The sequence below is a fragment of the Equus quagga genome, chromosome 10 (genome assembly GCF_021613505.1).
Source record: "Equus quagga isolate Etosha38 chromosome 10, UCLA_HA_Equagga_1.0, whole genome shotgun sequence".
Classification (NCBI taxonomy): domain Eukaryota; kingdom Metazoa; phylum Chordata; class Mammalia; order Perissodactyla; family Equidae; genus Equus; species Equus quagga.
Window position 1 is genome coordinate 98797513 of NC_060276.1, and position 72089 is coordinate 98869601.

A 72089-nucleotide genomic window follows, 5' to 3' on the forward strand; every position below is an offset into this window, starting at 1 on the left:
GATTTATTTAACAGCTATAGGGCTATTCAGATTATATAGTTCGTATTGGATGAGTTTTGGTGGTGTGTGGTTTTCAAGGAATTGGTCTGTTTCATCTGAGTTGTCCAATTTATGTGCATAAAGTTGTTAATAATATTCTCTTACTATCCTTTTCATGTTTGTAGGGTCTTTAGTGATAGCTCGTCTTTCATTTCTGATATTGGTAATTTGTGTCTTCTCTCTTTTTTTCCAGATATTTACAATTTCCGGTGCTCTTCCTTCATTTCTTATGTTCCAGGTTTCCCTTTGGTATCATTTCCCTTCTGTCTGAAGAACTTCCTTTAGCAATTATTTTAGAGCAGGTCTTTTGGCTCCAAGTTATCTTAGTTTTTCTTCATCTGAGAATGTCTCTATTTCACCTTTATTCTTGAAGGATATCTTCTTGGAATACAGAATTCTGGATTGACAGTTCTTTTCTTCCAGGACCTTAAAAACGTTCTACCCCTTTTATCTGACCACCATGGTCTCTGGTGAGAAATCCATCATCTGGTGAGAAATTATTGTTCTACTATAAGTAATGCATCATTTTTTTCTGGCTACTTTCAAGATTTTTCCTCACCTTTTTTTTTTTTTTTTTTTTTTTTTTTAGCAGTTTGATTATACTGTTTCTACACTTGAAGTTTTTGGGTTTATTCTGTTTGGGGTTCATTCAGTTTCTTGAATTTGTATGTCTTTTATAGAACTGAGGAAGTTTTTGACTGTTATTTCAAGTATTTTTCAGCACCACACTCTTTCTACTTTTCTTTTAGGACTCCAATGACATGAATGTTAGATATTTTATTGTAATCTCACAGGTCCCTTTGGCTCTATTTATTTTTTCAATCTTTTTTTCTATCCGTTGTTCAGACTTGATAATTTCTATTGATATATCTTCAAGTTCACTAACTCTTTCCTCTGTCACCTCCATTCTGCTGTTGAGTATATCAAATGAGGTTTTTAAATTTCAGCTGTATTTTTAAGCCCTAAAATTTCCACTTGGTTCTTTATATATTCTATTTTTTTGGTAGATATTTTTAATTTTAACTTGCATTTCAAGAGTGTTTGCAATTGCTATCGCTAGCATTTTTCTTATAGCTGTTTAAAGTCTGTATCAGAAAATTCCATTATCTGTGTCATCTTGTTGGGAACTGTTGATTGTCTTTTTCCGTGTGAGTTGAGATTCTGGGGTTGTTCATATGCTGACTAATTTGGGGTCGTTTCTTGGGCATTTTGAATATTATATTATGGGACTGGGTCTTGTTTAAATCCTATAAAGGATGTTGATATTTTTGTTTTAGTAAGTACTTGAATAGGTTAGGATATTTTTGTGATAGCATGTATTTGATCTAATTTGATTTAGGCTGCAAGTTTCAACCTATTTTCTGTGGGCTGTGGTAGCAATATCAGTTCAGTTGTTGAGGGCTTTGCAGATTATTTGGAACTGTCTCTCATGTGCACCACCAAGTGATCAGTTTGGGACCTGGGTAGAGGTCTATCTGTTGGCTCAGCCCTTAAAGTATTTGGTATCTAAGATCAGATTCATGCATGCACAGGTTGAGGGTGAACCTAGGAGTTCAAAAACAGCTTTATTGGGTCTCTTTACCAAGCTCTTCCCTCTCTGCTATTGCCCTAGTACATTCTGGTTCCTTGGGGCTCCAGAAAGAAGGCAGTTTTAATAATTATGTCAGGAGAACAGGCATAAACTGGAACGATTTCAGCAAATTGAGTCATATGGTTATTATATTAATAAAGAACATGGGAATGGGAAGCAACAAAGCTACTCTACGGCCAAGAGGGAGAAAAGACTTCCAGGCATAAACCAGCTAAAATTTGTATTGCCTAAATAGTATGGAATCATGAGTTACAGCCACAAATTTCTGGGACATAATTGAAGCACACAGACACGACATTCAGAAAGGGGAGGGTACTAAGGGGCTAAAAAACATTGTTAAAGCCCACCACAGCAAATAACTAGAACAGGGTACAAATGGAGAAATCATAGCTATAAAGGTTGGCTTTCACCTGACCATTGTCAGTGGGGGTAAATTTACCAGGAAGATAATGGAACTTCAGCTTCAGGGCCTCTCACATTATAGGCCCCTTCCAAACCCTACTCAAATTTTTGTGCATGTAATTTTGTATTCTTTGTCTTAAGGAACCCCACCCCACTCCACATTTTAAAGTTTTAGGTGCTACAAAACCTAGATCTACCCTGACTTGGTAATAGTTTCCCTCTGAACAGTGTACAGGGAAGTCTTCTACCTTCACACTCTTTCTTCCTCTCAGAATTTACCCTACTCTTGGCTCTAAATACAAATTATACATCCAGAGAATAAAGGGAAACTCAACTGATTGTTGGTTCCTATCCAGAATGAAAAGGCCACCATGATGGTAACTAAATTTCATTCTCAAACACAGACAAGACAGCGATCAAGCATCTTTGACATTCTCGCCTGATGCTTCTGGCCATTTATCAAAACGTTTGTTAACGACTGCACTTTCCACTTATTTCTGGGAGTTTTAAAACTCTGGTGGGGAAAAAATGAGCCACTATAAGTGTTTATAGCAGGAAAATTATACAATTAGAAAGGTTCTTCAAGATTACTCAAGTAATGGGTGTAGGATGGTTTGGTGGGGGAACAAGTTTGAAGACAGGGATAAAAGTTGATTTTCATTTTTTTTAATTGAGAAAGTTGATAATTTAGTCTAACTATGTAGACAAGAGATGACAGTCTGAGGCACACAAAATAAATTTCTAAACCTGAATAATATTTATTCTTTGCAGGCTTAAAGGACTTACACTTTTCTTCCTCTTCATGACATCTCATTATCAGAAGACTATAGAATAGATCAACATGCTTGTTTAATAACAAGAATTATCCTCATAAAAGGGTTGAAATGCTATTAGTGTGTTTAAGAAATTATGACTTAGATTCTGTTGCTAAGATTAAATTCTATATATCATTTTGTTATACAATTAGGAGAAAAATGACTTGCTACTTAATGATCAGTTACGAGGTAGGACATCCACTTTTCAACAGTTTGACTGCTTTGTGGGCCCTCCAAGAGAACAGATAAAGAAATCATAAGAAATATGGTTCAACTGCACTGAGTGAAGTCCCAGGGAATTTGGAATCCACCTCCAATCCCAATTGCCTCAGTGGTAGAGGTAATGAGCAGTTAACAGTGTTGCAACCCTATTTCAACGAGAGTGACATTCCTTCTACTAGTTTTACATATTGGGTTTCCTTATAAAATTTCATTCGAACAAGGGGTTTAATGGATAAACAGATTTGAAAATCATGCACATAAAGAAATTCTTAACAATTTATCCATTTGTAGTTAGTAACTATGAATAATTTTTCATGTATCTAAAATTTATTTTTATACAAGTGGAAACAACACACTTATTTAATTTGGATATACTTGCTTTAAACAAAACAGACAGAAGGATGGATCTTTTCTAAGACCTTCTTGAGAAAATATATTCTATCTTGCTTTTGGGGCTATATTCTAGTACGGAAATGAAAATATTTGTTGTGGAAATTTTTATTTCTTTTATATTAAGATATCTACATAATTTATAAATGCTATTAAAATAAGTGTGCATTTGATGAAGAAATGAACAAGAAAAATATATGGTAACATAAAATGTGAAAACTGTAAAAGAACATATACGTGGCTATTGTATTTGGAAGCACTTTATTTTCTGTTTCTTGAGAAGAAAGTATTTGAGAAGAATTTCTCTAACATAAAAGGGACTATAGGTATCATTGGTCCCAATTTAAAAATTTCTCTAAATTTTACTTCCACTTCTTAGTCATTGGGCCCTTCAGGAGAAATTCACATTATCACAATGCAGCTCATTATACCTATTAATTTCTATTCTTTTAGTAAGTTTTTCCAACATGCTGAGTCAAATTTTGCACCTCTATTATTTGACTCTATTTCTGTTACCAACCAATAGGCTGTTCTGCTTGCACAAGACTTAGCCAAAAAGCCAGGAGGCAAGTTAGTAGAACAGAAACGGTTTATTCATTTTTGCCAGCAAACACAGAAGATGGTGGACCAGTGTCCTTAAAGCCCATCTTACAGAACAAAGACTATAGGCCAGTTATATAGGGGCCAGTCTCTGGTTGGTATAGATATCTGGTTTTAGTTCCTGATAATCTTTTCTTTTACTGGATATGCATCAGAGACCAGAGCAATGCCCTATACCCTGATTTAGTTTAAAGATAATAAGAACGAAATCTTTAATATGTACAGTAAAATAACCATTCACATGAGTGATGTCACCACTTCTATACTGTTAACTAAACAGAATTATAACCGTTTTTATTCACTTATTTTCTCATTCATTTATCCAACTTTTCTTTATTAATCATTTCCCGCATGCCAGGTATTGTGCCGTGTGCCAGGGATACAGCACTGAACAAGATAGACATAGGCTCTGCTCTTTGGATTTTACGGATATTCAGGAAAAAGACCACTTGGAAATACATTAGATATTAGAAAATAACAACTATGTCTCACTTCCTCACATGGTACAATGAATTGAATTGAACCATCTCTCTCTGCTGTGCTCCTCACACCTCATTCCACACTCTTCCTCTATCAACCTAGAGATTGGGAATCAGAAAGAATTCATTTGAGGCTGGTACCACCCATCCAGGATCAGTGTATTGGAGCCATTCACAGATAATGTGGTGGATCCATAGCAGCCGGCCCAGTGGCGCAGCAGTTAAGTTCACACGTTCCGCTTTGGCGGCCCGGGGTTCGCTGGTTCGGATCCCGGGTACGGACATGGCACCACTTGGCATGCCATGCTGTGGTAGGTGTCCCACATATAAAAAGTAGAGGAAGATGGGCATGGATGTTAGCTCAGGGCCAGTCTTCCTCGGCAAAAAGAGGAGGATGGGCTGTAGTTAGCTCAGGGCTAATCTTCCTCAAAAAAAAAAAAAATGTGGTGGATCCTGTTATATAAATCAAGTTCTAGAAATATCAAATGCTGCTAAGCACTATTATATCACTATTATTGTTTTTCTAGGAACAGGGTCATAGTAACAGGAGAAAAATGCTCTCCTCCTAAGATACTTGACCTTGTTGTCCTCAGGGGACAAAAATATTAGTGCCTTCTTTGGTGAGAGAAGCTTTCTTCTTAGGTAACTAATGAGGTCTTCACTGGTGGGAATGCTGAATTGAGGAGATGAGGATGGGAACACCTGCTTCCATCACTCATCTCATGTAAGCAAAAACGTACGTCTTCTCTAAAGTATGAGGTACTGGAGAAGGTAAGAGACAAGAAAAGGCTGAGGCATGTAACATTTTCCTTATATGAGAAAGGGTTAAGTTTCCTGGGGATTTTGGAAGGAAGATGGGACAATTATAGAAAGATAGAGATGAGGTTAATAGGAACATACATCAGGCCCCCTCCTAATTAGGGAATGCAAGAATCTATTCCCTTCAGTCCGAGGGAAAGTATACAAGTAAAGTGTTTTGTTTTTTTCCTTGCCTAAGTGCTTCTGCCACTAAAATCTTCCCTGCAGTTTGAAGTAGGGCAAAACCTCCTCTCCAATGACGCCCGTAGGTCAACCCATAATTGGCAACAGATAACATAAGGCAAGAGATGTTGAGAGACATATCCCTGGGGCCTAGATGGTGTTGGTCATGAAAGCAGCTGTTTACAACACATATCATGGCTGTGGCAGAACTACTGAGGGCTATACCTCTAGTGATAGAGGCATACATGTGTCTTTTAATTATGTGTGTGTGTCTGTGTGTGTGTGTGTATGTTATGCATGGCTCAAGGCAAGCATCACTTGCTGCCTGGGTCTAAGGGCAGATGAAACAGTTAGCTTATCATGAAGCTATGGCCAGCTAGGTATCACGCTTCTTTATATTTGCTTTCACTTTCTGCCTCACTACCCCTTTCTCTCACTCTTGATTCTTGAGATTGCATGCCTCTATAAAGTATTGGCAATAGGTATTTGCCTTAGGATTTATTTTCTGTGGAACCAAGGCTAAGTTAAGTTACTCTTCAAAGATTACTGGAAGTAGTTCCATGGTCACATTGGTAGATTTTCTTTCAGCTTCCCGGAAAGACTTTATTTGGACTCAATGACTAGAATGAATTTAAATACCTACTCTCACTTTTCATTTTTTGAAAATCAAGCCAACTCTCATCTTGTTGTTGCAATATCCTCACTGCCAATGTCTATGTTTTTCAGTTGACAGTTACTGAGGGTTTATTGTATATTAGCCATCGTGTGTTAAGCATTTTGCTTGCATTATATCATTTAATCTAGATAACAATCTTATGGGATAGATACTATTATCTCTGCTTTACAGATAATGATATTTAGGCTTGGCTATGTCAAATAAGTTGCCCAAGGTCACTTGTTTAGGATCACACAGCTGGTAAACAATAGAAGTATGAGTTAAACCCCACTTCTGAATCCAGAGTCTGCACTCTTAATCACTGTGCCATACTACCTCTCTGGGACAGAAACTTCTTTTGCTTTCTTTAGCACTTGGATCATAGCAATCTTCTCCACCTCTGTCGCTACTCTTTCACCAATGACTCGGGATCATAGATCTTTGCTCTAGTTCCTCTTGTCACAGCTTTAATCGACCCTGGAATAGTCACAAATTGAGATTTATCATCACTCAAAACTATGATCATCCAAGATTGGAAACTCTGAATTTTCCCTTCTGACCATAGCCTGCTCTCCTGCTACCTCTCCCATCCATGTTCCTATCAAAAGTATCTAATTCTCTATCGTTGGAACTTAACCCATTTTATTTAAAAATGTCCCTTTTGGCTCTACTTGCTCCACCTTCCGTTGGGCCCACTTTTCAAATTATGACCCACTGGATGTACCCACTACCCTATCTCTCTCCTCTTGCTGCTGAGCTTCTGAAAGCTCAGTAGGTTGAAAAGTACAAGTGTCTGATTAGCTGGGCCTTGAGGGCTTCTAAGTCATTCATTTGTTTTCAAAACATTTTTTGTTTTTACAGTGATCAGGTAGTATGTTAGATGTTGGAAATTTGGAGATAAAAGAATAAGTTCTGTCTTCAAGTAGCTCACAAATAAATAGTTAATTATAATATATTTGGTTGTTGCCCTAGTCTTCTCCTGATAACTGTGACTCAGTGTGGTTCAGAAAAACTTGAGGATTGGAGACAGTGACTTTGTCATTACACTTGGTTTGAAAAGTGTTCCCACTTATACTAAGCCTAAACAGAGACTCCACATCCCTTCACCATGAGTCATGCCAGCATCATTCTCTGACCTGTTCCTTAATTAACATCTTGAAACATAACTTTCTTTCTATTATGTATGCTCCTCCTCTACCACCCCAGGCATGAGGATTCCCCTCAGTACATGCTATCCAACTATTAACTACCCCAGCTCAGAATCCGGAAGAATAACAAGACATACAGAGCAAGTTGGAAAAGAGAAGTGTGTAAAAGAGAGAAAAGAAATGTTCAGAGGGGAAGTACATGATATAGGAGAATACAGAAATCTTGAAGTCAAAATTACTTCATAGGGAGGGAATGTCAACTGAATTTTTCAACTAGGAGAGCATTGGTGATCTTTTCCCAAGCATGTTCAGTAGAGTGGTGGAGGTAGTAGCCAGGTGGCAATGGCTTGAAAAGTAATAGGGTGAATTTGAGGTGTTTATGGTGCAGGCAGAGAGAGGCTGAAGACACAGGTCTGGAATTTAAACAAAATATTTGTGTAGGATATAAAGATCTTGGAATCAATGATGTGCAAGAATTAACTCTTGGAAAATATATGAAGTTTAGAAGAGTGTCAAGATTGGGATTGTAATGAAAAATAATGTTTAAGGTAAGAGTGGAAGGAGTTAAGCCTGTAAAGGAGACTGATACAGAGTGGCTAGAGAAGCAAGAGAATGATGTCACTCCACGTGGTAGAGAAGAGGTTTCAAAGGGAAAGTAAATGAAATTGTTCAATGTTGTAGGGAGGACATCAGGCAATTAGTGAAGCATTTATTTAGTTTTACGAACTGGAAGGTCACTGGGACTCTGTAATAGCAGTTTCAGTAAAGAAGAGTTGTCATAAATCAGACTGTAATATGTTGAGAAAGTGAATTCATTCAGGTAGACATAACTATTTTTGCAGTGAAGAGAAAGGAAAAAAGGTAATATTGCCTTGAGGAAAATTTAGGGTCAAAGAAGAGATTATCATTTGATTATTTTTCATTCATTTGTTTGTTTTAAAGATGGAAGATACAAATAGCCTTTTAGAGATCTAAGTCATTAGAGGGAAAGTCAATTAATAAAGTAAGATCACTAAGGAAGAAGGAAAATATGAAAGCCATAGTACAAGGGCTTGGACTAGATTGGGGAAGGAGAGAAACACCTCAAAAACTGAAGCTGGAGGGAAGAGGCAAGGTTGACACAGATGCACGAATAAGTGGATACATTTGTTGAGGAAGAAGCATATTGAAGATGTGGGAGGCCATACCTTTCGGGTTCCATATCTTCTGTGGCAGTGGAGGAGTAGGCTGGATTGATGATCTGCCTTGTTAACTCTCCTCAATTTCTTGATAGCAAGTGTTGCACACATTTTAATTTCATATTTTCAAAAATCTAAACTAAAGCTTCACTCAGCTTTTCTGGAAAAGGGAAACAAAATGGATTCTTATTATATGACAGAAAAAAAATAACATGATAGGAAAAAAATCAGGAGAAACAAACCTTACTTTAGCTGTGAACTTTGAAGGAATCTTAGCTGTAATAGGCTTAGAGACTTCCTTTGGCTGGGCGTGGGGCATGGGACTGTGATGAAGACATTCCGGCTGGAAGGCTATTGACATCAGAAACACCTGCCAACAAAGCTTTAACCTTAGGACTGAAGTTTAGATATTGGTCAAGCCTGGAGCAACTTGGCAAAAATAGAGGATTTGACTGCTGGGAATGTTATCAAAGCAGCAGGATGCAGATGATTGTTTCTGGGAAAAAGCAAAAACCAGGTTACCAGGACAAAGCCAGAATTAGAACTAGTGACTTGATGTTAAGTATTAAAATAGAACTTACTAAATACTTTATGACTATAACCCAATGGTTCTCGATCATGGAATCATCCAGGGAGCTTTAAAAACCAATGAAGCCTGCGTGCCACTCCCAGAGAGTCTGATTTAATTGGCCTGGGAAGAAGCCTGGACATCAGGATTTTTACAAACCTCCTTAGATAATTCTAATGGGTAGCAAAATTGAGAGCTAAGACTCAAACCAGAATCTGTCCTAGAGGTGGAAATGAGACCAGAGGGAACCAGAGAGGTCTTAATGTCTGTATAATGCTGAATTGACTGGATAAAAACTAACTTCATCATTTTTCTGCATCCCTCCCCCTCCAGCTGCATATCGTCTGGCTTTCTTTGAATTTCCAGATGATTTAGGCTCAAAATAAGTTATCTACTTTTAATAGAAAGTTTCTAACTTCCTATTACTTTTCCGCCCTATACTATGACCCCACAAATTATCACTTGACACGTTTTCTTGAAACCTTATCCAGAAAATTTCTTCTCTCCATTTCCACTGTGACCCACTCTACCTACACCACAAGTAAATCAAAACCCGATTAATTCTTGCATAAATTCTATCAATAGTTCCACATCTGGTCACCCTGCCCTCCAGTGCTTATCCTCCAAAGCAATTCTATATGCATCTTCCTAATACACTTGTCTTCATATTACTCAGTTTCTCAGCTAGCCTCAAGACTTCCATCACTATTGAAAAATCCCCACCTTGGCACTCTAGATTCTGTTGATACCCCTTCCCATATATTATCTGCTCGCCTAAGTTCATCTGAAGAAGCTGCAGGTGGAGACAGTTCACAACTTGTTGTCAAATTTTCATCTTGAGCTCCTGTGTTTCTTCTTTCTGAGAGATTTTCCCAGCAAGCTGGGAGTTTGACTAACTGCCTGAAGCAGCAAGCCAGATGTGTTGTGGTATAGTAACCCTTATTCCTTAATTCATAACCAATGGGGAACAAGACTTCAAAGATAAATACCCCAGCTTCCCTCTTCCCCAGTGGAGTAATTCTGTGCTGTGTTTCACATGGTTTACTAGGGAATTCCCTAAAGGGATTGGGCCCCAGTTTCCCACAGAGTTAACTTACTCATCAATAAACCCTTTTTGGGGGCTTCTTTCTTTATGCTGTCTCACTTATTCATTTACTCTTCTTGAGAGTAATTCCCAAATAAACCACCTGCATGTACCCAAGTTCTTGTCTCAGAATCAGCTTTGGTGAGAATCCAAACTAAAATTGCCTTTCACTATATCTGACCCAAATTAACCTTAAAACCGCTCCACATCAGACTGGAAAACTTGAAATTCCCAGACGATTTTCCCATCCCAATCCATTATTCGCATCATTCCCTTCTTTAGAAAATCCTTGCTGCCCATTAAAAGAGTATCCCCTTCCTCGATACCCAGCTCACATTCAGCCTCCACAAAATCATGTCCAAAGAGATCTCTGGATTGTCTGAACTCCCATAGCTCTTTGTATATTTCTCTGATTGGACACACCACTGGGAAACTGTGTAATCTCCTGCTGGTGTGTGTGTGTGTGTGTGTGTGTGTGTATGTGTGTGTGTGTGTATACACACACACACATAAATCATAAATCGAATTGTAATATAAATGTGCTGTTCATGGGGCCAGCCCCGGGGCCAAGCAGTTAAGTTCGTGCGCTCCACTTTGGCGGCCCGGGGTTTCACTGGTTCGGATTCTGGGCGTGGACATGGCACCGGTCGCTGGTCAGGCCACGCTGAGGTGGCGTCCCACATGCCACAACTAGAAGGACCCACAACTAAAATATACAACTATGTACTGGGGGGACTTGGAGAGAAAAAGCAGAAAAAAAATGCGCTGTTCAAATTGTGGATATAGGCTCAATTGAAAACAAAGCTTTTTTCCACTGTTTAAGCAATTAGGTTTGAAGAAAAACGGATTTTTAAAAAATGAAACAGAGGCCAGCCTGGTGACGTAGCGGTTAAGTTCGTGTGCTCCGCTTCAACGGCCCCTGGGTTTGCTGGTTCGGATCCCAGGCACAGACCTATGCACTGCTCATCAGGCCATGCTGTGGCAGGTGTCCTACATTTAAAATAGAGGAAGAGGGGCACAGATGTTAGCTCAGGGTCAATCTTCCTCAGCAAAAAGAGGAGGATTGGTGGCGAATGTTATCTCAGGGCTAATTTTCCTCAAAAAAGAAGTAAATAAATGAAACAAAACAAACTATTATCTAATGTTTTGCAGATCACAGACACGGCTTCTTAAGAGAGAAAAAAATAACAAAGGTTACCATTATTACCAACAGACTTTATTGTGTTCAGGGAAAACTTCTTTTCTAAAATAAATACTAAGTTATAGGTTGTACAGTTATTATAACTATAATGGTTAATATGCTAACTAATAAGGATGAATACCATTATTATAATTCTACATTTTAGTAGATATTTCTATATTTAATAAATTTTAGATAGATTGGTAGAAAAATAAAACATAACTAAGACATTATTTTTAAGGCATTCAATAAAGGATAGGACATTATTTCACTAAATCTATGTGGAAAGTCACTTTTCCTTTGAGAAAAAGAGCATGGTTTTGTCTCCGGAGATAGATTATCCCTTAGCCTTTGGGAAAGCATTAAAATGACATACACACTTCCAAGTACAGTTAAGATCAACATTTCTCTCTTTCTCGTCTTATAATATACTCAATCTTTTATGTAGTGCTCTCAAAGTTCTTTTTCAAATAGGATTCAATCCAACAAATATTTATTGAGAGTCATATATACAAGGCCTTGTGTTAAGCTGCGAGGGGGTACAAATGTGAATAAAACAAGATCCTTGCCCTCAAGGCATTTGCAGATACCCAGGGCCAATATATTTATGATTGAGCTTTGCATGAAACTAGCTCTTTACTAGTGAAGAATTTAAAAAACCATGGCATAGCTGCTGGAGGCAAAACTTGATTAGCCCTCCTGTTTAATGTACCCTAAGAGTCAATGATCAAGACAGAGAAAAGGATTTCCTAGAGAATTTTACTTCCTAGTGAATTTTTAAAAGAGAATTTAAATTTAACCAAAAGAATAGAAATTACCCTGCCATTGTGCTTTTGTACTAAAGAGTGTCTTTAAAGACTGAATGTAATTTACAACTAAACAAGCTCTTAATTATATATGACACTCAACAGATGGCTAGAATATATACACTGAAATAAAAAATCTGAGACTGAAAACAACTGTCTTGGATTCAAACAGAAAAAAAGCATCTCTGTCATTAATCACGCTATGAGGGTAAACACAGGCAATAGTAGTTGTAAAATTAACATGAAAACACTGGTTAACTCAAGGTTATGCAACCACTCTCCCCACTCCCTGCCCTGATTTAAGTGTTTACAGTTTTCTTACCAAGGAAGCTCCCAGGTACGCTCTGCTATTCCTGTCTATTACTGGGAATACCCAGTTGCTAAATTGCCCTTGAGTCACGACAACACCTAATCCTTAGTTAATCCCTGCTTCCCCTGATCCCACCTCAGAAACAGTTCAGAACTGATCCGCACTTCGCTGAGACCTTCTACTGAATCCTGCAACAAGAATTCAAACCTTACAAAAGATGCCTCCACCCTTCCTCTTGTTGAGAACAGCAATCCATGGTCCCTCTGGGTGCACCCCCCTCACTTTATTGTGGCAATAAATATGATTCTGGCAGGCTAGGGTCATGTCCCTGGTAATCTTTGGATCATTGGGCTTTAACAGCACACATGTACATATAGAATAATAAATATTTAAATAATAACACAAACAACACACCTCCACATACTCTTCATAGTTGATCTGAGAGGTAAAACACATATTTAAATTATTCAAAAACTTTGTGTGACTTATCTCTTAGAGTTGACTTTAGGGATAAAGATTCTCTTATTTTTTCCCTTCCTTCCTTCCTTTCTACCTTCTTTCCAGTAGTTTTTGATGGTCAATACCTTAATAATGAATCTGAATTTTGTAAATAACCAAATATTATTTGGAAACACACTTGTTTTGCACGCCCTTCCATCCTTGTAGATATTTGTTTAAAACTCATACTGAATTTCTGTTAGAAAAAACTCTTGATGTACATTTTTAAATATGTCTCCATTAACCCTTGAAATGTAATGATTACCACTTCTTTTGCATAAGCAGGTGATATAAAGGTATAGAATTTCTCTCTATGGTAAAATGTGATCATGTATCCTTGTGTATAGTGTACTGTTGCCCATCTATTTTCCTATCTACAAATATTTTTTCACTAATACTCCAAAATAGAAAATTCCAACTATTAAATATTTAATTACTTATGTTCTACATATCATCTTTTCTCGAAAAATGATTTGAGTTGACTACCATTAGCTTAAACCATTTGGATTGTTCAGTTACCCAGGAGTGAGACCAAAGGGGTATTATAAAAGGCTGTGTTAATCTCCCTACCTGTGCTGGGGGAATCTCCTGTTTTCCCTTCAAATTATCCTTCCTTGAACTCCTGAGTCAGAGAATCTTTCGGTTTAGAATTACTTCTCACCAGTTTGCCTGGGCACTGTTTTGGATTTGTCTCTTCACACTACTCCCTGCTTTTTCTGAGTTTACCTTCATCTGAGAAACATCCTTAAGTTACCTTGTTCCCCATGCCCTAAAACCATAAGCCATCTCTCTATAGTCTTGAATTTAGGTTAGTATTAATGTGAACTAGATTGTTATAAACTGAGATGTTAATTGTAATCCCCAAGGCAACCATGAAGAAAATAATTAAAAACATATAAAAAAACAAGAAGGGAATCAAAATAGTATACTAAAAGACTATTAAACACAAGAGAAGACAGTAATGGATGAATTGAGAAACAAAAAAATATATAAGACCTATAAAAAACAAAAACCAGAATGGCAAAGGTAAGTCCTTCTTTATCAGTAATTACATTAGATATAATTGGATTAATCCATTAGAATTAGTGGGTCAATTGATCAAGAAAATACAGCAATTATAAACATACAAGCATCTAGCAATGAAGCCCCAAAATATATGAAGCAAAAACTGACAGAAGAGAGAAATAGTTCAACAATAAGAGTTGAACTTTTAGTCCAATTTTAGTAAAGGATAGAACAACTAGACAGATGATCAATAAGGAATTATAAGTCTTGAACAACACCATAAATCAACCAGACCTGACAGACGTATACAGAGCACACCTTCCAACAACAACATTTTACACATGCCTCTCAAGTACACATAAAATATTCTCTAGGATAGACCACACGTCAGGCCACAAAAGAAGTCTTAATAAATTAAAAAAGATGAAGTCATACAAAATATCTATTCTGATCACAATGAAATGAAATTAGATATCAATAACAGATGGAAATTGTAGGACATTACTAGCAACATTGCAGAAATAAAAAGGATTATAAAATAATACTATGAACAATTTATATACTGAAAAATTAAATAACCTAGATTAAATGGACAAATTCCTAGAAACACACAAACTACCAAATCTGACTCAGTAAGAAATAGAAAATCTGAATAGATTTATAACAAGCAAAGAGTTTGAATCAATAAGCAAACAATTTCCAACAAAGAAAAGTCTGGGGCCAGATGGCTTCACTAATGAATTCTACCAAATGTTTAAATACCAATCAACCAATCCTTCTCAAACTCTTCTAAAAAATAAAAGGGGGGGAATACTTCCAATCTGATTTTATGAGTCTTACCCTCATACCAAAATGATACAGAGACATCACAAGAAAAGAAAATTACAGACCAATATCCCTTATGAATATACATGCAAAAATCCTCAACAAACTACTAGCGAAATGAACCCAGCAGCATATTAAAAGGATTATACACCATGCCCAGTGGAACTTATTCCAGGAGTGTAAGAGTGGTTCAACATATGAAAATCAATTTCTGTAATATATCATATTAATAGAATGAAGGAAAAAAGACACATGATCACCTCAACTGATGCAGAAAAAGCATTTGACAAAATCCAGTAACCTTTCATTATAAAAACACTCAACAAACTAGGAATAGAGGGGCAACTACCTCAATCCCACAAAGAGCACCTATGAAAAACCCACAGCTAACATCGTACATAATGGTGAAAGACTGGAAGCTTTTACTCTAAGATCAGGAACAAGCCAAAGATGTCTGTTCTCACCATTTCTATTCAGTAGTGCACTGAAGTTCTACCCAGGGCAATTAGGGAAGAAAAAGTAATGAAAGGTATCAAAATTGGAAAGGACGAAGGAAAGAAAAATATCTCTATTCACAATGATATGATCTTATGTACAGAAAGCCCTAAAGAATCATTTAAAAAGCGCTGTTTGTGCTATTAAACAAGTTCAGCAAAGTTGCAGGATACAAGGTCAACATACAATAATTGTATTTCTGTAAACTAGCAATGAATGATCTGAACATGAAATTAAGAAAACAGTTCCGTTTACAATAGCATCAAAAAGAATCAAATACTTAGGCATAAATTTAACCAAAGAGGTGCGAGACTTACTCACTGAAAACTATAAAACATTGTTGAAAGAAATTAAAGAAGGCCTAAATAAATGGAAAGACATCCTGTGTCCATGGATTGAAAGACAATGTTGTTAAGATGGCAATACTTTCCAAATTGATCTAAAGATTCAATGAAATCACTATCAAAATTCCAACACCTTTTTTTGTATAAATGAACAAATTAATCCTTAAATTCATATGGAATTACAAGGAACCACAAATGGCCAAAACAATCTGGAAAAAGAAGTACAAAGTTGGATTACTTCATACTTCTTGATTCGAAAACTTACTACAAAGCTATTATAACCAAAACAGGATAATACTGGCATAAGAACAGACATATAGATTAATGGAATAGAATTGAGAGTCCAGGAATAAATCCTTACATTTATGGTCAATTGATTTTCAATAAGGGTGCCTAAACCATCCAATGGGGAAAGGATGATCTTTTCAACAAATGGTGTTGGGATAACTGAATATCCGTATGCAAAAAATTAATTTGTACCCCTATCTCATACCATATACAAAAATTAATTCAGAATGGATCAAATACCTAAATGTAAGAGCTAAAACTATAAAACTTTTTGAGGAAGATACAGATGTAAATCTTTGTGACCATGGATTAGGCAGTGGTTTCTTAAATATGACAACAAAAACACAAGGAACAAAAGGAAAAATATAAATTTGATTCCATCAAAATTAAAAACTTTTGTGCACCAAATGACCTATCAAGAAGTGAAAAACATCCATAGAATGAGAGAAAATATTTGCAAGTTATATATCTGATAAGGAATTAATATCCAGAATATACAAAGAACTCTTACTGCTCAACTACAAAAATACAAACAAACGAATTAAAAAATAGGTTTCTTATAGACATTTCTTTATAGAAGATATACATATGGTCAACAAACTCATGCAAAGATGCCCAGCATCATTACTCATTAGGAAAATGTCAAAACCACAATGCGATACCACTTCACACTCACCAGGATGCTATAATTAAAAAACAAACAAAAAATAAGAAGTGTTGGTCAGGATATGGAAAAGTTGTAACCCTCGTAAATTGCTGATGGGAATGTAAAATAGTCCAGGCACTTGGAAAACAGTTTTGTAGTTCCTCAAAAAGTTAAACATAGAAGTATCATACAACCCAGAAATTCCACTCCTAGGTATATACCCAAGAGGAATGAAAATATATGTCCAAGCAAAAACTTGCACATGAATGTTTATAGCAGTATTATTCCAAATAGCCACAAAGCAGAAGAAAACCAAGTGTCCATCAACTGATGAATGGACAGACAATATATAGTACATTCACACAATGGGATAAATTTGGCCATGAAAAGGAATCCTACAATACAAATGGATCTTGAAAACACTATGCTAAGTGAAATAAGCCAGACACAAAAGGCCACATATTGTATGATTCCATTTATGTGAAATGTGCATGATAGGCAAATTCTTAGAGACAGAAAGTAGATGAGTGGTTGCTAGGGTTTGGTGGGAGTGGGGAATGTGGAGTGACTGCTCAATGGGTACAGGGTACTTAATGGGTACTTTTTGAGACAATGAAATACTCTGGAATTAGACAGTGGTGATGGTTAAACAGCGGTGTAAATACATTAAAAGGCAATGAATTATACATAAAAATGATTAAAGTGGTGAATTTTGTGTTTTATGAATTTTATGTCAATAAAATGAACCTCTTTGAATCACATTTTTGATATATTGTGAGTTGTTAGACCCAAATGCGAATCACTCATATTTTGGTGCTGAAAATGAGAACTCTAGGTCTAAAGCACTTATTTCAAAATATAGTAAACATATGACTCATACTTCTCTACATGAGCTACATATTACAAAATCATAGAGAAGCCTGAGCATTTGTGGTAGGGCCTACAGGTTGCGGGGTGGGGGCTTGGGGGAGGAGGATAGTTAAGACTTAGAAAAGGCATATATCATTTCACATGTCAGATAGAATAGCTTACTTATTTTTATATTTTGGAACATGCTCCAAAATCCATTTTCTCCTTCTTTTCTAGTAATAGAACCTCTGATTTTTACCAGAGCAGGTGGCTATGTAGAATAAAGACTAATTTTCCCAGTCTTTCTTTCAGCCAGGTGTGGCTTTGTGACCAAGTTCTGTTCAATGATGTGTAAAGAAAATGGTGGCATGTTAGCCTCTTGGTAAACATGTTCAAAGAGACATTTTTACTACTTATTCCTTTCTCATCCATCTTCTTGATGGCTGGAATGTGGATTTGATGGCTGGAGCTACAGCAGGCATCTTGACCATAAGCAGTAAGCTAATGGTCATGGCAGAGAAGGAAGAGAGAAGAATGTCCATGATGGGTCCTCTATGAATATGGAGATGGCTTAATTGTCATGAAGTTTCCATCCCCAGACTAATTATAAATGAGATAGAAATGAACTTCTATGTTGTTCAAGATACTATCGTTTTGTATTGAATGATTGAGTGCCACAAACAAACCTAACCTTATCTGACGAGGGCTTTAATAAGAGACACGGGAGAGAGATTGAAATGCTTTGAACATTCCAAAAGGTTTTAATAAAAATTTCAAAGTGAAAGAGAATCCGTATTTCAGAGAAGATATACCCAAGGAAGTAGCATGAGGCAAGGTCCTGATAGATATTCAGTAATTACATGGGAAGGAGATAGAAAGTATCAAATGCTGTATTTAAACATAAGACACTATTTGACGTTCTTAAGTACCCATTCTCACTGAAGTTAATGAGAATTCTAAATTGTGTCAAACAATACTGTGATAGAGTACTGCAATAGACAGAAATCCACTTTACTCAGATCAGATTTATTGCCTTTGAAAAAGTGTGGGGGACTATTGCCAACATATAGAAACCCTCAAGCTACCATGATATCTATATCAAGATAAAGCACAAAAAGAACCACCGAGAAAAAAATCACATGCCTAAAGAATGTGCTCCTCAGCCCGATTGGTAGAAATGTGAAAAGCGTGACCCATTCTATAATTCTGTTCTGCAAGATTGTTTCTTGCAGAATATTTACTATAAAATTTTCTTTTATCTCTGAAAATGTAGGGAAAGGGGGAGTGGAGTTTCTTTTCAAGTAAACACAAAGTGACACCCATAAATTACATATAGAAAATGTAGATTAGCTCTATATCTCCATACATGGTGATGGTATTGCTGCCTTGCCCTACTTGTTAGCTCTCACTCAGTCTCTTCAGTTCCTTGAACATGCCAAGATGTTTCCCACCTGAGGGCGTTGGCCCAACTGCACCTTACATCTGAAAGGATCTCCCTTCCCCTGGTAAATCCCACGCGCACCCCTCAGGGCCTGACTCAAGTATGACTTTCAAAGAAAGTATTTCCCGAGATTCTCACATTGAATGAAATAATCCACAGAATGCTTAGCACAGTATCTGGAACATGCTAGGTGCTCAATAAAAATCTGAAAAATCTGTTGAATGAATAGATTGTCATTGTTCAGTAATGCAAAAGAAGTCAACCATGCAGGACACATTGAAAAACATGCTTCTTGACAGAGCTTGAGTTTTTTGGACATCTGTATATGCATAGTGTTTCAGTAAAAATTTAAATATTGAGGTATAAAACATATTTAATTTATTTTATTTGAGTTGACTGCTCATATTTGGGCAAAAAGCCCTTGTCTAATTTATCTTCAGAATGATTGCTACAGAAAATTATATGTCATCAGCTCATGTTTCAAAGGAGCATCACATTATTTGTAGAAGCAACATGGCATATGAGGATGTGCATGGAACACTTGGAGCATGAGTAAGGGCAGGTTTCACGGTAATTAAACACACTTGCATTGTCACATATTAACTATAGTAATAGATTCTGGGATGAATGTCTCCATGATATTGGTAAGTTAAACACAAAAGGTGTATGTTTGATAGGAAAATCTTTCTCTTTTCTTTCTCTTTTTTTGTAGTAGTTTTTAAGCAGAGTTTAACCTTCTTAGACCACGTTTTTACTTGGTGAGTATTGATAAAGAAAGAAAAAGTTTCTGGGCCCACTTAATTGGTTTGTTGATTAGCTAGATAATGGAAAGTAGAATCAGGACTTCATTGCTCTTTTGTATTAACCAGAAGAATGCTATAGATCCTGATTTTAAAATCTGATGTTGTGACACATCTCATCTTCAAAGTTGACTCTGGATATTAGTATTATATTTATACCTCTTATAATAATGAGGAGGAGAAGCAATTGGACTTGCTTTGAAGTCTCTGTGGAAGTTATTTAGAGGTCATATCAGGGTTGAAATTGGGAATTACAATTTTTTTTATTTAGATTTTATTTCTTTCCTTTTTCTCCTCAAAGCCTCCTGGTACATAGTTGTATATTCTTCGTTGTGGGTCCTTCTAGTTGTGGCATGTGGGATGCTGCCTCAGCGTGGTTTGACGAGCAGTGCCATGTCCGCGCCCAGGATTCGAACCAACAAAATACTGGGCCACCTGCAGCGGACCACGCGAACTTAACCACTCAGCCACGGGGCCAGCCCCTGGAACTACATTTTTAATAGTGGAAGAGTGGTGGATGGGGTTGAAATATGTATTGTCTATAACAGGTGAAATTGTATATTAGAGCTGTGTTCTTTGATACCTTGTATACTAAAGACTAGTAGTAACAAAAGATGATGGTATTTCCATGTACCAGCTAAAATAGTGTTGCCACTTGGCAATAGAGCAGAGAGTTTTCAACTCACTGGCCCTCCAGTTTTGAAATTATGTGACTTTTGGGTGACTATTTAAATATAGTAAATCTGCATTATTTCAAAATTTATGGTTAAAGTAGGATTTTATTAATATTTTGATACTTTAATATTTAAAATGAACACAATGCAAGTTTGTGTAAAATGTGACTTCACTCCGTGAGGAAAAGGGAAAGTTCCTGAGGTGTAGACGGCCCTGTGGTAGATAGTATAGTTTATTGCCTCTTCTCACTGGAGAAAGGCTTACATATCCCTGCCTCACTGACATCAGGCTTGGCTATGTGACTTAAGCGCTCATTCCTGCAGTAAAATTATATATTACAACACTGTTGAAATTAGAAGTAGCCAAATGACTTGCTTTAGCCAATGAAACATGGGTAGAAGTGGTGTGTGTCAATTCTAAGCAGAAAATTTATAATCTCATGGATCATCTCATCTCTTTTTCCTCTGTCACAAAACCAGCCATGTTCCAGATGGAATTTTCTCTATCAACCTGGGTCCTGGAGTGAAGATAGCCTGAAACAGAGCCACAATCTATTCATGATATCATAAGCAGGAAACACACCTTTGCTGTTATAGGCCACTGAGTATTGAGGGGTTGTTATATAGCAAAACTTAGCCCAAACTGACTGATAGAACCCAAGATGAAGTAGATGCTGATTACAAAAGTGAATAAGACATGATTTGCATCCTCAAGAACCTCATTTTATAATAAGGAAATAAATACATCAAAATAATTACAGACAATATGTCAAAAGCTAATAGTACATGTGGAAAGTACTATGATTACCCTGAAGAAAGAGAGACAAATCCTATTTAAGGGGCTTGGGGAATTCTTTGTGTAGGAAATAACACTAAACTTGAATTTGGAAGGCTAGGTAAAAGTTCAAAGATTTTTTTTAAAAGGAGGACATTCTAGAAATAAGTATCCTGTTCAAAAGTATAGACATGTAAAAGGAAATTAATTTTTAAAGGAATAGCAAGAAGCATGATGTGTTTTGGGGATGTGTAAAGTCTGTGCAAACATCTGTAATATGTGGGAAAAGTTGGGAGGTGAATCCAGAAAGGTTGTTAGTTTATGAAGAATTTTGTATACCATGCTAAGAGGTAGTGAAGATACAGGTAGATACAGATCCTAATTTTATCTCCGTCATTGAATATTCTCCCTCTGAAAAAGAACAATAGTTTCTTCATCTGTACAATGGGATTGATAACACCTATCTCCCAGATTTGGTTTGAAGAGCAAAAGAAGTATCTAATATTCAATAAATCTTTGTCCCTCCCACACCCATTATGCTGAGAAGGTGATGTTTCATGTAATGAGGTGTGTTTAAAGCGTTTCTTAAGCAGGGAGCTGATGGGATCAGAATTATACTTTAGAGGATCACTCTGGCAGCATTTGGAAGATGAATGGGGTGGCAGAATGATGAGAGGCAGGGAGACCCGTCATGAGTCCAGTGCTATAATACCATCAAGAGATTATGAGGATTCGAGCTGAGGCAGTGATAATACCTGGCCTTTCCCCTTTCTTCTTGTGAGTTCTTTAGATGTCATGTGCATATACCAATGCCCTCACCAGGACAGGAAAGCACAAGAGAACCACCTGTGGTTTCCCAGGATCTCAATTTTCCAAAGGTGAATTGATCCTGACCCCTTGCTAACCATACTAATTTATGTACTGAACCCTTACCATTGAAGACCTGTACTGTGATACTTTCCAGGGTCTAGCTTACTATGCCTCATTCCAAGTTTCAAGTCCTACCCTTCTCCGCCACCACTTAGCCTCTTATTCTGCTAATCTGAGAAACTGATTAGTATTAATGTATGAGACAAAATATTTTCATTAATTACAGTTTCTATGTTTGCTTTCATCTGTGCTTGTTGGAGACTTTATTATTCCAAAATATTACTACTATTACTACTACTACTTATATTATTATTATTATATAATGAATATGATGTTGGGTTTTGTTTTTAAGAGCAATGATTCTCAAGCTTAGCTGCTCATTAGAATTACCTGGGGAGTTTTTCAAACTGTCTACACCTAGGGCACACTCCATACTAATTAAATCAGAGTCTCTGGGGTGGGATTCAGTCCTCAGTAATTTTTTAAACTCCCCAGATGATACCAAGGAGCAGTCAGATTTGAGAAGCAGAGATTTACAGAATGATTTGCAAGCTTTAATGTGTGTGCAAATCATCTGGCCATCTTGCTCAAATGCAGGTTTTGTTTCAGTAGGTCTCGGGCAAGGCCTGAGATTTTACATTCCTGACAAACTTTCAGATGATACTGATGCTGCTGGTCTGAGGGCCACACTTTGTGTAGCCAGGACTTAGTGCACCATTAATATCTCTGCTATAAAACCATTTTAGGATATTTTAAAGGAAATATGATTATTTGTGATTACCAAGGAACATTTTTCTTCTTCTTTCTTGCTTCCAAGGCTACATTTGGAATTTTGACTATGTGTCCGTTGGTAGGCCATTCCTTTTACGTTAATTGCAGTAACATTGGATTATAACATTATATAGCTTTCAGATGTACATCATATTACATTTCGAATTCTGTGTAGATTACATCATGTTCCCCACCCAAAAACTAATTATAGTGCATCACCTCACATGTGAACAATCCAACAAGAAAATATAACACTTATAAATATCTATGCACCCAACATAGGAGGACCTAAATATATAAAGCAATTATTAACAGACATAAAACCAGAAATGGACAATAACACAATTTATCCTTTTACATTATAAGAATTGATCAAGTGTTAATCAAAAGCCAAACATACTTTATGGTAATAAAATACAGCTGAGATTTGTGCATAGTGAAACATTGCCTTATACAATTTACCTTTTAATAGGAATTGATGGTCTTGATATGTGAAAGGCTATGGTGTACTGACCCTTAGTCAGAGAACTTTAAAAGGATACCAAGCAAACCAATGCATAACTGTAATTAAGAATGTTAAATTAACATTTAATAGATGCCAAATACGGTAAGCCCATTTAGAATGACTTTTCTGTCTGAAAAGGAGGTATTTATTGTGAGGTTAAAGTTCATCTGAAGAATTAAAGGATGCCAACAACATACAAGCTACCTCTCTCACACATACAGTTCTAGATACAAGAGAAATGTCAAACTATATTTTACTGACTTCTAGCTTTGGTATATGTTAGAAGAATTATTACAAAAAGTTTCATTTCTTATTTTTGTGCATCCTTTCTTATATGCGGAATGTCCACTTTGAATGCTGCTGAATGGTTATTGAATTAACCTTTAGGGTCTGGTCCCTAATGGCACCTTTTCGTTCTATCCATCAGACTACAACTGGAGGAAGGTCACAGAAGTGGCACTAGTTTCCCTTTACCAGCCTATAAATAAAATTCCACCATCCTAAACGTCGTGGGCTCCAGACCATTTTTGGCTAAGTTGCTGGAATATTCTAATGTTATACAGTTTCTAAGGAAAACACACACACACACACACACACACACACACACACACACAGAGTCCTAACAGTTTCATGCTTAATAAACTGTTAAATAGGAGCTTGTGGCTCAAGGTGTCAGGTAGAACTCAGACCCTTACCTCTCTCTCCTCACAGAATCCTGTTGAAATGACAGAGTAAATGGCACAGCTGAGATAAATACATTATAGCTTTGAGAAGGAAACAATCTATGGGACAGAGGTTTGGGTAGATTTTTGGAAGATGGAAGGGAGATGTAGTTACATTGATCGATAAACCAGGGCAGAGGAAAACATGACCCAGAAAATATACAGGAAAAAGCTACTGAAAAGGTAGGCATTTTCTACCTGGCAGAGCCCTGAAAAGAGGCTCCCAAAGCAGAGAGACCAGGCATGGAGAGCAGGAGCGGGTTGCAGGATAGTTGTTCAGGTGGTCAATTAAGGAACTGTCCACGATGTAGTTTGCTCAGTCAACAGGAGAATGAAAAGAAATTCCACACAAGCATCTAGGGACAGTGAACCCGAGAATAACCAGTCCATGTTTTTCATCACTTACCACATTCCAGGCACTGCTCCTGGTGCTAGGGACATAGGAGTGAATGCCTCAGTCTCTACTGTTACAGAATATATATTCTCATGGAATAGGTAAACAATAAACAAATAATCTAATAAATATCTATGTACAATGATAAAGGCCAAGAAAAAATGTAAAGCAGGCAACAAGGAAGAAGAGGGGCAGAGGTGCTATTTTAGACAGGGAGGTCAAGCAGGAGGGCCTCTCTGAGGACGTGACAGTTGAGCAAAGCCTAAAGGAAGTTAAAAAGAATGAGCCACGTGATTATCTGCAGGAGGAGGTGCAACAGTCCAAATGACGGAGGCTGCAGGTTTGTGGAATATCAAGGAGGCCATGTAGCTAGTGCACAATGAGTGAAGGATGGGAGTTGGAGAGAGAACCAGGAGCAGATCCTGTAAGATTTTAAAAGCAAGGGGCCATACTAGACTTTTCTAGGTGTGATGGAAAGGTATACAATCTCACTTATCTTTAAGTATCACTCTTTATTGGGAGAACTAGCTGTAGGCAGAGAATGAATGGAAGCAGGAGACCAGGGAGGAGGTTATTGCAGGAGCTGAGGTCAGACAAGATGGTGGCTTGAGCCAGGGTATAGTGTTGGATTTGAGACACATTTCAAAGGTAGAGTTGACAAAATTGGCTATTGGGCTGGTTGCAGAATATGAATCAAGGATAACTCACACCAGAAGGAGAGGTCAGAAGGCCTCAAGAAACATGTCCTACCAACAAAGTTTGAGTACCTGGATCCAGCCATGCCTCCAGCCTCAAGAGGAGGCCTATGTGAAGTTTCTGGTTTTGATTAAAATTCTTTGAATAGGTTGAAAAATCTTAAGAACCTGTGGATAATGACAAAGTATTTAGAAATACCCAAAAGATGCATGTAATGCTACAACCTCTCCTTTTGCAAAAAGTTGTGGCCACCATGGGGCCACCCTGGTGGCATAGTGGTTAAGTTCGCAAGCTCCATTTCGGTGGCCTAGAGTTTGCCAGTTTGGATCCAGGCATGGACCTACGCACCGCTTATCAAGCCATGCTGTGGCAGGCGTCCCACATATAAAGTAGAGGAAGGTGGGCACGGATGTTAGCTCAGTGATAACCTTCCTTAGTAAAAGGATTGGCAGTGGATGTTAGCTCAGGGCTAATCTTCCTCGGAAAAAAAAAGTTGTGGCTATCTGGTGAAATTTTGTTCTTTTACTGATAAATAGTGGGGTTTTTTCAGTCTATAAGAGAGTGGCTGGTAAAACTATTGAATAAAGACTCAGTCAGGACAAATTATTATCCAATGCTGGGTAAATGTTCTTGTCTGCTTCCCCATTCAGGCCTTACTTATCTAAAGAATTGAACATCTTGGGACATAATGGTAGCATGGTGTTCAAAGACAAACAAGCTCAGGGTCTGGCCCAGTGGCACAGGGGTTGGGTTTGTGTGTTCTGCTTTGGCAGCCTGGGGTTCGTGGATTTGGATCGTGGGTACAGACCTACATACTGCTCACCACGCCATGCTGTGGTGGCAACCCACATACAAAATAGAGGACGACTGGCTAACAGATGTTAGCTCAAGGACAACCTTCCAAGCAAAAAGAGGAAGATTGGCAACAGACATTAGCTCAGTGCCAATCTTCCTCACACATACAAAAAAATATGAACAAGTTCAGCAGAAGAGTGCAGAGGTAGTTATTGTTTCACCTCAACCAATCTCCATATCAGGTGGGACTGACCTCAGGGCAGCAAGTTAAGGATGATTGGCTATGAACTTCTCTCTCAGGTGTCTCTGGTTCCCTGCCTTGTATCTTCTTGTCCATACCTCTGACTCCAAGTACAAGTGGGTGGACAGTTAGTTCCATGCAGGCTGTGGCTTTTTTCATACTAACTGTGTTTTGCAACACCATGGAAATTGGTGGAAACTTGGTGGCAACATTCAACCTTGAGGGATAGAAACTAATGGATAAATACCCCTGTCACTCCTTTGGGTGGGCAGTTCTGGGAGGCATTCTGTATATTTCTCTGGAGGCCCTGGTGGAATCAATCCTGTTGCTCATAGCAGTGACCTCAGTAATGCACCTTGATATTGGCTCTCCTTCATTCCCATTTTCGCTTTTTCTGTACTCTCACCACGGCTTCCTGGGATCACTTCCCCAAGACATGCACACAATCCTCATCTAGTGCCCTGCTTCAGAGAACTCAAGCTAAGGCAGCTTCTTTTTAACAACCCAGCCACATTCATCACAGCAAAAACATCAGTTTGGAAATAAAAGTTTTGATTTTCTTCATCACCAGCATTTGGCTCGGTTGCAAAGAAAATTAGCTACATCTATTCACATATCTTTTGTTCTTCAGATGTTTGTCATCGTGGGCTCAGAGAAAGCAATTAGGTTTATGGCACTACTAATGTTAAATGCATTTAACTCCAGACTTGAATGACTTATTCTTGACTGCGGGATCCCTTATTTCAAATGCATTTGATACGTACATGTACAGAGAATTTCAAATGTACAAATTTGATTTAGTCGGGCAATATATCATTTCACAGAGTCTGATGCCTTCGACTTAAAGAAATTGCAATCTAATTGTAATAACTCACATTCATGAGATATTAATCATTTCATACATTTAGCAATCTTGTGAGGTAAACACAGATAACATATTTACTCTCATTTTCAAGATTTTCAAACTAGAAATCAGAGTGGTTAAAAGAGGTAGCTGGTATCTGGCAGAAGGGACCCAGCGTCTTTCCACCAGGGCTGGCAAAATTGTTAAAACCCACACAATCACAGGAAAAGAGAGAAGGTTGGGCAACCTAGTGAAATTAAACAATCTGTAGATGTGGAAGAATCTTTTCACTCATTGTTTCATTAAGAAGGTGTTTGTTGAAGGTCTTTAATATTCCAGGCAATGTACAAGGCACTCTAGATATAATGATTGTAGGAAGTACATTGCTAAGAAAAGTTGGACGAGAAAAGAAAGCAATTTCCTGGGAGGGAGATATTACAACAGTTCCAGACCCCAGTACAGGGGGAGTGTGTAACTAAAATTACCACCACCATTAGGGGACATAGCTATGTGGACCAAAGGAGCAATGATTTTCAAACTGATCAGTCAAATCAATTCTAATTGTTTGTCAACCAACGGGATAGTCATTTTTAAACCTGTCAGCCCATTGAATTTATTAATTAGATAATTTAATCAACATCTGGTATTGGGGTGGATTCAAAATTGCTAGATGCAGTAAAATAAATTCATTTGATGAACATTTTTCCTTGAAGGGAGTGGTTGTTTGACTGACTTGGAAAGTTGATTTTAGAACATTTCAGAATTACTATAAGAGTCATTATTCCAGTTCAGCAACTATGTGACCCCTAAGGCAGCAGATTGCCTTCGTTGTAGCTCATCTGAAGGAAATAAATAATGGTGACTTGATCTTCTTCAGGGGTTTCATGAGTCTGCAGCTAAAACTTATTAATTCTTCCATAAATAGAGCTTTAAACATTCTGGGGCTTGGAAAGGAAAAATAGGGAGGCTATCTCTTGGATTTTATCAGCCACTATTCTTCTATGATAGTATTTACCCAACATTTACCTTGAAAAATAAGGAAAACACTATTGTTACTCCCTGTCACCTATTTACTCAAAGAACTGAATTCTGAGGCATTGCAGCTCTTTTAAGCCCAGATTGAAAATTCATATCAGGTTTCAGATCATCATGCCTTTCCAGGTCAAGAGCAGCTTGCTGTGCAAAGGTTAGTTTTACAATTTTACCCGGCTTCATCCCCACCTGTACTTCACTCCTACATCCTTTAGAGAAAACTGCATTACTTTGAAGATGAAGGTTGCATTCAGGCAGGCAGAGCAGCTTTACTCCCACCCTGAGTTGGAACAGATAATAGATTCTGCAGAGCAGGTGTCCAACTGACCAAGGTCGTCGAACAATGACTCAGTGTAAATACCCAAATTGCAGTTGTGGACAAACTCAGCATATGACAAGTGCAGTTGATGAGTGTCCTTTTGTCTTGCTGTCACAGTGGTCTAAGGACATGGGACAAATCAAATGAATAAGCTGTGCCTGCCTTAGAAGGTTGTGTCTTCACTAATCCCGTAGCAACCAGCAGGCTGGCATTGCTTGGTGCAAATCTCTGCACTGGTGTGTTTGGATGACTTTGTTTCTCGGGAGCTATTTGTTCAGGGAAAAAATAGAAAGTGGAAAGATGAAGTCAGTTTTCTCCTGACAGTTCCAAGGATGAATACTTGCGAAGGACAAGCAGGCAAACTCTCCTTAGAAACAGTCAATCCAAAGAACCTAGAAAGTGCTCGGAGTTGTGAATAGAAGGTCACAACTTCAAGGAAAACACAAGTAAGAAAATCGGAAGATTCTGCTCCCGGGAAAGAACAGGAATTATAACCAATATATTACAAGTTCATGGTTCTCAGCACTGTACTGAAGTTTCAATTTGAGACAATGTCTGAAAGTCAAACTCAAAGGCATCAAATATGTGTGAGGCGTGAATGATTAAAGTCACAAAAAATGAGTTTGTTACTAGGATTTTTGAAAATATAGTTGATAAGGCAAAAGAGTTTTAGAAAAACCTTTAAATTATATAGGGCTAGGGTACATATATTAAAATAGTTTATAGCATTTTTTATGGTTTCATAGCTGAAAAAGCTAATGTAATGTTAAATGTTTTGCTCAATGCTAAATCATTAGAAAGTGAACGAATGTAAATGCAAGTTGCTTTATATTTTCGCTATACTGAATTGGTCAGCAAACGTTTCTGTAAAGGGCCATATTGAGAGAAAAAAAATAATAACCCTTGAAGGACGTAGAACAGGGTGTATGTATTAATATTGTTTTGTAGAATTTTTCCCCATTTCACAAGTGTGAAGACTGAAGTTAAATGACTTGTTCAATGTTACCTCTTTCGAGTAGAAGAGCCCAAATTCAAAGCCATGTCTTTTGACTGTTAACTCAATTCTCCTGTTACTTAATCACAGTGCCTGTAGCACTCCGTATATCAAAAACGGTCTCCAGAAAGCTCTGAGTCCAACGGGGTCTGCTAACATCTCCTCCTTCCAGGATCAGTGCAGCAATAACGACCTCTATGTTGAGAGTAGGAGATACAGCCTTCTCCTCTCTCTCTAAAGTACAGTTGGTCGACAAATGTATTTTTGAGCACCTACTGTATGCTAGACACTGTTCTAGTTGCTGGGATACAGAGTGACCAATTCCTTGCCTTCAAGGGACTTTTAACAGCCTGGGGGGGGGGGGAGACAATCAACAAGCATCAAATAACTAAATACATCAATCACATCAGCTTCTGATAAGTGCTAGGAAGGAAATAAAATAAGGTAACATAAAATGTAACTAGCACTGGCAACTTAAGGTGGGGGCTGAGGTAGGCTGGGTTTTTCAGCTAGGCTGCTTGGTATATTCATCAAGCAGGAAGATTGCTGAAGCAGCAATAACAATACCCAAAGAGTAGCTTGAATACTGGAAATGGCAAATGATGAAATGGACAATCAGATAACATTTCCAATATGTATTACTGTTGTGGACCAGGTGACCCATCCAGTGTTTTGAGTCTGGACCAAGAAATGTGGACATGCAGAAAAAAATGAGGCAGCTTCTGGGTGGAGGGTGAGGGAGGGCTTCCTTGGGAGAGAGAGAATAATGGTGGTGCTGGTGTAGCATCACCTCCTAACCCTGAAGTTATCCCACGTTATCTTAAAAAAAAATGGGGATGGGGGATAACAGCGGATACACCCAACACTTATCGTGTACCAAGCAAACATTTTACGTTAATTAACTCATGAACAAGGATTACTTCACAGAGACTATTGTCCACACTTTACAAATCAGGAAACTGAGGCACAGGTGGCTTAAGTAACTTTTCCGTGAAAGGCTAAATAATGCTCCCCAATGATGTCCATGTCCTAATCCTCAGAACCTGTGAATATGTTATCTTACATGATAAAAGGGACTTTTCAGATGTGATTTAATTAAGAATTATGAGATGGGGCGATCTGGATTATCTGAGTCAGAAAGGAGATGAAAGCAGGGGTCAGAGTGATGTGGCCAGGAGCCAAGGAATGCAGATAGCTTCTAGAAGTCGGAAAAGGCAAGGAAATAGATTCTCTCCCAGAGCTTCCAGAAGGAATTTTACCTTGATTTTAGCCCAGTGAAACTGATTTCAGACTTCTGGCCTCGAGAACTGTAACATAATAAATTTGTGTTGCCTTAAGCCACTAAATTTGTGGTAACGTGTTACAGCAGCAATAGGAAACTAATGCATAGCCCAAGGCCACAGAGCTACAAAGTGTCAGGGCCAGAATTAAAATTGAGGCAATCTAGTGCCAGTGCCAAAGATTTAACCACTGTTATAGGGCCTCTCACAGGAAGAATAAAATTTCCTGCTGAATGCAAAATAAGTGTCTTCTAGGTTTTCCTCTTATACTCAGAAATCCAGGTCCCAGAGAAATTAAAACACGAGAAAGAGGATCCTACACCAGCTCGTATACACCAGTCCCCTTCTTTGCTCTGTGTCTTCAGTCCTGGATGCAAGAGATCACTAAGTAAACCTTCCATTTTAGAGATGAGGAATTTGAGGACTAAAGGGTTGTGATTTTGAAGTTACCCAGCTGGTTGGTGAAACAATCAGCTTGTTACACAAGGGGCAGGGGGCGATGTGGAACCCCAGGAGGGAAGCTGTGTGGCAAGTGAGGACCAAAGGATCTAGGCTTTCTGAAACCCGTGTTTCTCATCATTGGTTTAGGAACGGTGGGAGACGAAATGTTAATTACACATCTATCCAATGCAATACTTCTAGAAGAATCCAAAGTTTTCACTGTAGCAACTATTTAGTCCTTTGTGATGATTATATTCCCAGATATTAGCCACTTTTACATCCTGGTCACTGCCCCCAGCTCTCTAACACAGCATCTAGGACAGAGCAGGCGCTCAAACATATTAATTGCATTCAACAAAACGCTTATGATAGCATCTTTAGATCAGTGCTGTTCAAAATTTAAGGTGCACGCAAATCCCCTGGGGATCTTGTTAAAATGCAGATTCAGAGTCAGAAAGTTTAGTTGGGGGCTGAGATTGAGCATTTCTACCAAGTTCCCATATGATGCTGATACTGCTAGTCCATGGTTTATATTTTTCAAGGTCCCTGAAAACGGGATCTCTCCTTCCATATATAAAATATGTCATACAAAGTTTGATCATTTACTGAAAGTTTGCGAAGATGGCATAGAAATAGATTTTTTCTCTTTTAAGCACTCCTGCCCTCCCAATAAAGGGAGCAAATGAGAAGCCAGGGTTCAGCGGCAAGAGTTGGAACAGTGCCCCAAATACCTGCTCCCTCAGCTCTGCTCTCACTCTTCCAGAGGCAGGGAAGGGTGTAATGAGAGGAAGGAGGGAAGTGTGCAAGAGCTCCCATGCCTTCGTTCCTCTTTCCTTTCCAACCTTTAAGGAGCATCTGCTCCTTCTGAACCGCCGAGGTCACGGACATATACTCCGGAGCGCAGCGCCGCGCCCCCCTCCGCGAGCCCTTGCCTAGCCAGAGACGGCCGACGCGCGTGCGTGCGCGCTCGGTATAAATAAATCCCAGGCGCCGGCCGCTGGACAGAGCCAGGCTACCGGCACCTCGGGCCATGGCGGGCGAGGACCACCAGTGGCAGGGCAGCATCCTCTACAACATGCTCATGAGCGCTAAGCAAACGCACGCAGCTCCAGAGGCGCCCGAGGCGCAGCTGAGAAGCCCGTGCTGGGGCTGCTCCTGCGGTGCGGAGCCCTCAGTGGGCAGACAGGGGCTGCCGGGTGGGCGGGCAGTGGCGCTCCTGTACCGCTGCTGCTTCTGCGGTGAAGACCACCCGCGGCAGGGCAGTATCCTCTACAACATGCTCACGAGCGCAAAACAAATGCGTGAGGCTCCGGAGGCGCCCAAGGCACCTCTGGGGGGCTCGTGCTGGGGTTGCTCGTGCGGCGCAGAGCCCCCGGTGGGCAGAGAGGGGCTGCAGGGTGGGCGGCCCATGTCGCTCCTGTACCGCTGCTGCTTTTGCGGTGAAGACCACCCACGGCAGGGCAGCATCCTCTACAGCTTGCTCACCAGCGCAAAGCAAACGCACGTGGCTCCGGAAGCTCCGGAGGCGCGGCCGAGGGGCGTGTGGTGGGACCGTTCCTACAGCGCGCAGAGGCTGGGGGACAGAGAGGAGCAGCCGGGAGGGAGAGCAGTGGCGCTCCTGTACCGCTGTGGCTTTCACGGTGAAGACCACTCGCGGCCGGGCAGCATCCTCTACAACACGCCCACGAGTGCAAAGCAAACTCAGGCGGCTTCAGAGGTGCAGCAGGGGGCCCCCTGGCGGGACCCTTTCTGTGGCGCGCAGCGGCGAGTGGCCCTCAAGAGTCCACAGGTGGTCTGCGAGGCAGCCTCCGCGGGCCTGTTGAAGACGATGCGCTTCGTCAAGTACTTACCCTGCTTCCAGGTGCTGCCCTTGGACCAGCAGCTGGTGCTGGTGCGCAGCTGCTGGGCGCCGCTGCTCATGCTGGAGCTGGCCCAGGACCGCTTGAACTTCGAGACGGTGGAGACCTCGGAGCCCAGCCTGCTGCAGAGGATCCTCACCACCAGGCGGCGGGAGACGGTGAGCGACGAGCCGCCGCCCCTGCCCACGCTGCAGCCACGCTTGGTATCGCCGCCAGAGGCCGACCATTTGCTGTCGGCTGCTCAGATCCAAGCCATCAAGGGCTTCCTTGCCAGGTGCTGGAGCCTGGACATCAGTACCAAGGAGTATGCCTACCTCAAGGGGACCGTGCTCTTTAACCCGGGTAAGGGGGTTAGCCTTGGGATCTGGATTTTCTCTGGTCAGAAAAGCATTGGGCAGTGCCTACTCTGGGCACAGGCACTGAAAAGTTTTCAGTGGTCAGGGGACTACAGGGGCACAAGTGAAAAATCGCGACTAACTCAGCAGAGTTAGGAGAGCTCCAGAAACCACTTCTCGTGGGTGGGCTGCTGCCAGAAACTCAGCCAAGAGGAAGGGGGTTGTCTGTTGAAGTTTGTCCTTACCTCTCTAGACCTTTCTGTTACTACAGAAAAGTTTGTGCTTTCAAGGGACGTGACTCTTCCTTCTCCTCTAGCCTTTTAATCCAGTAGCATAGCTTTAAATAAAGTTTGTGTTCACTGCAAATTCTGCAACATCTCTTTCTGAAACCCAGTTCTGAAATTTACAAGAACCTTTTTGTTGGAGGAAATCTGTTCGGGCTGGCAAGAAAGGAAACATTTGTTAAGGACTCAGAGAGAGACCATCCTCTGGGGACAGTGTCAAAGAGGACACTGGACTTAGTGTTTCATGGATCTGCCTCTGAATGGTCATGTTTATGGTCCTAAGCAGCTGGACTATCTTATCCTCCAAGTGTCTGAGTATCAGGCTAGCAAAGGGGCAGGAAAAAAACACACTAGGGACTCGGAGCAGGAGCACTGTATTTTAGAGCTTGAAGAGGCCTTGGAGACTTAATCTACCCCCTCTGCCCGCCGCCTTTCCTCCACCCCATTTGCAGGTTAGGTACCCTAGTCCCAAGTGACCTTACTTTACAATAAATGGCCAGTGAGTTGTGGAGCGTGGGTTTCCTATCTCCTTGGTCCAATGGGAAGTCTGATGTGCCACACTTTCAGGTTGTCTGTTGAGTGCTGGACACTCTACCCCATACAGAGCAACCAAATCATAGAAGAACATCTCTCTGGATAGTCCAACACCTAGTCTTGAGTGTGTCCTGCAACTAGAGTCTTCTTCAACCAGAATCCTTCCAAAAGGGGCACAAGTGGGCAGGAAGTTTCCAGGCAGCTTGAGTTGGGATAGATTTTATAATGCTCCCTCTACATCCTTTTTTCCTGACACCAGGAGTCTCAGGTTGTGTCCTTGCCTCCTGCCTACCATTTTTTGAAGGGGTATAGAGCTGTATTTAGTGGGATAATAATTCAGTCAGATCTCACATTTCAGGACCTAGAGACCTCAGCTCATTCCAGTGATCATTATAGGTCACCTTTTGCTTGTATCATTGTTCTCCAAACTTGTCTGTGCATGAGAAACACTTGGGGGGCATGTTCAAGGTCTCTCCAGGACCCTTCTCTAGAGATTCTGATTCAGTAGCTCTGGTCCAGGGTCTGCAAATCTGCTCTCATAATAAGTGCCCTACGTGGTTCTTAAGCTTATTTGGAAAACAGTGTTTTCTTGCTCCTTCAGTGTTGTTAAACATCTATCATGTGCCTTGTTCCAGCGGAATACAAAGGTGAGACAGGGGCTCGGCTTCCAGACGTTTACATTACAGTTTCCCTGTTTTCCTCTACCATTTTGCATCCCTTTGTCACACACACACACACACACAATTTCCCTTATTCTCCCTCTGGTTTTCTGAATCCTCTCTCAATATGAGTTTAACCAGCTAATCAGTGTATTTAATCAGCTAAAATCAGTGTATTTTAAACACAAACGCATCTGCATTTGGGGAAAAGTAATGCCTGCTAAGTGTGTGGCCTTTCTTTGCTGTTTATCCTTTTGTATCACCTGATCTTCAAATATTTTTCTTCTTTTACTGTGGAGTCCATCTATCCACCTTTTCTCTTTTCTGAATTTACTATGAAGGCAAGTCTTTTTTGGGAGAGGGTAAGCCACTTTTGGGGGGATAGGAAAGGAGGGGTGTGGTATGAAAGCAGAGAAAAGTGATGTGAAGTTCACAAGATGAAATTTTAACGAGCCATGAATTTAGACGTGGAGGAACTTCAGATTTCTGGTGGAGTTTCATGAAAGTCTCTTCTTACCCTCATCACTGGAATTCAAACACAAGAAAAGTGGGTCTCGACCTTGAACAACGAGCTGTGGGTAGTAGGGGATGTTAAACGTGGACTGGGGTAATCGGAATTGGAATATGGATTGGAGATATTGCTTTCTCATTTTATCAGATTTGATATTTACCTGTAATAGGAAGGACTTGCCTATTGCCACTATTTTTTAAAGAGCCCCGACTGGTTATGCTACTCTATGATGATTAGCATGGTGTTTTAAAATTACTTTTGTTGGATTTTGTAGAAAAAGGGTAGGAAAATGATTGCAATCATTGACATCATTTTAACAGAACAGTAAATTGGTAATTACTAAAATATAAGTTAAAGAACTTTACAGTAATAGTACTATCATGGAGGATCAAAGGACTTTTAAAAGCAGCCTCCTCTTACCATCTTCTTTGTAAAACCTCTAGGCACTTAATCTTTCCTGCATTGTATTTCATTCAAGTTTACTTGGGTATTACACTGTACTGCAAGAAGGTCATGCTTTCTCTATTTGAAAGGTTACCTTTGAACCATGTTGCAATCAATGATGTTTTCATGTTTACTTTTTAACCTTTTAATGGCTGTAAGACAATGCTTTCAAAGACCTTACTTTAAAATAATATTTAAAAGAGGCTTTTGCAGTGCTCATTAGAATCATTTTTTTTTTCAAACCTACGCCCATACAGAAATGGTACAATGAGCTAAGTGGCCAGTGTTATCTCTTACATTATTTGGGGACTCTAGACTAAAATCAGCCTGCAGGCAAATAATTAAAATAAGACTTGTGAGTCAGTTTGTGGCTATGAAGTTTACGACCATTGGTTGGATAATCATTATAATGGTGGAAAATTCAAGGGAGGATGGTAAAATATTTGTCATCTGGCAAAACTTCATGTCATTATACAATGGTATGTTTCCCATAGGTAAAAGGTAAAGTACTCACTTTTGAAATAATTTGTATTTCTTCATATTTGCACAAATAGTGAACTGGAACAATGATTCATTAAACTATATTCTGTCATATTGAATTGTGTGCATTTTTTGGTTCCGAGCCAGCAGTTTTTAAATGCGAGGATGCAAACAGTGAATATTAAATAAGAATGATTATATGATGTTTCATTCTTGAAAGCGTAGCTTCTGAAAACTTAGAACCGGTTTTGCATTTTATCCTTTCTCTAGAAAGCCCTTTTAACCAGGAAGCTTGAGTGCTTGTTTAATTTGTGAAGGGGCAGAAATGGCTATATTTAAAAGCAAGCAAAGGACCCTGTCAGTGAACTGTTTATAACAAATAGATTTTTTTCCATTTTTCTCCTCTAGACCTGCCAGGCCTGAAGTGCGTGAAGTACATCCAGGGACTTCAGTGGGGAACGCAGCAGATTCTCACCGAACACATCAGGATGACACACAGGGGGCACCAGACCAGATTCGCTGAGCTGCACAGTGCCCTCTTCCTGCTGAGATTCATCAATGCCAATGTCATTGCTGACCTGTTCTTCAGGCCCATCATTGGCACAGTTAGCATGGATGATATGATGCTAGAAATGCTCTGTGCGAAGTTGTGAAGGCATGTGGGTCACACAAGTGCAGTTCACCAAGAAGGAAAGATAAGGAGCTGTGGGCAGAAGAGTGTAAAATAAACTTTCTTATTATTTTTACATGCATAGTATTTTTGTATTCAATTAAAGAAAAACTTTAGTTACAATTAGAAAATCCTCTGTTCCATATTGTTTTGTTGTGAAGGGAAACATTTGCCAACAGGTAACATATCTCTGTACAACTTTAAGAGCAGAATACTACACTAATAAGCTATTTTCACAAGTTTAGCTACCCTCTCTTTTGAACCTGCTAAAATCAAATTTGTAATATTAAGATATAATAAATGTTAAGATGTTAACCATTAACTTGATTGCAAGAAGTTTTATCAGGGTTTAAGTAAGGCTTCAAAAATATTAAAAACCTAGCCAACATAAACAAAAATTATCTCTGTAGGTGGCATCATGACATTTAATATTATGACATGCCAGTGTTGGTGGGGGTTGTTTTGGCCTGATCTTCATTTCCACTGTCATCAGCTGTATGGAAGACTGTCTTTGTACCAAGTGGAGTCAAGTGGCAATCTGTGATCACAGAGGCACCTGAAAGTGAAGTAGGAGGTTTTCAGAGTTTCGGTTGGGGATTTTTCTGTACACAATAAAGTTCAAGAAGAAACTTAGATTCTAGAAGGAGGCATTCTAGTTCCAGAAAGCTCAATATCATGATAAACCCTTGATTATATCTCACCTTTTAGATCAATTATATATTGTAACTGTCACATTGAACAAGCATGGCATGAAATCACAGTGACTTTATTGTTAGCTACTGCTGCCCCTTTAAATGTAATGTATAGAACTAGTTATTCCTTGTCTCTGGGTAAAATTTAGGGTACTAAGTGTTTATTCACTTATAGGTAATAAATTGCCTGTTAGTGATTATACATCTAGTCCAGGGTAATAACCCATTGCAGGGAGTCAAACTGTCTTTTGTGCAGACCCCTTCAGCAGTCTGGTGAATCCTATGGATATCTTCTCAGAATGAAGCTCTCAAAATAATGCAGCAAGTAAAATACTTAGGATTACAAAGGAAATCAATTATGTCAAAATATATTAAAGATGTTCAATTTTAAAAATATTTAAAAATGTATAGTATGTGGGCTTCTTTATCAACACTTTAAATAACAAACTAGTGGCAGGTCTCATATCTACCTTAATATCAAAGCAGTGATCAATATAATTGAAATTTCCAAATATCTATAATGTGATAAGAAAATATCTGAGATTTCCATTGGTGACTGTGATGAGGGACCCCTAAGATCACCACTCTATTCAGAGATTTGCTAGAAGATCTCATGGGATTCAGCACATAGTTGTGTTCAGGGCTAAGACTTATTACCAAGATGTAGTAAGGATATATAACCAGATCATAAGGAGAAGAGACACAGGTGGAGTCTGGAGGAATCCATGTGCAGGCTTTCTTTTTCTTTCTCCCTCCCATGAAGTGTCACACAGAGCACACTTTTCCCTTGCAATGAAAATTCAGCAACATGTGTGCCATATTTCTGCCCAGGGAAGCCCTTTGGGACTCAGAGTTCCGGGTTTTTATTGGAGGCTGGTCACATAGGACCCTTTACCTGGCAGGTACCAAAATTCCAAACACACAGAAAGCAGGTGTTCAACAAATAAACCCCGTTGTTTGCACAAACAGTCTAGCTACAATGAGTCACTCTTATGAATTAGGGAAGGGCAGGAACACTCCCCAAATCAAAGTTCTCAGATGTCAGTCAAGGGTTAACCTGGCATGCAGGCCATTCTATGGATAGCAGTTTCACTCTTGCTATGTTAACTTGTCTGCATAATCCACTCCCTCAGCCCTTGGCCAAGCTGTCTTTACAGAATTATTATCAGTAGGACCCCACACAGCAGGGTGAGGCCAACCTGCAGTATTGATCTCAATTATGCTCTGTAGGGGTCCTGGACTTAGCCAGTTAAAATACATCCCATTAGCCACAAAGATCTGTCTTAGAAAGCCAGGTGGCTTCCTCCGTAAGTTTCTCTATGAACCTTTTTTAAAACCCAGCCTGAGGCATCAATTCAGGCCCAGCATAGCTCTGGCCAGCAGGATGAAGCTGGCCCAAAGCCTTCCAGGGCTGAGGCAGTGTCATGACGGTCAGAGCACACACCCAAGAAGTACAATCCCAGAGGGCACAGAAGGGCACACATGTCCCCTGCAAACAAACTGTTTACAATGTTCAGGCACCCCAAGCAGGACGTGCATTGGTCAGGCAGTACAGGCTAACAGGGCCCCCAGCGTGGCTTCCCACCATGGTTCCTCCTGCTCCAGGGTTCTCAGTCTGGTCCAAGCAATTCAGTTCAGTCCTTGCTTTCAGAGGGACTACCTGAGGGGGTCAGTTCCAAACAGTTCTCTCAGCGGCAGGAGTTTACGGCCTGCTGAGTGTGAATGGCATGTGGAGGTGTTCTGTGGGCACTGTGTGGGAGCTGGTCCACCCCTGCTGTCTCATAGTTGCACTGTCACATGTGATGTGGGCTCCGCAGTTCGTCTGAATCTGAAGTGGCTCCAAGCAGCTTGTGAAGGCAGCACAAGAATTTTTCTTCAGAAAGAGGGGAAAGCTTCCAGGAGCAGTTCTGAAAAATGAAGTTCATTAATGTCCAAACCCTGCCCCTGCACCTTTCCAGGTGCCAGAGTTGTTTCTCTGTCATTACCAAATCAGTTTGTCCCATTCACTAATCCTAACTTCACAATCTTTCCTAGTCATTTGGTTTTTTTCTCAGCACTTTCATCTGGAAGAGTTGTGTGCAAGAGGGACACCAGCATTTCACAGAATAACATTTTTATACAACTTAGAAAGACACTTCATATTCAGGAACTGGTCACGGTGAAATCCTGATTTTTAAATATTTTTTTAAATGGGTTTACATAACCTCTCCTCCCCCCATGCCTCTTGTCCTGATCATTTATCCAGTGAGCAGCCTAGAAAAGATCAAGCCCTTTCTGGAGACACTGAATGATCCAACTGCCTTACTAAGGTGTGTGCAGCAAGAGGAAGGTGAGGGAAGTGGAGTCAGGCTGTCAGTCCATTGTTGCAAACTGCAGCTAATCTGGAAGGCAGAACACAAGCCAACAGCGGTGAGAGACACTCCCCTCCTCCCCAGAGAGGTTCCAGAGTCTGATCTACCAGCGGTTCGCTGAGGGGTCACACTTCTGGTGAGTGCCCTCCCCCAGCTTGCAGCTTTCAGCAGGAATCATGTTGGGAATGCAATCAGGCTCTGCATCGGAACTATGGAGCCCACCTGCAGCTCCATTTCAAATGTTCCCATTTGAGAAGAAGCCCTTATCCTAGGGCATCTGCAAGTGACCCAGCTGGTCCAGCCAGCATCCGTATGTTTTCAGAGCTAGGACCCTGCAGAGTGGTGTCCTAAATTTCCAGCCCATCTCAGAGTCTGGGTCTTGTTCATTGACCCCGTGCCTGCTCTCAGTTCAGCACAGCTCAATGCTGACACTGAACCAGCACATAGTAGGGAGTGTCAGGTTTCAGCTTGGAGTCAGGTCCAGGTAATTAGGATCTGTGAATTCAGTGAACCAAAAACGCCAATGGCTCTTCCTCAGCAGCAGTAAAGTTGAGATGCTGCAGGGCCAGCTATCTGTGTTCCAAGTCCAAGTGACAAGCAAGGCTTTCCGAAGCACTTTTCACCTTGTTAGTCTTAGGGTCCAAATTGACCCATGGAAAATATACACATGAGGCCAGAAAATCATCAGCCCCTAAAGGGCAGAAATCTGATTTTACAAGAGCTCATTAGTAAAAAACCACTTTCTAAAATTCCAAAAGTGTATCTTCATCTGGAGATTGGCTCCCTATGTCCAGAGACTCCAGGAGGAACAAATCATAGCAAAAAATCATCAGTTTCAGACCTGTTTCCAATACTGAGTCTCAATTTCAATCCACTCACCTGTTGCAAAAAGCAAGGGAGCTGTGTCCCATTAACATGTTTTTTTTTTTTTCCTTTGTAGCTTTCCCTGGTTGAGGTAACCCCTCTAGCATTTATTAAATTAAAAGAATATAACATTTTGCATCAATTTTTACCATACATCCAGATGCAATAGCCACAAAATGCAAAGCTGTGATTTAAAATTCCTTTTTTTCTTTCTCATTACAAGTATACTCAAACTCCTAGCAGTAAATTCCCTATTTACAAGGTTCACATCACAGCTGCCAGCAGAGCCCAGCTGGAGTGCGAGGGGCAGGAGGGGGTAGCTGCAGCAGCAGCTAGGCTAAAGAAATGGCTGGACTGGTTTTTTTCTCTCTTTTTTCCTGTGGTTTATCTAAAGCTCCAGCCCTGGGAACAGATTTAGCCTTTTTTTCCTCCCAATTAGAGGAGAGAGCAACTACAAACTCATTTTTATATTTGGGCCCTTTCTCCCCCTGCCCAGAGGAGGGAGAGAGAAAAATAAAGTCATGCGGCTGTTTTCCCCTCGATAGCCTGCATGGCCAAAAGCAGCTGGGGGATGCAGTGGGCCAGCTCTCCCAGGGGTGGATCTACCCTTTTGACATTCCATAGGTAATCTTTACCTCTGACAACAAACAGCAGCTCAGCTACTGCTTCCTACTATAGGTAACTTCGTAGCCACCCATGTACCAGGATTTCATCTTTCCCTGCCTCTCTCTCTTTCTTTCCCCAAGATAATGCTGTAACTATATTTCAGTAAGTTGGGGTCATTCCAGCAAATTCCACCATTGTGTTGGTGGTCCCCATGACCACCCCACATTCAAATATTTCTTACATGGTCTCACAGCACTTGCATGTAGTTGTAGTCACAGCTAAGATGATTTATAGTGATGTAGCGAGGCTACACAGCTGGACCAGAAAGGGAAAAGACACAGGTGGAGTCTGGTGGGATCCATGTGCAGGCTTCCTTATGATCTCTCCCTCCCATGAGGGGTGCACTCTTCCCCTTTCCTCCTCGCCCCTGCAACAAAAATTAGCAATATGTGTGTAATGTTTCTTCCCAGGGAAGCCCATCAGAAACTCAGTGCCCAGGGTTTTTATCAGGGGCTGGTCACACAAGCATCCTCCATCTAGCATGTACCAAAATTCCAGACTCCCAGCAGGAAAGCAGGTGCTCTACATAAGCCATGTCATTTGCACAAACAATCTAGGCACAGTGAACCACTCTTATCACTTACTGAAGGGTGGGAATACCCGTGAAATAGTAGTTCCCAGATTTAGCCATGGGCCAACCTTGCAAGCAGGCCTTTCTTTCTTTTTTTTTAAAGATTGGCACCTGAGCTAACAACCGTTGCCAATCTTTTTTTTTTTTTTCTTCTGATTTATCTCCCCAAATCCCCCCGGTACATAGTTGTATATCTTAGTTGCAGGTCCTTCTAGTTGTGGCATGTGGGATGCCACCTCAACGTGGCCTGACGAGCGGTGCCATGTCCGTGCCCAGGATCTGAACTCGCGAAACCCTCGGCCGCCACAGCAGAGCGTGCAAACTTAACCACTCGGCCAAGGGCCTGCTCCTCAAGCAGGCCTTTCTAAGGATAGTGTTCTCAGGCTTGCCATGTTAACTCTTTCCTGCACAGGTACTGCTAACACTACTGTGTTGTGTTACCTACATTCATAATTAAAGGAGAGGCTAAATTTCAGTTAGAGGTTAATGAAAATAAATATGTAACTATCTTTTCCATTCAAGTTCATTGACTCCCTGATTTCTATCCACTGATTCCTCAAAGAGAACAGTCCATTGGTTATTGATTCAGGACCACGGAAAGTTAATAGCTCATTTTTTCCCAGTCTGAGACTTTTCCAAGTTCACTGTCTACCGTGGGAAAGCAGGGACTTCTAATCTTTCCTCCCACTTTGCAGCTTTAGTCCTACTTCCATATCTTGTTACCTACGTCTGCAGATGCCTTGCACAGGGTTGGAAGACGTCAAGGAGGAAGAGGGAAGGGGAGCAGAAGAGTTCTCACCTGGCCAATGCCAATCTTGTAGTTTTCGCTGGTCACGGCAGGTGTTCAAAGTTAACTCTTCTTCTTGTAGGTACTTGCATTGATTCTTGGGAGAACTTCATCCACATCTCCCTCATCCCTGATCTCTTGGGATCTCTCTCTTGCAAATATTTCGATGTTCCTTTTAGTCTTACATCTTCTTCCTCAGCCCCCAGATATCTGGCTCTCTCTCCAGCTCCTTCTACTAAGTCTTTTCACCCCACAAGGCAACACTTTTGGACAGGATGTAAGATAAAGCCATGGTAGCATGTCTGTGCTCGTGCTCTCTGTCTTCCCTCTTCTTGAAGGGAAATACTCATTTCTTTTACTTTGGCCAACAGCGTAGGCTGCCCAACCCCGCCACCTCTTCTGTCTTCTGCCATTCTATGTTCCACTTAGCCTGTCTGTTTCCTTTCAGACTTCCAGGCGAGAGTCAGATACTAATCCCTGATGTTTCCCAAACTGCAGTGGACACAGATTAGCTCTACCAGTCACCTCCTTAAAGTTAAAATGGGAAGTACCTCCGCCACTCAACCTTTAGGGTGCCCTCAGCACACAAACAGCTCTCTGAAACATTCCTTTCTCCTTTTCAACTTCTATACTTTCATATGCTTGATGTTTATGAGGGAAAGAGAATCATTTGAATTTAATGGGTCCTGCAACGTGATTTTAAACCTCACTCTGCATCTTGTTTGTTTTGTGTCTCAGCAGAAACTTGAGACAGAATCCTATTTTAACATCTAGTTACTAATGTGCATTCGTTAATGTTCTTTTCCTAAACAGTTGAACCTATGATCAGCATGTAAGTCCAATGAGGGTCTTTTCTTGGCCTACATGATTTCAGTCTTTGTCTCGATTGTATAAAATTCGACCCTCAACTTCTTCTCTTTCACTTCCCTGTTTTTAAATTTTTTTTTAATAAAATAATAAGGGCAAAGTGCAAGAAGCTATTTAAATATTTCACAAACACTGCTATGGGCACACTAAGATGGCAAAACTTTGGAAATGCAACTGATGGTTGGCAGGTAGCAGTGTCATGAGAAAGCTCCAAATGTTCTCTCATTAGGTGTTGGATGAAAGTCCACATTCAGCACAGGAAAGGCAGTTCTGGGGTTCCAGTGTGTGCTCACAGAGGTGCTGATAATATCTGTAAAGATTGGTTTGTTTTATAATATTCTTTTAAATTGTTAATATCAGTAGGGAGGTTCACACCTTAGTTAGAATTACTAGATTTCTTTCCAATACCAATCACTAAGAAGAGGTGTGCTGAATCAACGGGAGTCTGTCTCTACTGAGGGAGAAGAGAACTTTTGGATTAATCTTGTCAGGGCATTTAGATCTGGATATATGAGGTTGGTGGAATGATGGAGGTAGGAGGGCAGATGAGAGGGCCTGAAAATAGGTACAGGAAGGTCTTTGAACAGAAACCATCAGAACTTAAATGCCTACTTAGAAATTCTTTCTGGGTGACTGCAGTGACCCTACTCTTTTGCTGCCCTCTTTTTCTATCATTGGTTGATGGTGCCCCCTGTAGCACTGCAATTTCTTTTCATTTTCATCTTGCAGTTAGATGATGTATGATGAAATATAGTCCCTAAAGTGAAGGCGAGTGAGATACTGCTCAGAAGAGAAAAAAAAAATATATATATATATATATAAAACAATAAATAAAGCCATTTACATATTCCTTAGAATTGTACACACAGGTATTGTCACATGAGTTAATAAGTTATGTGTATGAACTTAAGAAGCTACTGTTTAGTGTTTTAAAGTAATAATATGCAAGAGTTGGGCAGAGTTGTTCATTAGTTTTACAGGAGCCTTTCTGATTAACAGTGCCAAATTAGACTTTTTTTCTATTCTTGTCATGGGCCTCTGTATAAGTAATTGATGAAGTCTAACCCTGAACCTGATGTTTTAGGTCAGAAAATCTCATCAAACCATATGCCCAAATTTAGATCGGAAGACTAAAAGTTCTGGCAGATATTTTAAGAGCGTTTTAAGTGGTTAGAGAAAGATGCGGGGCGATCTACAGAAAATAAAATGCAAAATAAGTAGAAGGAAAATAGGAAGGTAGAAAATAGCAGAGGTGGGGGACAAAATAAGCAGGAAAAGGGGAAAATACATTTGTAATATAAAATGAATTCAGATTTACTTAAAATAGTCTACATTGTTACACTGTTTGTTTTCCTCCTAATAAGTGTATACAAAAAACCATAGCATATTTAAAGTAAAAAAAAAAAAAAAAAACATTTACTGTGGCAAGCTCCGTTTTCAGTGTTTTTCACTGCTGGAGTATATCTTTCAATCCTCATAATAGCTCTACAAGTTAAGTAGTATCTTTCCAGAAGAGTAAGTCAATGCTCAGCGATTGGTATTTTTCCCAGGATCCCACACTGGCATAAGGCATGGCTGGAATTTGAAAATAGTTCTGTATGATGAGAGCATCGGAGTTCCTCCCACCCTACCACACTCTCTAATTTAGCTGCAGACGCTAAATAGAAGTATTTGTGATACTCTATAGACTACATCTCACACACCTCACTTTTTTCATTAAAACAATGTATATTTTATTTTATTTCTTTGTCAAATACTTTTTTAAAATTATGTAAAATACACATAATATTTACCATTTTAGCCATTTTTATGTGCACAGTTCAGTGGCATTAAGTAATTCACTTTGTTGTGCAGCCATCACCACTATGCGTCTCTAGAACTTTTTAAAAAATTATTTTGCTGAGGTCATATTGGTTTATAACGTATACATTTCAAGTGTACATTATCATATTTGAATTTATTTATAGACTGCATTATGTATAGTCTGGTTTTATCTGTCACCATACACACGTGCCTGTTTACTCCTTTCACTCTCCCCCCCACCGCTTCCCCTTTGATAACCACCAATCTGTTCTCCTTATCTATGTGTCTGTTTGTTTACCTTCCACATATGAGTGAAATCATATGGCACCTGTCTTTCTCTGTCTGTCTTATTTCATTTAGCATAATACCGTCAAGGTCCATCCATGTTGTCACAGAAGGCACGATTTTGTCTTTTTTATGGCTGAGTAGTATTCCATTGTATATATATACACCACTTTTTTTTATCCATTCATCTGTTGATGGGCACTTGGATTGCTTCCATGTCTTGGCTATTGTGAATAATGCTATGATGAACATAGCGGTGTATATATCTTTTCGAATTATTGATTTCGTGTTCGGAGGATATGAACAGATATTTTTCCAAAGAAAATATACAGATGGCCAACAGGCACATGAAAAGATGTTCAACAGCACTAATTATTAGGGAAATGCAAATCACAGCTGCAATGAGATATCACCTCACATCTGTCAGAATGGCTATAACTAACAAAAAAAGAAATAAGTGTTGGAGAGGACATGGAGAAAAGGCAACCCTCATACACTGCTGGTGGGAATGCACACTGGTGCAGCCACTATGGAAAACAGTACGAAAATATCTCAAAAAATTAAAAATAGAAATACCATATGATCCAGCTATTCCACTGCTGACTATTTATCCACACCTCATTTTTAAATTCAGGTATCTAAGAGTACTTTGGTTTTTGACTATGGGTAAACCTGGTGGTTCCTCTGTTGCCATTGTATAGTTACAATGAACACATTTTCCAAAACAGAAATTGGGACCCAAGCTTTTACAAAGAGAGTTTCAGGTTTGTACACAAGTTTATATGAAAATTTGTATGAAGATATGAAATGTAAAATACATTTAATTATATGTTTAACAAATCACCTTCATTGAAAAGAAAAATAAAGTCACATGAAATATAGTCCACTTGGAAAATACCAAACATACGGTTCTGTAAAACATCTCTCCTTTATAGCCAAATCTTTTTGATGCTCTCACGTGCAGCCTTTGCCCTTACTAATTTAGTCACAGTCCTTGTTTAGCTAAGGACTTTGAAGCCATTTCATGCTTCAGTGCAGAAAGGTAATTAATGTTGGGATTTTGATGTTTAAAAACACACGTAGAGGATTTAATAACATTGATGTAATTACAATGCTTTAAGCGATTATTTCTTTTCTTACCTCCACAAAGTAATTGTAATAGAGTCTGATGTTACTGTTATCATTGCTTTTTAAATTATAAACAAGGGAATTGCCAATGTGGAAAATGTATCCTAATTCAAATTAGGCATAACACCAGAATATTAAAATACGAGGAACTTTGCTTCCTTTCTTTCCAATACAAAATAAAAATGACTATTTTTAATTAGCCCAAAACCACTGATATATATATCTGGTTAAATATTATGAATTATTTATTTGGAAGTCTTATAGGTGACAACATTTAAACCGTGGATGAATGATAAATCCCTTCTAATCGATTGGATGACCGATTAAATCTGTGGTTCCACAACTCACTTGAGAATGGTATTTCTCACCGGCCATACCGAAAAAACAAATAAAACTATCCTCTGGTTTGTAGACAGTTTCATTATTTAGTTTTATAATTATTGACACAATATTATGGGGTCTGTATGCAGGCTGCAGATACTTATATGTGAATCGGATCAGTTTTAGGAGGCAAAAGCATATTCTCTTCATATTAGTTCACATCCCTTTTTTGTTTTGAGGAAGCTCAGCTCTGAGCTAACATCTGTCAATCCTCCTTTTTTTTTTTTTTTGCTGAGGAAGACTGGCCTTGAGCTAATATCCATGCCCATCTTCCTCTACTTTATATGTGGGATGCCTACCACAGCATGGCTTGATGAGCGGGGCCGTGTCTGCACCCGGGATCCCAACCGGCGAACCCCAGGCCACCAAAGCGGAACGAGTGCACTTAACTGCTTCACCACCAGGCCGGCCCCTATGCCACTTCTTATTGTTTTATATATATTCTACTTTACTCATTTGGGTTATCTTCTGGGAATCTAGATCACGTGAGTTTATTACCCTTGATTGAGAGCATGAAAAAAACATATAAATGTTATATTGGCCACTGTAGTGAATAAAAAAACCTGGACTCCTAAGTTAGATTAATCTTAAATGTGAATGTGCCAATCATTCATTCTTGACACTCAGCCCCAAATCCTCCATTCTTTGCCTTGTTTTGTGATATCAGAGGCACACCCTGTAAACATTTCTCTTTTGCCAGTGGCACAATGTTGGTTTCAACAATAGAAAAAACTTAAAGGACACTGTAAGGCAGTAACAGCAGGAAGACACTTTCATTCAGGTTCTGGTCCTCATTTCTTATTATTCAGCACAGGAGCCGAGTGGCCCTCAGGGATGAGCTCCAGCCAGCTGTACTCTCAGGCCACACTCTCCTCACTCAGTGGCCCACCAACTAGGATCTGTGCCCTACGGCAAGTTTCTTTGACCCTGGTGGTTACCTGTTCTTGCCTTCTTTGAAGAGATCAGAACCTCAGTCTCGAGGGGACTCTGCTAAGTTATTGCTCTTACATTGTCAACTCTCTTCAGCCTAGATACTGTGGTTCGTTTGTTTTAAAACTTGCTATCCCTAGACTCCTTAGAGTTTTCTTTTACCCCATGTAGTGTTTAACTCCCTTTCTTTTTTTGAGGAAGATTAGCCCTGAGCTAACATCTGCCAATCCTCCTCTTTTTGCTGAGGAAGACTGGCCCTGAGCTAACATCCGTGCCCATCTTCCTCTACTTTATATGTGGGATGCCTACCACAGCATGGAGTGCCATGTGGTGCCATGTCTGCACCCAGGATCCGAACCGGCGAACCCTGGGCCGCCGAAGCGGAACATGTGCACTTAACTGCTGTGCCACCGGGCCGGCCCCTAACTCCCTTTTATTAGTTATTAATTCTTTGTTAATCTTCTATGTTCAAATTATCGGTGCTGTCACTAGACCTTGACTGATATACAAGCAACCAAGATCTAGAGAATTTTTTCCTAGATACAATGTACCAAAAATTTATAGACAAGGTTCACACAGTGTTCTAGGAAATATAAATTGAAGCACGATCTATTGTAGGCTGAGTTTCAATTAAAAATAAATTAAGGTCTACTTCTTTAAATGTTACTTAATAAATAGTAATAAATAGTAAAAGTAAAATAGTAATAGTAAAAGCAATGGGTGATTTTCTCCTAAGGAGGAAGCTGAAAACCAGGGCCATGAATTTTCAGCCTAAAACATCTGGAGTTATGCTGAGTAGCGATTTAAAGAAAAATCAATCTCCTGGAATACACACAATGTACATAGAAAACCATGTAGGTGGGGCCTTTCCCTTAATCATCATTTAACCCACATGCCAACAAGATGCCAGGAAGTTACAATTGGCTAGATTGGGTATCCTTTGTTCTTAAAATACTTTTTCTCTTTGTATATAGGTAAGGATTTGCAGATCAATAATCATTTTGGTTTCAGCATGCAATTACATTCTCTTTGCTTGAGTTCCTCTGAGTTATACACAAGGCTTCCCGCTCTGATGCCACTGTGAATTTGTTTTTCCGCTCTGATTTCAATGCATGCTGATGGCAAGTTAAATTGTGAAAAACCTTAGTCTTTAATTCCATCAAGATGTGGATGCCAAAGAAAGGCAAAGACATAAATTAGATGGTGCTAGGAAACTTGAACTTGGCTCTACAGGAGATACTTCTATAATTTTTTTTTTTGGTCTGGGTAGAGGTTGAGGGTATGATACAAGGATGCATGTATGACAGCCTTGTAAATTTGTCTGCTGACGGTTCGTATGAAGACTTGACTAGAGAAGTTCCATTGATAGGACCGAAGATAGAACAAACTGCTTTTAAGAGAGCCATTTATACCAGGTATTGCCTCCATCAAAATGGTAGGGGTCGTGTAAGCTCAGGCAAGGGCTTTTGGATCAGCGAGTAATTAAAGCAAGAAACTTTAGAGTTCAATTCAATCCAAATAATATATATTGAGTCTCTACAACATGCACAATACTGTGCCCTCAAGAAGCTTAAGATGTGATGGGTGGACAGATAGTTCACGCTGAAGCATTCCACGTATCGATGCTTTACAATGCCTGAACAATAATCCAAAGCTACTGCGCTTCGACTGCGGTTGGGCTAGAAAGAAAACATTTCCCCTTATACCTTCCTTTTCTTCCCTCCGCAGTGAACCTGCAAATTTTTACCAACTATTTTATTCTAGCAAGGGGCAAAGTGAAGCTGGAGGTTGAATAGTTACGAAAAACTGTAAAAAAAAAAAAAAAACTTGACTATTTGAAAATATTTAGATACTTGCCTCACACCCACTTCTTTTTCACCAGGAGACGCCCTTCATTAACCGTGAACTGGCAAATCTGTGAGAGACACAAACCTCAGAGCCAGGCCATTTAGATTGAATCATTTTAACCATGCTGTGTTGATGGCATTTTTACCATCACCAGCTCCTTTTTAATAGAGGACATTTATTTATTTAACAAACACTTACTTAGCATGTATATGCCAGGCATATCAATATATCCAAGGCTAGATTATTTGCCCAAATCTGAGGAGGCAAAATCCTACGGGAGGCCTTTCGTTGGTTAATGTCACCCTCCTTCAAAATACAGATGTGCAAAAGGTCAAGTGAAAGTTGTCTCTCTGCTGTAGGCACCCTGCACTGCCCCAGAGGTATTCATTTCATTTAACAAATTAAAATATAAATTAGAGGTCTTTAAGTAGTTTTTTAGGGACTTTAGGGACAGCTGGCAGTAAGATCTCTTCTCTTATCCTGGAAATGTATGAGTCACCAATTCAGGTCATCAGAAAATCTTCTTCATCTTTCGGATGTCTAAACCTACTTATAAAAAACAAGTCAAGAGTCTCATGCTTTATCTACTGAGCTGGCTAGGCAACTGTCCATCAACAAAGGATTGGATAAAGAAAATGTGATATATACATATAATAGAATATTATTCAGCCTTAAAAAAGAAGGAAATCCTGCCATCTGTCACAACATGGATAACCCTGGAGGACATCATGCTAAGTGAAATAAGCCAGTCACAGAAGGACAAATACTGTATGATCCCACTTATATGAGGTAACTAAAATACTTGAACTCATATGAGCAAAAAGTATAACGGTGGTTACCAGGAATTGAGGGGAGGGGGTAATAGAGAGTTTTGTTCAATTGGTTTAAAATTTCAGTTATTCAGGATGAATTAGCTATAGGCCACAGTGCCTATAGTAGGTAATACTGATGTGCACTTAAAAATGTGTTAGAAAGATAGATCTCATGTTAAGTGTTCTTACCATAAAAACAAAAAGGAACAAACAAGAAAACCCAAAGGGACACAAGGAAACTTTCGGAGGTGATGGAGATGTCTATTACCTTGATTGTGGTGATGGTTTCACGGGTGTATGCATATGTCCAAACTCATCAAATTGTATACATTAAATATGTGCAGTTTTTTATATATAAAAAACAAAACAAGTCAAAACACAAATCAACAAACATTTCCAACCATGTGCCATTTGTTGCAGTTGAGTTCATTTTAATATTTTAAAAGGTCTACCACTTTTCTAAAGAACTTTCCTACTTTTTGAACCTTTTCTCATGTTGCCTCTGTCTTCCCAAAGTTCTAATAGTTAAAATTCTGTCTACTTTTCAAGGCAATTTCAAATAATCCTTTCTCCAGGAAAGTATTTTATCTGTCAAACCAAGATAATTTCTTCTTTTCCACAATACTTTCGAACTTCTGTTTTTTAAAGTTTTATAATGTCAAAGAGGACTATAAGACTGAGAAACCACCTTCCTCTATGATTTTTTGTTTTGTTTTGTTTTCACTAATGTATCAGGAAGATATCATATTGTTTTATATTCATTAATGAGGGGGCATGGGAAGATTACTCATATTGTACTTCCTATTTCCTAAAAGATACATGTAGTTCCTCTAATGAATTACTCCAAGAATGAGGCCAAAACTGACTTCGTCATTGGAAAATCATGAAAGGAAAGTGACGAACCTCAGAGATTTACATGCAGAATTACACCCCGCCTCCACGCAACGTTTGGAACACCTGTCGCAGGAATCTTTCCCCACTTAGAATGTGGAGAGGTTTGATGGCACAAAGCAAGGAATCCTTCCCATTCCTCATTGTCGCAATCCCCTCCCCCTCTGAATAGTGGCAGCTGTTGGGCACTCCATGGAGATCTCTTTCTGAACTTTTTCAGAGTCGTCAGGGCAGGCAGCAGCTGAGAGCAGTCAGGAGTGGAAACACTTTCCTTCCTGTGGACACAGCGAGGGATACAGCCTCGCTGGCTCCAGCACTGTAATCTCTCTGGTGCATAGAGGTTCCCTAGATGTCTTTCTTCCAGTCCAAGAAGACACCTTGGCAATGTGGGGTGGTTTCCCTCTGCTCCAGAGAACCCTGCGGTAACTCCCCTCAGTTCCCCATCAAACTTCAGGTGCCCGAGAGAGGCTTTTCACCTCCCAGGTCTACTTTATCTTATTTTCTTTTCTCCAAGTATAGGGGGTTACATCAAGTAAGAGTTAAACTAACTAATGGAGAACAGAAGAAATGTTTTAGCCTGTTATGATGTTGATGGGGGTCGGGGGAGGAATTAAGTAAATGACAATTTAGTAAAATTTCTTCTGAAAAAAAGTTTATGGTTGGATCAGGAATGTGTTGGGTTTGGCAGGCCAGCATCAATTTTCTTTCCCTAAAAGCACTCAACACATTTTTGAGGAATTATTTCTTCCTCATTGAATGCAGTCTGTTGGGCTTGAACAATTGCTCCCCCAACTAAGGGATGGGCACATGACCCAATCCAAACCAGTGTAAATCTTTAGCAGAGAAATAAAGATTAACAATGGTTGGAATTTCATTCCTCCCCAGGGTGGGAGATGGAGGGAAGGGTCTCCTGACTGTCCTGACTGCTGATTCCTGCTTGGCAGCTTGAAAGACAGCCTTGGTTCTGGCCCATTTCAATACCTGGCCCCTATTAGCCCTTGGTAGTTTTCCATACAAGCTCTGTTTGACTTCAGCAAAATAGGATTCTTTCTGTTGCTTAAAACCAAAGAACCTTCATTATATAATGGTATAACTCAGGAAAAGAAGCCATGGAATGAATACTGATATCTCAAGTATGTTAGGCCCTTATTACCTGGTCCATGGTTCACCTGACAATGTAACAAGATTAAGCACCAAATATACCAACATTAAGTATACAAGGGCATCTACATGCTTTTGTACACTTCACAGAAAAAAATCAGGACGTTTAAAAATATTTTGTTCACTTCAAAGAGAGCTGACAAACAGTGCTTTGGAGTGGTTTTAAACCTCAGGCATTAACAAACTAGATGATGAAAACATGAGCTCCTCCTCTTCCCTTTTAGATAAGACTGCTTGCAACAATACACACTCACTAGTATAGTTAGGGGTATTGTCAACCATACACTGTCTGGATGGAAAGCAAGAAAGATTTGTTCCTATATAAAATTTATACCATTAGTTGGAGAATTTGTAGTACTGTGAAAAGATAATTTCTTTTAAAACATTGATAGGTGAGAAAAAGTGACAAGCTACCAATTTTGGAACAGATTCACTTATTAATGTACTTTATCATGCAGAAGTTTGAATGCTAGTGTGCTTTGCTATACATAGCCCAAGTGCTTTATGACTGAAGTTTCTTTGCTATTTCAAGAAAGGTAAGGGCCTAAATGAGAAAAAAAAAAAACATGTTGAGACTATGGCGGCATCACAACATAAGCCCATACAGTGAAAATCAGCTGCAGTAAATGTTACCCTTCGAGATTCCTGAGAGAAGACACTGATCGGAGGTCATCAGGGCGTTGCCTGTCAATTTAGTGAGTCTGACACTAGTTTGTCTTGCAGTATTGGAAAAGATTGCTCTTTCTTAGATAAGCTACTGATTAAACACCTTTCTTGTGGTTCAGGCTCATGTTTGGCAAAAAAAAAAAAAAGGCTTTTATAAAATTCTAGAAGCACATTCCTGGAGGCAAGATGCTCCCAATTGTCAGAGCTACTGGGAACAGAGACTATGAGAAAGAAACCTCACCTTCTCCATCTCGCGCTAACTCCCAGCCTTAAGATAGCTAGACTTCTCTGCACATTGAGATTATTTTTCCTCTCTGTTATTTTTGCGAGCTGATTTCTCAAAAGTCGAATATCTAGTTGATAGGACTCTGCTGTAGACTAGTGAATGATCCTTACGGCAGATCTCAGCTCAGCTGAAGCCTGCTCTGGTTGTACTTTCCTTTGGTTTTAACTCCATCTTGTGGTTTACCTTATCAGCTGGCAATTTGACTGGCATCCAAAGTTAGTTGATTAAACAATAATAGCTACTAATGCAGGTACTCTGCAAGGTTCTTAACAAACTTTATCAAATTTAACCCTGAAAGGTGGGTATTATTATCTGCATTTTATGGACTTTTTTAAAAAGGAAGCTTCAGTCACACGGCCAGTAAGAGACTGAGATCTTATATAAAGCTAGACTCCAAAACGTGTGCTCTTTATCCTTTATCATGTTACCTATGTAGAAACAACCATCAGTAATTCCATTTTAGAGCCGGGAGTCTATTCAGATGCAGTAAAGAGCAACGGATACTAGAATAGGCTTTAGACCCAGACAGCTTGGGCTTCATTCTTACTTTAGGCTCTTACTTGAGGGTGACCCCGGGAAAGTAAGGCAACCTCACCTCTCTATGACTCAGTTTCCTCATCTGAAAAATGGGGCTAATAATAGAACCTACCTCATAAGATGTTGTAAGGATCAGATATGTAAATGCATGGAAAGCCTTTGGAACAGTGTTTGGCACAAGAGTGCTCCATTGCTCCATAAACATTAAGTATTAATATTCCATAAGTGACTGCTGGTGATATGATTCTGTTTGTGAGTTTTGATCAGGTCTAGGATTCTGGGGGCACTGTTTTCAAACTTCATGGTGTTACTTTCTTGAGACTTCTTATTGATCAGTTAGTATGAATTATGTGGTTCCTGTAGGTGCCCAATATCAAAGTAAGCAGATACAGGATAAAAAGTAGTGCAAGATAGTTTCACTCTCCATAAGGAGTTTCCATCTGGAGTCAAGTTTTAAAAGAAAAAGTCACAGCTAAATGGTTGAATTTAAATGGACGACTGGCTGTTCACCAGGAGGCCTCACACAATGGAACTGATTCGATGGTTTCATCATTGCCCAGATCCTGGCCCTCTTCATCGCAGGCTCAGAAATCCAAGCTCCTTGGTGCCTATTCTAGTTATCTATCACTGCCTAAAGAAATTACCTCCAAATTCAGTGACTTTAACCAATAATAGTCATTTATTATCTCACACAGTTTCTGGGCACTGGGAATCGGGAAATACCTCAGTTGCACGGTTCTGACTCAGGGTCTCTCATGTGGTTGCAGTCAGTTGGTGGCTGAAGCAGGATTTGGGGTCTGGAGTAGCAGGAGGCATTTCACTCTCTTCATAGAGTCTCAGGCCCTCTCCATGTGGTCTCTCCAACCTGGCGGCCTTAGGATAGCCAGGCTTCTTACTTGGTGTTCAGGGATGCAAAGGTGAGTGTCCCTGGAGAAACATGCAAAAGTCTTTCTGCAGCCATCAGAGTCACTTCTACTGCATTCTACTTGTCAAGTCAGTGACAAATGTCTGCGTGGTTTCAACTGGAGGGTACATACGCTCCACTTCTCAGTGAGAAGAGAGTCAAAGCATTAGCACTAATGTTTTAGATTACCACACGGCCAAAGAGCTGGTTGCATCCAGAAGGTATCCAAAACTCACAGAACTATTGCATAAAATTGGAAGGTTAATTTGTAATTAGAAATAAAATTGCCAAGCAGATCACATACTGAAGCTAGCTTGACGCACCATTTTTAACCCAGTAGACATGCTATGCTGCATGCCAAAACATCAGAATGTCAAACGCTGAGTATAGAATTAGAGAAGAAGAAGAAAAATGTTTGAAATATTTAATATTACCAGGAGTTCATACCCTCACTGCTAGAGAGATCATATTGGCATGACTGGGCTTTTATTTTCCCAGACAAATATTGCACTGATGGTGCCCTCCTTTACCTAAAATTTTTGTTGCCAATCATATTTCTTCTAAATTGAACATTTTTGAAACATTAATGTACTACCCACTATGTTTTCTTGTCCCGGGATAAGTGTCTCTTTAACAAGTCTTTCCAAATCTTTGTGCTTAGAGGACAGTCTTACCTATGTTACAGGTATGACTCTCAACCTAAAATTTAGTTGTTGAAGACGTATTCAGTTGTGTATTTCTTTAAATCAAATTAAAACTGACCCCAAGTGCAAAACCCACAGGGCCAGTGAGATATTCAACCCTAATCATTCTTCAGACTTCCCCTCTCCCAGTGTCAGCCCCAAATCCTGGGTCTAATGGTGATCTATGTGCTCCTCTTAGTCCTGATGCCCCTCTCTGTTACATCTTTACCATGCTTGAAGCATAGGAATCTTCAGCAAGAGTGGAAACCATATAGCTCAAGTCCAGCCTCATCTGTGTTCTCCCAAATCCTTGGAAAATTGCTGCCAAATGGTGTGCTGATCTTAGATGTGAGCAAGACAGCTGTGAAAGCTTGAAAAAGTCATAAAAACATAGAGATTCTGGACTCCAATTACTCTACAAATATCTGCAATTTCTCACGCCATTTTATAGAAACAAGAAATGTCTTGGACCCCAGCAGGATATCATAACTTCTACAGATCAGTGACTGCTGGATGTTTTCCATTCTTCTCTCTTTTAATGAAAGTTTTTATGGCATTTATCCTGTCCCTGATTTATCATTGCATGTCCAATGTATATCTCAAACCACAAAACGGAACATCTGGATCTTACGGAGAAGAGTACAGATTGCCCAGAAATCCTGGAGGTTCAGCTGGATGCAGTGACTGGATTGCACTTTGGATTATCTTGCTTGAGGAGGGAGGTTAATGTGTTCCATATGCGGGAGGAAGGGCAAAATGAATATTTAGTGACCAGAAGGATAAACACTAGAAGAGGCTGGCTATCTGTTCACAAACTGGAGTCTTCTTCTTGGGCACACAGCTAGAATACACCACTGAGTATAACTTCTTACCTTACAGTTAGGTGTGGGCATATGATAGATTTCTAGCCAATAAGATGTGAACAGAAGTGATATGTGCCACTTCCAAGCTGATGCACACAAACCGTATCCTTGATATCATCCATGCTTTTTCTCCCCCTGCTAGCTCAATGCAGATGATCACAGCTGTCTTGGAAGCCACTTTTGGAAGACAGAGATTATAATTAGTCCAAGATGCAGACATGTGCAACATAGGGATTCTTAGCAGTTTCAGATTAGCCTTCATGTGTAGTACGTAGGAATCTTGTTCAACAAGCTCAGATGTGTAAGAAATATCGTTATCTTATTTAAATAAAATTAAACCTGAATCCAAATCCGAGCTCCATCCTACCAGGCCATTGGGAAATGCAATTTTAGCTTTTATTAAGGCTTCTACACATTCTCTTCAGGTGTGGCAGTTCTGCTGCTTCCAAGTCATGTTTGTGACTCACTTGGTGAGTCTGAGAGCCCCTGTGCATGAGACTCAGACTCCTTGAGCCCTTCACAAGCCATCCCTCTAAGGGCTGTCATATCCCTGGAGGGATGCCTCTGAATTGTGTGGAGCTCCTTGCTTTCACCGGAACCCTCAACTTCTGGTCTCTTTCCAGCCTCAGCCCCAATCTCAATCTTTTTGTTTCTCTTGCCATCCCCTTTTCAAAAGCTATCTCACTCTCTCCTCATGTGGGACAGGCAAAATGATCATTTAATGGGCTGAAGTTTCACAAAGGACAGGGAGAGCCAATGACTTTAGCCATCCTATCTCTATGTGTTCGGTAAAAATCCATGAGGTAACTTACAAAACCTGATTAACTGTTCGAAATGACAGAAGAGAAAAATATGCAGAAAACACTGCTATCTCAAAAGAACCATCATGGTACATCTATACAAACATTCTGGGGTCTTTCCTCAAGGTGTAGCTGGGACCACTTTTCCCAGGCACACTCCAGCTAATGATTACATAAAACATTGACCTTTAATTTATAAATGTTTCCACTAACCCTGGACTGATAGGTGGTGGCTATTCATATGAATCAAATACAGTTCTGTATATTACCTTAATCAAACAATTTATATGGCTTCCTGGATGTTTGTTTATTTATTCAAATGTTGACAAATTTTAATAAGTATAATAATGACAACTTTGTGTAAGAATTCTGTGAAGCCTAAAGAAAAAATTTTGAATGACATATGAAAAGAGAAATCCAATAAACTGTGAGTTCAAAATAAGCTCTGTAAAAATAGAGATTGGCAAAGAGCACTAAAGAAAAAAAAAGACCACTAGGAATCAGAAAAAATAAGAGGGAAGAGCCCAACAAATACCAATAATCCATAGGCCGTAATCAATATGGACAAGCATTCAGCGAATACGTGAGTGACAACTGTCAGCACTGAGATGAAGAATCATGGGGACAGGAATTAAACATGAACAGTAAATACACAAAACGCTGTAATGAAGGAAAAAGGTTTCACTTCGTTCAATCTCTGAGACACCTGCTCTCTAATGAGAACCACTGCCTCAGAGACATGAGAAGCAAAACTCCACAAGGAAGATAAATGATTGTACAATTCTGCAATGGCACTTGTCTCAAATGGTCTCTAGATCAAATCTTTGCCTGGAAATGGTTTCTAGTTCTTTGAATGCTCAATCAGAGAAATAAAATGTGTTCCTGTTTTATTAATAATTCTTAAAACATGCTGAAATGGTGCATACTGAGGCAGAACATAAAGGCTTTCTTATATCTAAATTCTCAGGAGATAGATACGCTAATCTTACCTATGCCATCTCACCCTCATGCACTGATGAGATATATGAAACAATTAGAGAATAAGACAATAGACTGTGTAGTTTAGCTAGAGTACAAAGTGTTATTTATTAATAATTTTTACTTAATTATGATTAAATCATTTAATAATTTCTAACTGTGCAAAAACTATCGAAGCAGTAGATATTGGAGCAGAATCTTCATATGTGAGAATTGAGCCCATCAGGGATGGCTTTTTGGGAAAGGTAGATCTTGGTGGGGGTCTTGAAGATTCTGCAGAATATGGCAATACGAGAAGGAAAGGAATACACACTAGAATCCTAGTAATCATTTTGAGTGTGATTTGGATTTGGAATTCTACACACACCATTCATAACCTTGTAAATTTTGATTATTACTGAAAGGGATGAGAGTTTTCTGAAGCATGCTGAGGGCGTCTTTTAATCCTCATGCAATTTAATAATCATATCTAAGGCACTACAACCAATTATTACATTTCCCTAGAACTTCCTATTTGATGCATCTGCTTTTGGATAAAAAAAACATTAGCTAAAGTTTGATATTAAATTTATGTAAATTTTGACACAGTACTTGGTAAGTATAAGTGATAAAATGTATTTTATCTCATGGTCTTTGAGGTGATGTGTCGAGTATGTGAATCCTCGAAAGTGAAATTGGTAGCAAAAATAAAAATAAATCAGCATAAGAGGAAGCGAAATGGTTACACTAATTTGGCAGAAACTTACAAAATGCAATAGCCCACCGAGACCACATTTACCATTTTGATGCACTAGTGGAAATTGGGTGTGAGGCAAATATTCACACAGCAGACAATTCAAAGTATCTCAAGGCATATATTCTACCATTGTTTTGGAGAGCTACTTCCTAAGACTTATGAGAAAATGAGGAAAATGGGTCGGTTTCTATGATTAAGTGTATATGATCAAAATTTTAGAAATTGTACACATAAACTTACAAATATAATTTTAACTTTACATAATATATGTGACCTACAATGATGACAGCCAACCAACCAAACTTATTTATGTCTAAAAATATAATTAGAGTACATATAAAATAACCACAGACTCTTAGAATTAGCAGAGAGGAAGCATTTATGGCTTACTTCCTATTCCCATCCAATGTAAGAATTGTTTTTGTGGTATCACTCACAGATGGCCAGACCCTTCTGCTTGAACAGGTGTAGTATCTCACTGTTTCTCTAAGAAGTCTATTTTGTACAGCTGGGATGCATGGGAAGCTTTGCTTTCTGCTTAACTAGAATTTACCTCCCTGTGACTTTTATTTTTCTGATCCAAGTTTTGCTCTCTGAAGCTTCAAAGGAATAGTTTAATACAAATCAGTTCAATTAATAAATATCATAGAGCAGCTCTGCCAGGGACGGAGGCAGGTGCTGCCATACAAAAATATAATAAGACATATTTCCTTACCTCTCTCTTCTGACTTGACAGCTATTTAAATTATAGAACACAAATTTTATATCCTCCTTGATTCTCCCACATAAGTCAAAGATCTCCAGGTCCCTGAACCATATTAAGACACCTTACAATCCCAATCACTTCATTTCTAAATTTGCACAATTAAATTACTAATCTAATTAAAAATTTAATATAAAACTATTAAATGGGGATTTTCCTGCTGTAATATTTTGCATCTGAGAACAGACTCTCTATATAAGACTTGCTGGGGACATGGGAGGAAAAAATGGCCTAATGGTCTCTTAGCTGATCTCCCACTTCAAGGATATATAAGAAGTGAGAGTGACAAGAGAGAAAAATTATTAGTGGCTATTTCTTTGGAGAGGGTTGATAGGGTGTTGGGCATTTCTCTGTTCCCACTGGCATTTCTCCTATTGTCATCTCCACAAGGCAATTTCATCTCTGCAAGCTGAGCAAGAGGGAGGGTTGTTAGAGACCACTCAGAGAAGCTTGAAATGTTTCCCTAGAGTTAGAACACCTTTTATCTGAAAAGTGTGGAAACAAAAGACTGAAAGTATCTATTTCTAGTTGGAGAGAGGGGGCTCCAGTGGGTAAAACCCATTGATTCCATTGATGGTGAGGCAAAAATACAAGTGGACCATGGACCAGAAGGGACACACAAAAGAGTGCTGGACTTGGAATATTCTGAAATGCCTCCACCTCAAAGGTCTGGCTGCTGTGGCTAAGTGAAAGTGTGAGCTACCACGAGAAGCAGGAGCTGGGGAGAGAGTGGTAAACTGCCAACTGGAAGGGATATCTCCCATACTAACAAATATTGTGGTGGGTTTGGGGGCATCATCTCCAAAGAAGCAGCCAGAACAATTGTAGTAGATTGATTGCAATAACATCCCCAATTCCTTGTCCTGCCAGTATCCAAGACACTTGCAATGCAACGTTGCAGCAGCAGAGAAGCATTTATTTCCCCAACCCTTGAACATAGCTGGCCTTATGACTGGCTTTGGCCAACAGAATGCAGTATAAGTGACAATGTGCTGGTCTCAAGCCTAGGCATCAAAGCACCTTACATGCTGCTTCTGGTGGTTCTGGTGTGGCCACTTTGCCTCTTTCCCCCTCCTCCCCTTCCTCTCCCTCCCCCTCCTCCCCGCCCTCTCCTTCTCCTCGTCTTCTTCTTCTTCTTCTTTCAGCCCAAGCTGGAGAACAAGGAGAACCTATAAATTGAGTGAAAGGCTCAGATTTTGATTTTAGATTGGACTGGACTTTTAATGCCTGAAATTGAGACTGTTCATAACTAAGAGTAACTGAAAAAGCTTTGACATGTGCTCATGTGGGGAAAGCTTTGAATTCCAAGCAAGAAAAAATATTATATAGGCTTTCTTAAGACACTTACGTGGGAAAAATGAAGTCATTTCATAATTTCATCCCCTTGAATCCCACTCATTCAAGAAACTGCCTATATGTGTTTTTTAGTTATAGACATCTGTCTTAATAAATAGGGTGTTTTCTCAACATCTTCTCATAGTTAATCCATTTCTTATTGGAGATACAATGCTATTTCAAAACATATCAGTTTTTGTAGGACTAAAACTTGACTACATTTATTGTATTACTTTTTGGTTAATAATTTCTTCATGATAATCAACATATTCAACCATATCCCACATTCAATGACCAAATGGGTACCTTCAGTAGGAAAGCCACAGTACCATAGTTCACCATCTTCTGTATTTTTTTTCTCCTTGAAATCACACAAAACAGTAACGGAAAAATTTGTGGCAAAACCGGGAGACAAATATAACCCATAAATTCCAAAATTAAAGGCTGATAAAAGCAGCTGAGATCAGGCAGAGACTATGGAGGAAGAAGCATGAGGGGAGATGAGGGGGCCACGTGGCAGGAGATCTCAGAAAGTTGGAGGAGGAATATTCTGAAGGTGAGGAGCTCGTGCTGAAGTGCAAAAGCTAAATCTGCTGTGTGTAGCAATCCAACCAGGAGCCAAGTTGACACTGGGTGGAAGCCATGGGAGGTGTTGGATAGGGAGGTACAGACAGTGTCAATGGGGCTCAGGGACCATAAATCTCAGAGAAATTCCAAAGAATATATACCCTAAAGTTCAGGGATGAGACACTTTGTTTTGGTAGTTCTTACCCAACATATTTTGGTGACAGAAGCCAGCCTTTTAAGTTAACACTTTTAAGAGAAATTTAAGCTTCTAAATAAGATAAAAAGCCAGAGCTTAACCTCAAAGATAAAGTACACTTTTAATTATAAGCATCTTCAGCATAAATAGCTGAAACTGATTTTATCACTTTAATATCTCTATGTGAATTTGTTGCAGCTGGTAGAATGGAATCCAGCTACTGAAGCGCATCATTTCATTTCCACAGCGGTCTCTATGACACTTCTTATCACAAGGACATAGACTGTTTTGGAACTTGCTCCAATGTGTAGTCTTTTCCCTCTTTTACTATCAGATATACTGAAATGTAGGATAGAATGGCTTCAAACCATCAATTACTTCAAAGTATCATAATCTACCCACAATTGAGTGGTTAATAGAGAGAAAAATAAGAATAAATATATATTAACTTTCTAAAAGTGTTATGAAATATAAAGCATAGCCTACTTTTAAATATCTAACTTCACTAGCTAATGTCCTTATAGGGAAAGATATCAGTTCATTCATTGTAAAAAATGATAATTTCTTAAGCCTCATTATGATTATCACATTTATTTTTAATTTTTCTCCCTTCATATACTACCCAACCGTTGTGAAAGTAAACATATTTTCCTGAAGGCATCCTTCTTTTCTACATTCTTTTTCCTCTTTGAAATGGTATTGCAGCAGAGGCAATCTGTAATGGAATATACAGTCCCTTTCCCAGGAGGGCAAATGTTTACATTAATATTTACATTCACTTTGACTCTATCCTGTTTTATAACTTTATTACATCCCCTAAACCCAGCTATCTTCCCAATTCTATGGGTTATCATTAACAGCCAAGAGATACCTTGGTCTCTTGATCTATTATTTCTTGGGCCAAAGATAGAGAAACATAAAATTTTATCTTAAATGTTTACACAATTTTTAAACTGAGCAAATCATCTCTCCTTTGGTTTCACATAGAGAAGTCGGAAGAATTAGAGGGAGCATAACCCGGCGCTATCATTTGCAAATGGTAGGCAGTGGCTGGTGGTGATGCTTCAAGAGGGCAATGAGGGGCAGATCCATCTGCATGAGATTGCCAACTCCCATATTGACTCAAAACTCTAATTCATGTTGCCATCAATTGCCATAGCACTGAGGTTGGCTCAAAGAATAATAAAAGTTGCTAAAAATTGTCACCCTGTTAGAAATAAATATGTTGAGGAATAAGTGAAGTGTTATTTGAGCAAGCACAATAGGAAAATGCAGATATTGGACGAGAGTGGAGCAGAAATGTTAAGGGCTTGACCTAAAATGAACAGAGTTCAAATCCCAGCCCTGCTATATACCAGCTGTGCAACCTTTAGCAGTTCCCTTAAACTCTATAATTCTTACCTTTTTAATCATTAAAATGAAGTTAATAATTGTACTGCTATGTAGACTATGGGAGAATTAAAAGTGATAATACATGTTAAGGGCTTAGCATAGTGCCTGGTATACAGTAAGCACTTAACAAATATTCCCTGTTATTGTTACTGTTCTTACAAAGACTCCTTGAGTCTATAAAGACTCTTTTGAGAGCCACATGGGGTTCAACTTCCGACGTTTAGTTTCACATAATATGACCCTATGCCACCTTTGTTTTCCATGCCATCTCTTACATCCTTTTGTCTATGTGGCTTGCTAATCACTACCTGTGTGTATTGTTGCTCTTACATCTATTTTTATGGGAATTCTTTATTTTCTGCCTATTTAGATACTTCAGGCTTTAGCTCACACTTCATCTCTTTCACAAAGCTTCCCCCTAACATGGAGTCACAGAATGTTAACAGAAACCCCAGGACTGAGGGATGTCCTGGGATGTGGGACTTTCAGTGCTAAAACTGGGTCACTCTCAGGGAAACTGAGACAAGTCAGTCACTCAAGAGCTGGAAGAGATCCTAGAAATCATTTAGATCAACCTTTTCAATTTACTGACCTGAAAACAGAGCATCTAACTGACTAAACAAAGTAAGTTAACTGGATAAATGGTTTGTGAGACAGCTGGTATTGGAATACAGGCTTTCTGATTCCCTATGACTGCTTTTAGTTTCCCCCAAACTACTATGATAATTATAGTGTGTTTTAAAGGGAAGTATGGATGCATGAGAAAGCATAGAGACTTGCAAGTAAAAATGTCTTAGTTGGAATATAGGCCCTGCTATTTACTAGTATGTAAACTTGGACAGCTGATTAAACATCTTTAAACCTCAGTTTTCCCCATCTGCAAAATGGACTGATAATATCTACTTCAAAAGTTCTTGTGGAGATTAACCAAAATTTTATATATTTGCATATTATATATAATAAATGTATTTTATATATAAATATATGTATTTATATATAAAATTTCTAAAATATATATATAAAGTTGTATGTACATATCGCTTATCACAGCTCTTAGAAATAGTAAGTAATCAATGCATGTTTATTATCGTTATTGTTACCACTCCATTTAGCATTTCTCTTCATACTTTTTCATTCTTTTTCTCTTTTAATGCCCAAAATTTATGTATAACTTTAACTATCACTAAAACCTATCCACATATGACATTTGATTTGAACCTCTGAACAGCCCCTTGAAGCAAGCTATTGCCTAGTTTTATGTATGAAAAAATAGGATCCCAAGAAGTCAAGTAACTTCCCCAGGTTCACCTGGTGTAATCAGCAGCATGAGGGCACTAACCAAAATCTTTTGACTTATAGTCAAGTCCCTTTTAATTTTACTGTCTCCCTATAGCTTTATTTTTTTCTCATGTGTATGACTTATGTCTTCACCCCAGCCGGTGTAAGGGCTTTTGATGGCCAAACCATCCACTGAGCATCAGTGTGGTCAAGCTGGTCTTTGAATTTGGCAGTGTGTTCAGAGGTCTCAACCATATATCGTCAGAGTAATCTCTGACTCACTTACCTTTGCAGACAAATTATGAAGATGCATGGAGAATACAAACATGCATGCGTTTTTGTAATTTCTTAAATGCTACACAAATATAGGGCGTCTCAGCCATGACTGGCATTCAATCAATTCTTGCTGATTGAATTATGTGGTTTATGGTTAGGATTGGAGAGAAGAGAGGGGAGTCAGATTATTTTCATATCTTTGTTTTGGTTTTAAGACACAAATAACCCTTTCAACTTTTATCTATCCTCTTCTGAAACATTAAATTCTAACCCCAGAAAAATTCTCATGTGCTCCCAAATCACAAAATACACATTAAGGAAAAAAAGGCAAAAAGCATTCTCTTGTATTACTAGGCTCAATCACTTCTCTGCTCTGAGATCACTCATTTCACATCTGTAGTGTACTGTCTTGGACAGTTAGGTATGGTTTTATATGCACACATGTTAACTCTCAAGGTAAACTGTAAAATCCTTGAGGGCAGGACAATGTTTTTCTTATTTCTATCCTTCTTGTCACCCAGCATAGCTCCTTGCAATTACTAAGAATTTAATTTTATTGTTATTGTTGTTGTTGTTGATTTTTTTTCTACTGGCTAATTCCTCACAGGGAAGTTGAATTAGAATCTGCTTATGTTTTAAGCCTCAAATCCTAGAAATTTGCTTTCTGTCTCTTTGCCTCTAATTTTGCCAAATGTTGCGCCCATTCATTTGGTCTGGGGTCCCCAAGCTGTGTTATAGGGACAGAGTCATCTGCCTCTTATGTATGATCTCCCACCTAGGAGGATGGTAATGGTGGGAACAGAGATCTATTTGGATTTGTATCAGGACAGAGTAAGAAGCCATTTAGATGCTTCCTGAATCTTGCCATATAAACAGACAACTATTTCCCTCATGCCTGAGGCTAACTCTTCTTGTTAGAGTAAAACTTCTCACTTTTAATAAGCAGTGGAGGCTGTTTGCATTTATTTATCTCTGAGAACTTCACCTGGACAGAAATGCGCTCATGTCATCTGCGAAACTGATGATTTGCCCAATGATGTGTGCATGGAGTTTGCCACTCTACCTAAGCAAAATTAAAGAGAGGATTTTTCATCTGCAGCCTGGGTATGGATACCTGGAAACTCGCATCACTAATAGGCACCACTAATGAAAGAAATAGGCATCGCTAATGAAAGAAAACGTGTGCGTATGTGCTGTTAGTAACTGCGTTCAAATCTAACATTTCACATCTTGGAGCTTCAAGTTCATCACCAATGAAAAAATGAGAGTGATAACTGTTCTTCCTGCTTGAGACAGGGTTTATTTTTTATGAGGGTCAGATAAGATGATGTGTGACAAGGCCTAGAGTAACACAGAACACATCCTCCACCTTTGGTGACAGATATCAGATTGGACCTGGAAAGAGTTTCCTAAAATATTCCCCTCTCTAATGTTACCCTTCAATCCTTGGCCCATGGGGCCATGAAGCAGAATTAGATGGGAAGGATACAATATTTCCAGTTTTAAAGATCTCTTGTCCACAAGATACAGCATCTGTCTAAATAATGGATTTCTGCACAATCCCAGGGGCAATCTTGCACATTATAGTCGGATCCACTTCATTACCCAGTTATTTTGTACCTTCCCAGGCTGTTAGTCAAATAACCCTCCTGCCTTGCAAGTTTTTGATTAATTTGGATTTCACTAATTACCCCGCAGTCACATGGATTGAACTAAACTTTTAAGTATTCTTTTGCCGTAGATTTCAAATTAGTTTTCATAAAATCTGTTACAATGACACTACAATTGCTTCCCTAGTAATGAATCTTTCCACAGGAAGGACAACCAGGAACTGTATTTTAATTCTTCCTCAATCTTTCTTTCAGGAAAATATTTTTCATCCAGGGAATCAAAGGTGTGTTAAAAAAAAATAAAGGTACTTGAAAAAAGTAAGGGATCGGGCTTGTGTTGCTGCTCCAGTGACATGACTGGGGAGAAATAAGGCACAGGTAAATTGGATTCAACAGAATAGTAAAATAAATGCTAAGGGTCAACCCTAAACCCAGTTCCAAACCTACAAGCCTCTGATGACTATCTTCCAAGAAGCAACACTGCCACCTGGCTGTGTAAGATCGAGAAACAATGCTGATGTTTTCCTTTTCTAACCAAATCCTCTGGACATTCAATCTATTTCAGATTTCAAGATTCTGCAAGTAGAATTCTCGAAGATTCCTATAGTATCCCCAAGAATACAAAGTGCTAGGGCACAAAATCAGAATGGGATAATTGGAAACAATCTCAGGGACTCTCCAAAACCACCATTTAAAGTTCATGAAAATGAAGCTCAAAATTGAATCACAAAGGTAGTGCTGTAATGCAGGTGGGTAAAGATTGAGGAAGAAAGGGTTGGATGGGGCGCACAGGAGCAAATGCATGGAAATCGGTAGTTAGAAGGCAAATGAAGAAATCAAAGAGAGATGGTGGTGAGGAGAGTTTAGTGAAAATTAAGAGAATTGGGAAGGTTTTAACTAATATTTAACAGTCGAATCAACAGGCTTTGATTCTTGGTTATGGTTTGGGAGGGTAATGAGGAAGAGGAATGATGTCTAGGTTTTTGGCATTAGCAACAGGGTAGATAGTAGGGTCGTTTACTGAAATGAGGCCTGAAGGGGACTCTGGTTTGGGGGAGAGCCCATAAGTTCTGCTTTGACATGTTAGGTTAGAAGTGCCTGTAGTGATTCGAGGACACTGTTCTTTAACAGTCTGTCTGAAGGGTCTTAAAAAGGAGCAGTTTAAGGTTATTCAAGGTCAGATTTCAACTATTGGTAGAAGTGGATTATTTTCCTTAGGCAGTTAAAGGATATAGCATTATCTTCTGATCCAAGGCAAAGGTGGCTACTGGGAGAGGTTGAGAAGAATGGACAGAGGTCTAGAAAGTGTCTAGTGAATGGCAAAGAGATATTTTCACAGGAAGCAATTAGGAGATTATGAGAAAAAGGAACTAGTACTTATTAAGCCTTTACGTTAGGACCAGTGCTCAGCAGGGCACAGTTAATATTTAGATCATTTTAATCCTCAGCCTTAGAAGACAGGCAATACTTCTCCACTTAACATTCTTCATGAGGTTAACTATTATATCATTCACCCCACAGTTTAACATCATTTCCTAAGGAAAGTCACTTTAACCACCATACAATAATTGTTCCTTATGTCACTAACTTCAATGGCACCCTGTGCCCCCCTTTTATTGTAAGCATCTACTTGTCATTACTTATTCTATACCTATTGTATCTGTCTGGTTAGTATAGATTATACTGTTGTAACAAACATCCCCCAAATATTAGAGGCTTAAAACACATTTTTTTCCCTCACATTGTGTATTCACAGCAGATCAGCAGAAAAGTCCTGTTCATGGTAGTTACTCAGGGATCCATGCTGACACTGGTTCCAATAGGTTATGGCGTTGCTATCTAAACATATATTTCCATGATTGCTATAGTGGAGGAAGTTAGGGCTGGACAGTTGAGCACTAGCAACTAAATGCCTCCGCATGTGAGTGACACATATGCATGTTTCATTTGAGCAAAGCAAGTCACATGGCAAAATCTAAGTTTAAAGGGGGAAGGGAAGTGCAATTTTCCTATTTGTACAGAGTAGAGGAAATGAATATTGGTAAATAATAACTTCTCCGATATTCAACTTTCCCATTGGACTGTAAGAGTATGCATGTTTTGTTCATCTTGGTATCCACTAGTACATTCACTGGCATGTAGTGGGTACCTCCAAACTATTTATTAAATAAACGAAAGTGTCAAAGCTGATATACAGATGCCAGACTGTCTCCAAAATTGATGTAGTTTCCACTCTATCATGCTAAGCCACAGATATACATTGTACTGGTTGATTTTCATCTCTATAAATTCCCTAATGTATAGTTGGCTCCCAAAGTTGTTCGGGGATTTTTAAACCTTTTTCTTCCAAAAAGTAGATATGTTCATTATTATGTGATGAAAGAAACACTCATTTTCATTCCCTTTGAATTTGTTCTAATTTAACAGGTCATCTGAGATGACATTTTCAGGATAATAACCTCAGTATAGATTATGCAAGATATTAGAAATAAGATAAAAACTACATGGGAAAAGCTGTGACATATAGGCAGCAAAGGCCACATAAGAAAAATGATATTTTGTCAAGGTTTCAGAAACAGCTCAGAGGCCAAGCTGTTTAAACAATTTGTTATGTAAATTAATTAATTTATTAGGCTAGCAAAGTCTAGTATTCAAGAAAATAATATTGCCAGGACTAAGGTCTTTTATAATTGTTATTTTATTAAGCATTTATTTTCAGCATCAACTGTATGTCAGACATTTTTGGGCACTAACAATATGATCTTCCAAGTGCAGAATTCTCTCTTGCATTTGTTTAGTAAATGGCAAATATTTCATTATGACCAGATGGTGGATGAGTTAAGAATTGTGGAAAGGAGGCTAGAGCCGGGACAAGAGTGGTCTTATATGACATGCAAAGGAACATATATATTGTTGTGATTCACAGTTAGCATTTTTATGCATGAGTGTAACAATCTAACTTGTGTTGTATAAAGATGACTCTAATGTGTGTGTGAAGAATGCATTGGATGGAGACAAGAATGGAATCACAGATAATAGTTGAAGTTATTCACTAATGTGGGGAGAAATTAAGAGAGGCAAATTAAGCATTGACAGTGGAGTGTGGAGGATTGAATGAATTTAGCAATATTATCAGGTTGTGGTAGGTTTAGTAACTGGTCTCAATTCTTTACTTCCCTGAAATAACATTACACATATACAGCCCACTTATATTCCCTTTTAGAACTTCGGTAACTAAGCTTTCTTAGGGACAGTATAAGATCCCAATAAGTCATATGATAAAAAGGGCAATGTTAGAGATGTACACAAGGTATTGTGGAAGCACAGAGGATTCAGTACTTTGCTTTTAAAAAAAAGAGATGAAAAAGCAATATATTTGTTTTACCTCGTCAATGTCTTTTTCTGGCTTTGGCATCAAGATGATGCTGGCCTCATAGGGTGAATTTGGAAGTATTCACTCCTCTTCAATTGTTTGGAAGAGTTTCAGAAGGACTGGTGGAGAGTTCTGTATGTCTGTTAGGTCCAATTGTTTCTGTTGCTTTTCAAGTCCTCCATTTCATGTTGGGCGGTGTGTACTTTCATGCCACTTTGACATCAGGCTTAACATGTGACTTGCTTTGGCCAGTATAATGTTAGTGGATATGATGTGAGCAGAGCCTCAGCAAGTACTTGCACAGTTTGGCTTGACTCTCTTGGGCTCTAGTGATCTGCCATGAGAAAAACCCTTAGGAAGTTGCTGTCCCTTCAGCCTGGGCCTCAGCATGAACACTTATGGGATGGACCTAAACCAAACATGCAGACCCACAGCCTGAAGCAGAGTTGTCCCAAAACCGCACGAACATGTGATTATGGAATGTATGTTTATTGTTGGATGCCATTAAGCTTTAAGGTGGTTTATTATGTAGCATTATTTTGGTGATAGATTACTAAGACATAGATAGATATGCCAGATCTCGGTGAAAGACTGAATATCTGAGGGAGTTGTAGGGGATTAATGCTGATTCCCAGCTTTCTGAAATGAGTAACTGAGAGTATGGTGTTGGTGTTCTCCTAGAGGGAAAGAAAAGAGGAGGAGCAAAATGGTGAAGATAAAATTATGAGTTTAGATTTCACTTGAAGTATTTGATAGACATCTAAGTGGATGTATCTTATAGGATTCTAGCCAGAACATCACAGTAGAGGAGGTAATTATGCAAGCCTTTAAGCAACCAAAGTTCCTGTATCAGGATGTTTACTTACAGGATGTGTTTCATACGACATGACACATAGAAAGGCTGGAAATTTTGAGTTGAGAGATGTCAGCATGCAGATAGTGGTTAAAATCATGGGATGGAATGAGGTCTTCTAGGGAAATTTATGTGATGAAAACAGAGGAGAGCCAAAGACAGAACCCTTGAGAAATTAATGTTTAAAGATTGGACCCTAAAGTGAAAGACCACAAGGAGAATGAGAAGAAAGATCCAGAAAGATGGGAGGAAGACTGATGGTGAGTGGAATTCTAGAAGCAACTTGGGAGAGAATTTCAAGCACAAAAGGGTAGCCAACCATGTCAAATACTCTAACGTAGGATAAAGATCAAAAAGTGCCTTGAGTTAAAAAGACTGACTAGCATAAAGGTGTCATTTTTTAAACATGTAGGATTAACTTAAGCTCACTCGAAATTCCAAGAGAATTTTCACTTGGAATTTGACAAAGTAATTTAGAAAGCTATCTGAAAAGAATAAATGTAGCAAATAGCTGAGAGATATTTTAAAAAAAAGAGCATTAAGAAGGAAATTTACCTAACACATTTTGAAATGTATTTTAAATGAATAATCGTTAAAACAGTATTATATTGGTGCCACAATAGATGTATCAATGCAACAGACTCTCATATGTGTAAACATTTTGATTAAGGTGGAGAAATGGTTGCTTTTATAAAGTTATATATAAAATGCCCAACTCAATGTACAGAGCAATCCTTGATATTAGAATAATATTTAATACATGGTAATATATTTGCAAAGTGTTATTTTATTTTTTTGCTGAGGAAGATTCACCCTGAGCTAACATCTGTGCCAATCTTCCTCTCTTTTGTATGTGGGTCACCACCACAGTATGGCTGACAAGTGGTGTAGGTTCAGGCCTTGGAACCAAATGGGCCATCGAAGTGGAGCATGCCAAACTTAACCACTAAGCTACGGGGCCGGCCCCTGTAAAGTATTATTTTAAAAAGAAAGATACAAACATGTTTTATGGAACTGTATTGAAATTCTGTAATATATATTATTGTCATAAATGTATGTGTTTTTGAAAGAAAATGCATCAAATTAATAACAATGGTTCCATTGAAGTGTTAACAATAGTTAATTGTTATCTTTAGGTGATGGGATTATGGGTAATAGGTGAGTTTCTGTATTAAACTTTTAAAAACT

At 39.1% G+C, this 72089-nt stretch overlaps 1 protein-coding gene across 1 annotated transcript; it reads left to right on the top strand.

The window, feature by feature from the left end:
• The first annotated feature begins 32022 nt into the window (after positions 1-32022).
• NR0B1 (nuclear receptor subfamily 0 group B member 1) lies at positions 32023-36792 on the top strand. Its single transcript, XM_046672758.1, has 2 exons — positions 32023-33193; positions 36507-36792. The coding sequence occupies exons 1-2, from the start codon at positions 32023-32025 to the stop codon at positions 36749-36751; spliced, it is 1416 nt and encodes a 471-aa protein (XP_046528714.1). The 3' UTR covers positions 36752-36792.
• Positions 36793-72089: the final 35297 nt, after the last annotated feature.

Bases quoted from the DNA above. Each gene is read 5' to 3' on its own strand.
- NR0B1 (XM_046672758.1), top strand. From the start codon at position 32,023: ATGGCGGGCGAGGACCACCAGTGGCAGGGCAGCATCCTCTACAACATG. The intron at 33,194-36,506 runs GTAAGGGGGTTA...TTTCTCCTCTAG, and splicing joins GACCGTGCTCTTTAACCCGG to ACCTGCCAGGCCTGAAGTGC.